Consider the following 67,553-nt stretch of genomic DNA (forward strand, 5'->3'; position numbering starts at 1 on the left):
TCTTTAGTGTGAGAGTTTGCAGGAAGGGTGTGCTCTTACCTGAGACCCAGCTCCCACATGAGGCATGGTCTGTGACCCATTTGTGGTGGGTTTGATTTTTGACGGTGTTCTGTGCAGGACGGTGGTCATGGCCCCCGCAGCCGTCCCATCTTGGGATTCTGGAGAAATAAGTTGATCCTTCCCCCAAGGGCGGTGGTGGGCAGGGGCGGGGCCTCTGGTCTTCAGCAAGGTCCCGCCTGTTCCCCTGCAGGGTCAACGTGGGCTGTGGCCCGGCGGAGGAGAGGGTCCTTCTCACTGGGCTGCACGCGGTCGCAGACATCTACTGTGAAAACTGCAAAACCACGCTCGGGTGGAAATATGTGAGTACCCGTGCACTCCGGGCCCGCGGAGCCTGCGCCGACTCACCGCGGTACCGGAACACGCGTTACAGTCAGGAGCAAAATTTGCAAAGGAGTAAGACCTCCTGCCTGAAGTGTCCCGTGTTCTCGTTGTAGCATGTCTTTCTAGCCAATTGAAGGTGGAGGTCCTCACATGGTTGTACCCGCGCTCCCCTGACTCCCGGAGGTGGGACGTGGGTAACAGCCATGCTGGCTGGCGGGCATGAGGCCCTGCCCTCCGAGGGTCCTCTGGCAGGAGGGGAGTGGCCCACCCATGTAGGAGACACTCCCTGGTGGCTGGGGCGGCCCCCAGCAAGGCCTGGCCTCACTGGCCCACCTGGGGCTTGGCCCATAGGCAGCTTCTGCCCCCCGCTCCCTGATCCCGTTGTTCCCCACCCCTCCTGTTGGCTCCCAAGTCTGTCTCCTGTGCCCCCGACCACCACCAGCTGTGGCACCTGAGAGGTGCGTCTGGGTGTGGCTGGTGCCTGCCTGTTGTCCGCTACATTCATTCTGGCCATCTTGGTCAGGGCTGCCTGTGCTTCCTCTTTCTGGATTCCTGACTTCCTGTCCTCCACATTCCTCGACACACATGAGGAGACGCAGTCCCCGGTGTGGAGATGGGCTCCGAGAGGCCTGCATGTGCCCACACATACACCCTGCCAAGCCCCATTCCATTTCTACCTTCACTGCCCAGCCAAGGGCCTTCTCTCTCACTCCAGCATCTTAAATGACCCCCCGGTGCTGGCTATAGTGGCCTCCACTGGCCTTTTACCTGCAGTCCCTGCAAGCAGGCCCTCGCTCCCCTTCCTCCCTCCCGGATTGTCTTACGCATGGCAGATGCTCAGGGACAAACTTGAATTACCCTTTCCCTGTGAAATGGATCTGTAAGGTTAAGGACAAGTAGAGGTGGGCTGCCCTTCCCTGCCCAGGCTTGTCACCAAGACAGACCCCTCCCCTGGCCCTGGTCTGCGGAACAAGGGACACCTGGGGAGATTTGACCCCATATGCTTATTTTCTTTGCCAAGAGTGTAATGAAGTTGAAAAGTGAAGTCTATTCTGTCCTGAAACCTTCTTTCTACTTTTTTTTTTTTTTTCAAGGAACATGCCTTTGAAAGCAGTCAGAAATATAAGGAAGGAAAATTTATTATTGAGCTTGCCCACATGATCAAAGACAATGGTTGGGAGTAAAGTGAAAACTTCGTTCTCTTCTGAATACTAGTTTGTGGAAGAGACTGTAAGTGTAACGGAGACATAGGAGCACCCTGGATGGCCGTATTTCTTGAACTTGAACCTTGCGGCGGGCGGGCCTTTCCCGGCCGTTCCGGTGGTAAGGTGTCCCTCCAGCCTCTGTCCTGTTCACGTACATGGCTGTTTCTGAAATGTTTCAGTGACCTTTTTCCCAACTTCTCAAGTTCTAGAGACAGAATTAACCAATTGATGACTTATCTGTCTAGTTAATACCTTTTTTAAGCTATGCCTTTATGATAGAGTTTGACTTTGCTCTTTCATGTTTGATAAAAAACAAAAACAAAAAAACAAAAATTTCTGCGGACCACAGGGTTAGGGCGCTTTTCAGAGAGCAAGTTCACGCCGCTCTTTTTGAGTAAGGATACTGTAGGCCACTTTTTCTCCTAATTCCTGAAACTACAGATGAGTTATTCCTCTTGCAGATGAGCTGTTAAGGCATAGTGCTCATTTAGGAATCTTCCAGAAACAGTCAACAAATCTGTACACCAAGGGGCCTTTTTTTTTTTTTTTTTTTTTTTGAAGGCTTGTTCAGAACTAGAAGATACCACTGATTACATTTTAGACAAGCTATAAATAGAGAAATCTGTCTAATGGGACATCTTGTTTATTTAAGCCAACGCTTCTTTATCTAGAAAGCAAGCATTAGCAAAGGCTGTTCCAAGGGGCTGCAGGCGCGCATGTGCGGAGGCCGCAGTCCGGCAGGGCTCTGGAAGTGGAACTTCTGTGTCAGTCGCTGACAGAGTGTCCGCGCAGTGAGGGGTGAACTCACTGGACGGAATCAGATCGGATTTCCTTTTCTTTTCTGATGTACTTGAAGAAAAAGAAATACTTTTGCATATGGAAGAGGCCAGAACTAGCAGGATGAACTTCCAAACTTGAGATTTGGGAGATCATTTTAAAATTTTTTTAGGAAAGGTTAAAGTTTCAAAATAGATTTAAACTTTGTAAATGAATATGGGTCTCCCGTGCCCCACTGGCTCTGCCCCTTGAGCTGACACAGAAGGGACCTGGATGGTCGTCTATGCCTTGTGTCTCAGCAATGTATTTTAAGTTCCGATCCACCAGTGCCTCCGCAGGGAGACGGCACTACGCAGGGTACTGGCCAGTTTTCAGAGAATGAAGGCCAAAAACCATTTCCAAATCGGTTTTGGTTTTCAAGTTTCTGACCTGACTCCAGCTGCCTGGCCCGGCCTGCTGTTCCAGGAGTCTGGCAGGGCTTTGGGTGTAGCATGGCATGAAACTCCTGAGACCCCACTGCCGAGGGGCAGGAAAAGGGCCTAGCGAGGCAGGGAGAAGGGCAGCGAACCCAGACGTTTCTCAGCCCGGCCAGTGGCTCTGAAACCACTTCAGCAAAGGTCAGCCCAGGGGCGAGTGTGAGCTGGCCAGGAAGGGCGAGAGAATGGCTTTCCAGTCCTATGGGAGGTCCCTGCCCTCCCCGGAGCCCAGAGCCCATGACCTGGCACTGGGCTCCCCTGACTGGTTCTGGCGTAGCTGCTCCCCCAGAGCTTCCCTTTTGGAACCGTCTCTCTGGCTAAGAGCGAAGCCTTAGAACGTGGGGAGATGCAGCGCCCCACTCTGGGTGAGGGGACGGGCGCCCCGGTTAATGTCCGCGCATATCCCAGCGTCAAGGGCAGGTCTTTGTACAGCTGTGTGGGCTTCTGCGCGCGCAGGTACTCCAGCAGGCTGCTGCTTCCCCGAGCTGGCGTCCCCCGCAGGTTTAGGTTGTCCCAGCACAGTCCCCATGTGTATAAGTTCACGTTCAGCTGTACAGCCTTCAGGCGCCCCGGGGCCCAGGCCCGCACGCGTGCGCACCTGCTGCCAGGCTCTGAAACCCGAAGATGCTTCACCCTCGAGCTGGCACAGGCAGCGTGGACATCTGCGGCTTCGGTCCTCAGTGGCCACTTTGAAGGGACGGCAAGGCCCTTTAATTTGAGGAGTGAGTGCTCCTCATTGAAAACTTGGCCTAAACTAACATTTCTCTCCTTGCCTTGGTTCCTCTGCAAGCCTCCATGCTGCGTCCGAGGCCGCGAGAGGATGAGGGCTGGGGGTGGGGGTGGTCCTTGGGGCACCGAGGGCCAGGCTCCTGAGTGTTTCCCCACAAGCTCTTCGTTTAAACTGAAGAATCTTCTCAAATTCCTCTGACCAAGTTTTGTATATACTAAACCTATATTTAAAGCTTTTATATGTTCTGGGCAAGTTTACTGCTCCTTGGATTTGAGCACTTTGGTTTTTGTATTGTCTTTTGTGATGGCATTGAAACATTTTTACTAGTGGTCTTAGGCTTTTTTTTTTTTTTTGGTAATTGATACCAACGAAAAACTCTTTACCACTTTTATTTGTTGGTCTTCTGAAAAATCCAAGCTCCTTACCAAATGAACAGACCGTGAGCTGGCTTCAGGGGAAGGACATTCAGGAGACCACACACAACCAGACGTGCTGGCGAAGTGTGGGAATGTTCCACCCTCTTAAATTCCGAGACACTAAATACCATCCTGCGACTTTTATTTAAATTATTTAAAGTATTTGTTTCCTTAAAGAATGGGAGATGATGCCAGGACCAGAAATGCGTTGAACTTCAACCATGTTGCATTCTCTGGCATGGCGCGTCTGCTTTAACAGTGTGGTTTCATTTCGTTGCTATTTTATATATACATATATATAGTATTTTTGTACCTTAATGCTTATTCTTGATGGCATCTGTCAGATATTAGGCGAGATCAGACATGGGAATTTTTCCAAAAGCCCTTTTAATTTACCTGAGGACCTCACCAGGTACTTACAAAATCCAAGCGGTTTTAATATTTAGAAAACTAATTTAAAAGTTCCAAAACGACCTACAGAAATGTAAACCCTCCTTTGTCAAAGGCTTTTGGGTGGGTCTGCGCCTAGGGTGGGCTGGCCATGCTTTGGGCCAGGTGGGTGTGGTCACTGGGTACAGCTGGAAGGACGGACAGATGGACAACAGCCGGAAGGTTTGCCCCTTGGAGCAGGACTGCCAAGCTCACGTGCACAAGCCTCCTTCAGCCTCTGTGTCCAGCCTTCTGTCCTCTGTGTCTGTGTGAGGTTGAAAAATAAAGCTTCCACTGTCAGCTGTGTCCTTTCCGGTAGCACCTCCTGTCTCAGGCGCCCTGCCCCAATGCTGAGGGGCCCTAGGTTCCCGCTGGGAGCTTTGCATCTCCGAGCTCCTCCTGTGGCTGCTCCGGTCCTGTGTGGTGGCGTGCAGCCTGCCGTGTCCTAGAGCAGGGTGCCACCAGGCTCCCCACCAGGCAAGTCTGGAGTGGGTACATGCAGCCCAAGAAAGCTTCACCTGAGCTCCCCCTGCCCCCAAACTCAGAAGGCTGAGGAGCCCGGGGGCCCTCTGGAACCTTCCCTCTCCAGGGCCGCCTCTGCACCCACCCACCTGCACCCTGAGTCACCAAGAGCTATTCAGAGGTCTGCGAGTGTGTTCACACGGCTGTCCCTGACGCAGCCCTCTCCTGGGCAGACCAGGTTCCTGGAGGCATTCTGGGCACAAACACCAGCTCCCTGATGTTTTGGTGTAGCTGGGAGGGATGGTGGGGAGGTCAGGGAGAAGGGTGACAAGGGCCTGGCCCCAGGTGCAGAGGGCTGAGCGGGTGCTCTCTAGAACCCCGGGTCCCTGGCTACAGTCACAGGCAGAGGACTGTGGAGGGACAGGGTGTGTGGGAAGCACAGACCTTGTTCTCCACACACAGGAAAGCCAGTGACTGGTGTGAAACAAGGACAATGGCCAGACAAGCTCTGGGAAGGGGGCCCAGATGGCACCTGGAGGATATGTGCAAGGGGCTTAAACAGAGGCAGGCTTGGGTCTGGGGTTCAGTATCAGAAGTGGAAAGAGGGGAGCCCTGGGGTGCCTGGGTGACTCAGTGGGTTAAGCCTCTGTCTTTGGCTCAGGTTGTGGTATCAGGGTCCTGGGATCGAGCCCCACATCAGGCTCTCTGCTCAGCAGGGAGCCTGCATCCCCCCCTCTCTCTGCCGCTCTGCCTTCTTGTGATCTCTGTCAAATAAAATCTTAAAAAAAAGGGGGGGGGACTCCCAGGTACATTCGGAAGCTGCTGTTGACACTGACGGACCTGAGGTTTGGGTGAGGGAAAGAACAACCAAGGACAGAGCGTAAGTGAGGTCTGCAACGTGACAAGCTGGAGGGGGTCGCGGCCCATGCCAACATGAGGACGGGCCTCAGGAGTGGGTGGCGAGGGGTGTACAGCTGTCCCGCGCTTCTGCAGAGGCATCTGGGAAAGCTGAGGTAGTGTCGTCAAGGTCAGGAGCAGGGAAGCCACATGGGCACAGGCTACAGAAGAAACAGAAAACAAAGGGCAGACCAGCAAATGTTAAGTTTTTTTTGACATTTATAGAAAAATAAAGGAAAGGGATTTTTAAATCCAGAAACACTGGTGAGGCTGGTCTGAAAGCCCTAGTGCTGGGGTGAAGGGTCAAATGTTTGAGCCCGAAGTCAGGCCCTAAGGGCGGGGGCGGGGGCAGCTGCTCCCATGGGCTCTTCTTACCATCCTGAGGCAGGGGGGCCAGAGTAGGCCCACGGGGGAACATGGCTATGACCGCCCAGAGTCCTTGCGGGGGGCGGGGGCGCGGGCAGGCTTCAGCGAGTCCAGGCAAAAGGCAGCAGGAGAGATTTTAGGAACTCGGGTCAAGGCTCTGGTCAAGGGTCCTCAAGCCACAGGCAATAGGAGCTCCCCAGTCTGTCCCAGGGACTGTCCTCCCCGTGGCCTCGGGTGAGGAGGTCGGGCTCTGCAAGCCTGTGTTTCTAACGCGGTGCCAGGTGCTAACGCTGAGCAAACAGTGCCCAAGGGAGACGACAAAAATGGGGCTGGGGAGGAAGGCAGAGGCAGAGTCTCTGCCTTCCTCCCCCACCCAGGCACACCCTGCAGGTGGGCCTAAGGGCCACAGCCCACGCCTGGTGGTCTGAGATCTCATTCGGGCCTGGCCCCGGCCTGGGAAGAGGGTCGCGCCACCGAAGCGAGTGAAGGCGGGGAAGGCCGTGGACCCCGGGGCCAAGCAAGGGGACTCCTACAACAAGCAAGAGCTTTAGCGAGCTCTAGTCAGAAAGGCGGAGAACTCCGCGGCGTGGATACAGGCCCCCAAGCCCTGAGTCCTTCTAGGGCTCCAGAGGGGCAGGCCCGCTGCTACCAGGAGCTGAAGTCCCCGAAGCCGCGGCTGGGCTTGGTCTTGGCCGCAGGGCCAGCTGTGCTGGTTGAGGGCTCTTCCTCTGCTGCCCGTTTCCTGGGAAGAGGAGAAGTGCTTGAGCTGCTGCGTGTAGACGAGTCCCCTGCGCTGGGAGCCCACGCACACCCACAGCGCCTGCTCAGTGTGAGGTCGCACAGTCACATATCCGCCCCCCAACCCCGAGTCCTTGAGCTCCGGCCTGCACCTGCACAGCGGCCCCCATGGCACCTGCTCCCTGCCAGTGTCCGGTTCTCTCGCCATGGATGGGCTCTAACCGTGGGCGCTGGGAAGCTAGGCGAGCACCCCGCAAACGGGACGAGCACCCTCACTGCACTCACGTGGCTGCTGGGTTGATGTACTTGCCCACCCCCTGGCGGTACGTCTGGGGGCCTTGGCTCCCCGCCTTGGGCTGTTGAGTTTTTATAGCGCTTTCTGGGGCCGCCTCCTCGAGCTGCGTCTTCTTCCGTTCCTCAGCAATCTGGGACGGAGCAGGGCAACAGCTGGCTCGGAGCCCCGAAGGCTGGGTGGAGTTCCTGCAGCCCCCCACCGGCCCGGTGGCCTCCTCACCTGAGCATCGGCCTCCTCGTAGGGGTCCACAAACACGGTGGTGGAGTCGATGCGGATCTCCTCCTAGCAGCAGAGGGAGACAAGTGAGCGGGCGGTGGGAGGCCACAGGCCCCTCCAAACCCGCCTGCCCCGTGCCCATCCTGAGCAGCAGTTCCCCCAGTCTCCCTTGGCATGTACCTTAGGGCGGTCGGTTTTGGGGTCACTCTCCACGTTCTCCATGGCTGTCAGCGTGTCAAAGCCCCCAACAACCCTGCAGCCAAGGAACAGGGGTACCTCTGAATGTGCTCCAGGGCAGGATACCCCCAAAAGCATGGCAAGAAGAGGAGCAGAGGATGGCCATGAGAAGGGCCGCATGGATGGGGGCGTGACCTGGGGAGGGGAACAGAGTCGGGTGCAAGTCTGGATAGGGCAGCTGGCCAGAAGGGGCCGGAGTGGCCCTCCCCTCAGCCGGCAGGTCCGCAGAGCCAGCCATCCCCTGGCTAACAGAAAAGGCCCGAGTCCCCACTTCTGCGTGGCTGTGACCTCAGCAGTGATGGTCGCGAGACCAAATGAGCACTGGGCCGGGCATGGGGAAAGGCAGTGAGAGGGTCCCACTGAGAAAGGAGCCCACCCACATCAGCACCCCCAACCTCTTACCGCCCGAAGATGGTGTGCTTCTTGTCCAGGTACGCACAGGATCGAAAGGTGATAAAGCTGGGTGAGGAGGAGGGGAAATTAGGAAGAGCCTGTGAGCTTCCCCACCCAGCCTGCTTGGTCCCCAAGGCTTCTGGGCACCCACTAGGCATCCCCGTCCCCCAAAAGCAGCTCTGGGAAGCTGGTGCTTCACTTGTACGCATGGACCCCACATATATGCCTGGTTGGGGCAGGCCGTCAGCCAAGGCCACTGAGGGGACCGGAACCCCAGTTCCCCAGGAGAAGGCCTGGGAAAGGCCAGGGGAGGCTCTGCCACCAGATCGGGCTGCAGCCAACTTCTGGCGGACAGACGCTGCCAGAGCCTGCAGGCAGAGGCTGCTGGGGGGGGTCCGAGGGGGGTGGAAAGGGAGACTGGACACCAGAGACCATCCCACTGTGACAGCACGTGAAGATGCAGGGACTCTGAACTGGAAGAGAGGAGACCCTGAGGAATGTGGGTTAACACCCATAAATGCTGACCTAGTAAATTTTCAAATCTAATTTGGTGTAAAAATGAGTGAAATTTAAATATCCAACTATACGAACATGTGAGCTGGCTGGGCTGAGGGGATGGCACAGGCAGGGTTTGTCTGCGAGGGAGGAAGAGAGATTAAGTGGTAACTGCAGACTTTAAATAAATCTACTTAAAGCCAAAAGTGACACATAACTTCCAAATCAGGTGAAAGAGAAAAGGAAGAAATGAAAAATATTTAAAAAAAGGGGAAACCACGCATGCCTGGGTGGCTCGCTCAGTCAGTTAAGCATCTGCCTTTAGCTCAGGTCATGATCCCAAGGTCATGGGATCAAGCCCCACATCCGGCTCCCTGCTCAGCAGGAAGCCTGCTTCTCCCTCTCTCTCTGCCCCTGCTTATGCTCCCTCTCTCGCTGTCTCTGTCTCTGTCAAATAAATAAAATCTTTAAAAAAAAAAAGGGGAGGGTAACCAGGAAGTACAAATTAAGATAATAGAAAATACAGATACTGACTGGAAAGTTAAGTACACACCTACGACTGTCAGTTTGAATTAAAATAACCCCAAATCTAGGTGTGTGCCATTAAAAAGACACCCCTAAAACCTCAAGAATCTGGAAGAAGAGGCCCAAGAAGAGATGGAGAGAGAAGCCTTCTGGGGCAGGGTCTCTGGAGGAGCAGTTTGGGCCAGAGAGCCCTCCTGGGACACCATGTCACCCACATCCCCGACAGCCCGCGGCACGCGCAGTCAAGCAAGGGACGGAGGCCGAAGCCCATCCCACCAGGGTCAACACCCCTTCAGAGCCGACCAGGCCTGACCAGATGCGGCCGGCAGGCAAGTCTCCACAGACCTCAACAGCCACAACTGTGCAGACCTGAGCTCTGACCATCAAGTGGGTCTCTTGGCCATGCGTTGCTAAGACAGGTCAGGAAGCTTAAAAGGGAATGAAATAGTCCTGAAGGAAAAAGGAGGAAAGAAAAGCAATGACAGAGCAAACAAAGATATACCAGAAAGGAAGCCAAGTCTACAATTCGTTCTATGACCTGAGAAGACAGTGAAGTGGAAGCACGAGCCGTCAGCATGCACAGCCTCGGACGTCTGCGGCGGCGGCGAGCAAGATGGGGGCTTGGGAGAGGAGAGAAACAGGAGGAAGCCAGCGAAGATGGAAACAGAAGAAAATCGCATAAAATAAAAACAGGAAAGCCTTCCGTAAACCATTAAGGAGAGCGGGAATGCGGACACAGTGACGGACAGGAAGGGAGATGCCGCAGAAGTCTGGAAATCTAGAGACGGATCAGTTCCATTCTGGCACAACAGCAGCGACCCAGATGGCCCTCAAAGTGGAACCCGAACTGAGGAGTCAGCGTGAAGGATCCGCAAAAGCTGTCCCTGGCATTTTACCTCACCAAGCAGACCGGACGTGAGCTAAACCACCCCAGGCGGTTCACGCTGGGCCTCAGGCCTGACCAGCCCAGCTGCCCTCCAGGACAAAACAGTGATAAGCCAAGCTGGTCAACCCAGCGCTTCTGTTCGCAGATTCCAGAAGGAAAAGGAAACGGTCTGATCGTAGTAACAGATGCTAAGAGAAAAGCCTCTGGAAACACAGCCTCTCCCCAAGAGTCGGGACGGCAACAAATTTGATCAGAAGGCAAAACAGCATGGAACCTGAGAACGGGACGCCCACGTGCTCTCCTTACAGGCCCGACCGTGAGGGAACTAGTGTTCCCGCAGGAAGAGCAACAACACCTTGAGCTGATAAACGCTGAATATCTAGGAAACCCAGGACGCTTTTTTTTTTTTTTTAATATTTTATTTATTTGTCAGAGAGAGAGAATGAGCGAGTGCACACAAGCAGGGACAGAAACAGTCAGGAGAAGCAGGTTCCCCGATGAGGAGGGAGCCCTATGTGGGATTTGATCCCAGGACCCTAGGATCACGACCTGAGGCAAAGGCAGGCACTTAACTGACTGAGCCACCCAGGTGCCCCAACCCAGGACACTCTTACTAAACTATTCAAATAAAGTAGTTAGATATAAAATCAACTTTTTTTTAAAAAGATTTTATCTGGGGGCGCCTGGGTGGCTCAGTAGGTTAAAGCCTCTGCCTTCGACTCAGGTCATGATCCCAGGGTCCTGGGATCAAGCCCCACATTGGGCTCTCTGCTCAGCAGGGAGCCTGCTTCCCCCTCTCTCTCTGCCTGTCTCTCTGCCTACTTGTGATCTCTGTCAAATAAATAAATAAAATCTTAAAAAAAAATAAAAATAAAAAGATTTTATCTGTTTGAGAGAGAGTGTGCAGGCACACACGCAAGGGAGAGGCAGGGAGAGGGAGAAGCAGGCTCCCCGCTGAGTAGGCAGCCTGACACAGAACTCCATCCCAGGACCCTGGATCATGACCTGTGCTAACACAGATGCTTAACCTACTGAGCCACCCAGGTGCCCCCAAAAATAGATTTTATATGAGCAACTGAACTGGAAAAGAATTCTGATTTTAAAATACCAAATAAGGAAAAAAAAAATAAAATTTAAAAAAATAAAAAATAAAATACCAAATAAGGGGCACCTGGGTGGCTCAGAATATATACCGTATATTTTAAAATACTATGGATGATTCTTCCAACTGGGAATACCTGGAAAAAGTATCTGGAAAACAGATGCCTAATCTAAAAAGCTCTGAAGAAAAATACAAACCTCCTCAAAAAAAGTGAGCAAAGAGGAAAGAGTTGACCACAAGCAGAAACCAAAGAAGTTTTAAAAATCAGAAATAATGGAACTCAGGTGAACTACAGCTCCCAGAGAGCGAAGGACAGACAGATCAAGAGAAACTCTGGTTGGGGTGCCTGGGTAGCTCAGTGGGTTAAAGCCTCTGCCTTCGGCTCAGGTCATGATCCCGGAGTCCTGGGATCAAGCCCCGCATCGGGCTCTCTGCTCGGCAGAGAGCCTGCTTCCTCCTCTCTCTCTGCCTGCCTCTCTGCGTACTTGTGATATCTGTCTGTCAAATAAATAAATAAAATCTTTAAAAAAAAAAAAAAGAGAGAAACTCTGGTTGGCTGGGCACCCCCATTCCACCCAACGGGACAGTGCTGCAGGGGAATCCCATCAAGTGTGCAGGAAGGGCCCCCCCCGCCCACCACCGATGCCACCATCACCGGTCACCGGGCCCCATGTTGCACAGACGGATCTCCCCTGTCCTGCCTGCTCCATGGCGTGAGGCTCCTCTGGAAAACTGTCCTGCCTCCACTCCTGCCCCTCCCAGGCTGGGTCTGGCCGCTCCCCTCCCCACACTCACTCCTATGGAGCCCTCACCTCCTGCCTTTCCATCAGGACACAGGGCCACCCAGGCCCAGACTTCCAGCACTCCATGTCCTGGGCCACCCCCTCTCTGTGGCCGGAGCCAGCATCTGCCGCCTCCCACAGCCTCCCTGGGCCTCTGAGCAACCACCCAGGCTTATTCCTTCATGGGCGCATGCACACACACGGAGGTGGGGTTGGGGGGATGGGGGTCCTCTCCCCAAGGGTGCTGCCCACTTTCTGGGCAGGATTCGGGTGGAGCACGCCCTGGAGGGCAAAGCTGAGAGGGAGGACCCACCCACAGGTGCCCACTGACTCACAACTGAGACTTGTTGGCGTTGGGCCCTGAGTTGGCCATGCTGAGGATGCCCCGGCCCGTGTGCGAAAGGTTGGGCCGGAACTCGTCTTTGAAGGGCTTTCCCCAGTACGACTCCCCACCTGCAGGAGGAAGCGGCAAGGCTAGCAGCAGCAATGCCTGGGTCCCGGCCAAGTGTGGCCAGTGGACGCAGCCCAGCTCCACAGGTGTGCGCTGAGTCCCTTGGGGCCCTGCCGAGTACTCCAGGGGGCAGCCCTGCTCCGAGGGAACCTCATCACCATCTCCCCACGGACGCCCCCCCACCTCCAGCCCCCAGGCCCCTCAGATTCCTGCATGGGGCTGGACCCCTAGGACAAGGAGGACAGGGTGAGAGCACAGGTCATGCCCACTCACACCACACTGGGTGAGGACACTGCCTGGGCCCTTGGAGCCTATGGACCCAAAGGGGGCTCCAGAGCAGCCAAGAGGCACCGCATGGCCTCTCCAGCCCATCCAGGCCGTGCAACCATCTCAAAAAAAAAAAAAAAAAAAAAAAAAAAAGTCGCCCCTCAGGCTGGCTAGTGGCTGTCCTATCAGATTCCACATCTGGAACTCTCGGTGGCACAACCCCCACCCAACTACCCTCCCCACCCCACCACAAGGCCTACAGAGCAGCCAGAGCTGCCGGGGAAGCCCGCGCACCGGTACCTACCTGTGCCTGTGCCGGTGGGGTCACCGCCCTGGATCTGTGAGAGGAAGCAAGGCCAGTCAGCAAGCTCTGCCCCACCCAGCCCTCCGCTAGCTCCCCACCTGCCTGGCAGGCCTGAGGGCGGCTGAGCGCCTGGTGAGGACACAGCCCTCCCGGGCCAGCTCTCTGCATGAGCCCAGCACAGCCAGGCTGGGGACTCACAGGGGTCAGTCTGCACACTCCCCGCCCGGGGAGAAGGGGCTCACAGGTACGACTCTCAGCAGTCCCCGTAGCCCTCGCCCTGGCCAGGAGCCCTACGGCCCTCACGGGGGCGCAGGTCTGTGGCTAGCGTGGACCCCCGTCACTCACCACAAAGTTCCGGATGGACCTGTGGAAGATGGTGCCGTCATAGTACTGCTTCTTGCAGAGCTTGATGAAGTTTTCACAGGTCTTCGGCGTCTACACAATAGCCCAGATGCCTCCGTGAGGTGAGGAGCAGCCCGTGGGAGGATCGCAAGCACCACCCAGGGCCCATATCAGGCAGGGGGGCCGGTCAGCTGCCCAGGCCAGACCCGGTAAAGCAGCACCGTGAGGCTGAATGACAGGACACATGCACCTGCCATGACCCTGAGTGAGGGCCACCGAGAGACACCTGAGCAAGTGGGGGGGCAGGGGGGGTGTGCACGCATGGAGCCTGACCCCTTTTGTGGGATGGGTACGCATGCCCCAGCCAGAACACGGGCCCAGGAAGCACCATGCGCGGCTCCCAGGGTCCCTTCTGGGGAGGGGAGTGCGGGCACTGGGCCTTCTAGGGGGCAGGTGGAACATTTGATCTCCCACAAGCGCATACAGGCGTGACTACGGACTGAAAAGCTGGGCAGGCATGCGGACCCTGGCGGGGACAGCCACACGCACCATGTCGCAGTGCAGCTCCAGATTGAGGTCGCCCTTGTTGGTGTGCAGGCGCACGTAGCCCTTCTTCTTCACAAACTGGTAGCGCAGCACATCCTCATCAATGGCGGCTGCAAACCGAGGCCCTGGGTCCGTGCTGCCCTCCGGCTGGGGCAACAACCCCTACCCACACCAGGTCTGGGGGGAGCCCGAGGATTGGCCCTGGCCAAGCACGGGCTCACGGCGCCCCAGCCACAGGACAGGGTGGGTCTCGGGGCCGGGGGACATGGTGGGGCTCGGCAGTTAAGGTGGGGGAGCCTGGAAAAGCCTGGAATGGGATGTCATTGGGAAGGAAGGGGACAGTGGGGGCCAGAGAGGCCAAAAACACGAGAGGAAGAGGTGTGGGGCCAGCGCCAAGGTGGGACGTAGGCTGGAGCCCAAGACAGGACAGCCCCTGTGGGGTGGAGGGAGGACCTCCTACCCCCCTGGCTGGGCCTCCACTGCAGCCTCTGCCGCCCCCCCACCTCCACTTTTAGAAAAGTCCTGTCACTGCCTAACCACACCAGAGCCTAACCACACCAGAGCTGCCTAAGCACCCATGAAGGCCAGGCATGATGGCACGTCACAGGGTGCAGGGGCAGGATGCCCGCCCTTGGCCGCTGTGAGGCAGCCTGCTGGGGACGGAAAGGCAAGGGCAGCTACCTGCTTCGTGTGTGGTCTCCGGAACCATGGCAGTGGAGGTAAAGGAGGCGCTGACCTTCCCGGTGGAATAGTGCGCCTGCAGAGAAAACCAGGTGGCCCATGAGCAGCGTCCCGGGAAGCTGGAAGGCCAGGATCCCATCTCTCGGGGCCCCCTCAGTGCCCTTCCTCCAAGAAGCTGTCCCTGGCGGCCTCCCACAGAGCCCAGCAGGGACTTCTGGGGGGCCTGGCTCTTTCTCTAAGGGCTCAGGGAGTGCGGGGACTGACCAGGGGCATGTGCGACAGAGGGCCCTGACCGGTCAGGAGGCTGAGACCCAGGTGGCCAAGGCTCTCATGGTAACTGAGACCCTGGACAGAACTAGGAACCAGTCACTGCTGGGTTCACAGTACGAGGGATGCTAGTTCCTTTTCAAAGGTCTCAATTTCCTAGAGTAAACATACTGCTTTTTCAATCAGGGAAAAGTAAGCCCCAATACGTTAAAAACATTTTTATCAGAGACAGAGAAGAGAAAAAAAAAAGACATTTCTCCCCGTCAGAACGAAATACACCAAAATGCTAAGCACTGTTGTTTTAGAGGGATGGGATTGTGAACAACAAACTTCCTTCTCTCTTGTGAGTTTTCCAGGATAATTCTCTGAGGGAGCCTCAGAGCCCTCCTTCCCCTGCCCCCTGGAGCCCCGCCTGAACGGGGAAACGAGCAGCTTTGGGGCCTGACGGGCCAGGGCACAAATCCCGTCACCATCACTGCCAACTGGGGGCCTTGGAGCCAAAAGTGGGTGTCATAAAAAGCAAACGTGAAACCCAGGCAGAGGCCCAGGCGGCGGGCACCAGCTGTCCCCTCCCCTCAGCACCACGGTCCCCTGAAACACCCCTACAGTCTCTCCCTGGGCTTCCTCTGGGCAACAAGTGATCTGCTCCGCAGGGCAGTGACTGCATCCCAGGGGCTGTCCCTTCCCTGCTGTCCTGAGGCTGCAGCGTCACATGGTAATCAGGCAGAGGTCCACCCAGACTATCTGCTCCAGGCTGCCGAGCTTGGGCCAGCGTGAGACACAAACCCCGTGGGCCCCCAGCATATGCACCAGCCACCCCCAGCCTCCTGAGGCCCAGCCTCAGTGCAGGCCGCCTCTGGGCCCCCAAGGGGCAGCTGGGCTCTGAGGGGTCCCGGCCACCACCCTCCAAAGGTATCGCAGGGCCCCCATGAGCCCCGTCCCCCAGGACCTCTCTGAGGGGCTGAGATGGGCAGGCCGGCTGCACTGGCGGCTATGTAGCCCTCCGCTTACTCACGGCGTTCAGCTTGTCCACTTTCTTCTTCTCGGGGACCTTCATGGTGGCTGCCAGGACCTCGTCCCCTTTGAACTCCTTGTAGAGCTCCTGCAGCGTCTCACGGGTCTCGGCGTTCGTATTTTTCAAATAATAAGATGGGTCCTGTTTGGCCTTTTCTTCATCTACAAAACAGCACAGTGACCCTGCTCAGACGACCCCCCAGTGATGTCCCCAGACAGGCGCGACAGGGACAAGAGGCCAGAGCCAGCTGCAACAGCAGAAGCCTGGAACAGGATGCAGGCAAGTAAGCCGAGCCCCCACACAGTGACTCCTGGGGGCCACGACGCAGGGGAGCGGGGCGGGGAAGAGTGCGAGGCAACAGCTCGTAAGGGTGGCAAGATAGCCCGTCCATAGGCAGTTTCCACTGTGGTCTACTCTGGACTCTGTCCCTAGCCACGCCCTGGCCACAGTCACCCCTTACCCTCCCAGGACCTGCCTCCATGCCAGAGGGACCCAGTAGCCTGCACTCATGACCTGTCCCTGCAGTGGGAACAGAGACAATTTCTAAGGAGCAAGGGGAGGACTTGGGAGAGGACATGGCCTCAGGGGGCCTGAGGCAGAGTCCTGAGTGGGGAGGAGGTGGGGCCCAGGCCTCCACCATATGTGGCAGTGGACACCAAGCATATGGGCCCCAGCTGGGACTCCCCACATCATGCCCCGCGTGAGCGGGTGTGGGTGAGTGCGGTCGTGCCAACGTCAGCACAGAAGGAAGCATCGGCCAGTCTGGGCTCAAGAAAGACTCCTGGACGCTCCTGCCCCCAGCAAGGTGAGGGCTTTACCTAGAAGGCACGGACCTACTTCACCCAAACCCCTGGCACTGAAGCCAGCTGTGCTTACCAGGATCTGTCATCTTCATGTTATTCTTCACATGAAAGAAATCGGAGACGTTGAATTTGTCCAAATTGGTGGGGTCCTGCAGCAAAAAGAACACGCGCAGCAGAGTGAGCCGGGCAACAAAGGACAGCTGGGCGGCCCCAGGGGCACAGCCCGGAAAGAGAGAGGCGGGGCACCATGGAGATGTGGGGTGTCAAGCAGGGAATGGAGGGCGCCCGCGGTCGGGAGTGGGCTCTGCCAGAACAGGGCCAAGAGCAGGGGTGGGCAGGGGGTGGACAGACACTGGCACACTGTGCCCCGTTCTCCCCGGCATACGGCCGATGAGCATGGATGGACATTCATCTAGGGGGTGAGGGCAGACATGAGGCAGCTAACTTAGGCCTCCCACACACACACCCTCACCGCTCCTTCAGCCCAGCTGCCAGACACAGAGCCTGCAGCACCTCGGGCCCACCCCGTGGGAGGGAGCGTGCACGGACCTCTGATGAGGATGGATAAGTCAAGGATGGGAATGGCCCATGAGGCCACCCCCAGAGTTTCTAAGTCCAGGTCTTTCAGGAGCCCACTCAGGGCTGACACCTAGAGGCGCATCCTCTGCTCAACACTGGAGTAGGACACATACCAGCCCGTCCTCTCCCACCTGGATATGGAGAACGCTTTGGGGGCAGAGATGAGCTACCCTGGCACAGCAAGGACAGGCATCGGAAGGAGAGATGTGAGAGCCAGAGAGAAGCGGCCGTGCAAAGGGCCAGGCGGATAGAGAGCAGGGGTGCTGGAGCTGGGGGCACTGCCAGCAGTGGGGGGCAGCTGGGAAACCACAACCAGGCATGCCCAGAGCCTGTGCGGGGAGGTGGGGTTGGCATAGAGCATCTCGGTCCACCCTCAGAAGAGCAGTGGCAAGGGGATGCCCACCTGAAGGGTGATGATGTCCTGCCGAGAGAAGGGCTCGTCCGTCAGCAGGTCTCGGAAGTTCTTGGCCTTGATATTTAACTGTTCCACTGCCTGCAGCCAGGAGGAAGTCCGCTGTTAGGGTGCCTGCCCCAACCCTGGCCCTGGGAGCCAGGAGCTCACCCAGGTGCCAATGCCATTCCAGCGGGGAGGGAAAGGATGGCATGACCGTGTACCCCACCACCACCGAGGGTGGAGCCAGCTGAGCCGCAGAGACTAGAATCTGCCATCTCAGCAAGGCTCACTGAAGGAGCCGGCCTTGCAGCTCTACCAAGCCCCTCTAGCCAAATCTGTGCTCTGTGGGCAGCAGTGACCCCCAGAGCCTCTAGGGCAGCACTGGCCACCCAGACCCTGCCCACAGCCAGGGACAGATGGGAAAACAGCTCAGAGAGGGCTTCCCTGCAACATGGTGCCGTGGCGACTGCTGTGGTACCCTCTGCCAGTCCACCCGGAGCAGCAGCCTGGGGGGGTGGGGAATCGGGGCCTCCCCACCCCCCACGCCTGCCCACCAGCTTGCGTCTGCTCCTCCTGGGGACTCCAGCAGGAGGTGGGGCTGTGGGTGCTCAATGCTCCCCTCAGCCCTGGGCCTGCCCTCAGAGCACAGGTTCTCTCCCAGGGCCTGATCAATGAAGACAAGGACTGCAGGGTGGACCCCTGGGGTACAAAACCAACCCCCAGGTTCCAGGTGTGGAGGCCACGGGAAGGGCACACCTCTTCTTGACTGCACCAGTGGTTCTCAGAATGTAGGCTCCATGGAGACAGGCTGTGCCCACGGTGCCCGGGGCAACCTCAGCACCAGCCCAGGGTTGCCCTGAGCCACACCCCTAAAGAGCCTACATGCGACACGGTTCCCAAGAACCCACCTCGTAGGTATAGACATTGCCGGTGGTCCTGACAGCTACAATGTGGGTGTTGTTGGTGAACACGGTAAACAGCACTGGGCAGTGGTACTTTCCTAGAAAGAAGGAACATACAAAACCAGTCGGAGAAAGGGCCGGGGTCAGAGCAAGAGAGGACACAGAACCCTGTGTCAGCAGGCCCAGAACAGAGACCCACAGACAGTCAGCTGCTCAAGACCTGGCTCCAATCCCAGTGGGAAACTCCTAATCGTCCTACAAAACCCAAGCCCCGCACGGCCTTCCTTGAAGGCGTCTATGCCATCAGCCTGCTGCTAGCAGCCACTACCCTGGTCTCCTCCATCTCACACCTTGCCACATTCCCCAACCCCCTGTACCCTTTCCTGCGTTATTGCAACAAACTCCCACTGCCCTCCCTGCCCCTGCCTTGCCAGCTCTGCACCAGGCAGGCAGGAAGCCCGTACAAGTAAGTCCCAACAAATACACTGCGGGAAAAGGGGGTAGGATATTTACAGATTGAGACTCAGGACACAGCAAGCACACAGATTTGTGTGGGCTTCTAAAAAATCTTGATTTGAAAACTAGAAGAAAAAGATTACGAAAACATTCCAGAATTTTGACCATAGGCTGGATATCTGATACTAAAGAATTCCTGTTAAGTGTTTAGGTGTGATGATGGTACTATGATGACTTTTTAAGTCCTTATCGTTTAGACATATACACTGAAGCACTTAAGCATGAAATGACACAGTATCTTGTATTTGCTTCAAAATTACCTAAGCAGGTGCCACACAGGAGCACAGATAAAACCACACAGCTCTGAGTGGACAGGAACTGAACTGGGTGATGGCTACGGAGCAGGGATCACTGTACTAATTCTACTTTCATTTGTCTGGAGTTTCCAATTAAAAGCAAAGCCAAAGAGGCGCCCGGGTGGCTCAGTTGGTTGAGCGACTGCCTTCAGCTCAGGTCATGATCCTGGAGTCCCAGAATCGAGTCCCGTATCAGGATCCCTGCTCAGCAAGGGGTCTGCTTCTCCCTCTGACCTTCTCCCTCTCATGCTTGCTCTCTCTCATTCTCTTTCTCTCTCAAATAAATATTTTTTTAAAAAATAAAATAAAATAAAATAAAATAAAAACAAAGCCAAAAGGGGGCCTGGGTGGCTCAGTTGGTTAAGCGTTCAACTCTTGACTTCGACTCCGGTCATGGTCCCAGGGTCCTTGAATTGAGCACCATGGCAGGCTCTGTGCTCAGCGTGGAGTCTGCTTAAGGATTCCCTCTCCTCCTCTCCTTCTGCCCTCCCCCTCCTCACACACATGCACATGCCTATGCTCGCACTCGCTCTCAAATACATCTTTAAAAACAACAACAAAGCAAAAGGGGCACCTAGGTGGCTCAGTCGGTTAGACATCCAACTCTTTTTTTGTTTTGTTTTGTTTTGTTTTTAAAGATTTTATTCATTTATTTGACAGAGAGAGAGCATAAGCAGGCAGAGTGGCAGGCAGAGGGAGAGACAAAAGCAGGCTCTCTGCAGGGCAGGGAGCCCAATGCGGAGCTTGATCCCAGGACCCTGAGATCATGACCTGAACCAAAGGCAGATGCTTAGCCAACTGAGCCACCCAGGTGCTCCAAGCATCCAACTCTTGATCTCAGCTCAGGTCTTGATCTTAGTGCTATGAGTTCCAGCCCTGCACTGAGCTCCATACTGGGTATGGAGCCTACTTTTTTTTTTTTTTTTTAAAGGATTTTATTTATTTATTTGGCAGAGAGAGATCACGAGCAGGCAGAGAGGCAAGCGGGAGGTGGGAGCAGGCTCCCTGCTGAGCAGAGAGCCCAATGTGGGGCTCAATCCCAGGACCCTGAGATCATGACCTAAGCTGAAGGCAGAGACTTAACCCACGGAGCCACCCAGGGGCCCCTCGAGCCTACTTTAAAAAAAAAAAAAAAAAAAAAAAGAGGTGCTGGCTGGTCGAAAATGTTAAAACAATAAAACCAGGTGAATGGTCGGATGGTCAGATCTTATCTCTCCTCTCTGGCTGGCAGCTGGGAGTCCTGTGGGTGCCCATGTCCCGCATGACTGCTGTGCACCATCCCCACCCTGGACCCCTCCAACCGTAGCTCCCTGCTTCCACCCCAACACTGTCCCAGCAATAGAGGCCTCCTCAGGGCCTTTGCACTGGCTGTGCCCTCTGCCTGGAATGCTTATCCCCACATCCCCTCACACCTCCTGTCTCATTGGATTTCCACACAAACCCCATCAGTATGTCTCGCTGTGACTCCCTCACCTCCCCGCTCCCTATCTTTGGTTGGTGGCAGAAGCAGCATCGAACACTATGATGAACCGTTGTCCAGTTTCCTCCCTCACCGTAATGTAAGCTCCTTTTACTCCAGGAGGGATGTGGCCTGTTTTGCTCTCTGCACGTGGCAGGCACTCAGTAAATACGTGCTGAATGAGACACACAGTGGGCCTCTGAGTCAGTGGATCTCCGAGCTCCTCAGAGCTCGGCGCTCTGAGCAGGTCTGCAGTGCTTATCTATCATCATGGAGCTCTGAGTCCCCAGGCCATCCACAAAGCGCCGTGCTCCGGTTTTGTCGAGGCCATACCCTCATTTACAGTGAGCCGGCACCTACTCTGGGCCAGGCTTTGGGGCAAGACGGGCGTGTCAGGCCCCAGCATCTTCCCTGGGATGCACGCACCCACTGAGCGCTCACAACCACCTCAGCCGTGGCACCTGCATGGGCTGCGAGAACTGTGCCAGGCCCACAAAGAGCCAAGAGCAAGGTTGGAGCCGGCGGGGAAGCACCTCAGCTCTGGTATCTGACAAGAACAGCGGAGGGTGTGGAGAGCTGGAAAGCAGGATCCCTGGGCTGGCGTGGGGCTTCACAACCAGCGGTGAGGAGAAGCCCAGCCAAAGAAGTCCCCAGCAAACCCAACACACCCCCACCCCCACCTGCCCTGGGCCTCTGAGCAGCTCTTGCCTCAGCAATGAGCAGACCAGGGTCGCAACTAAACAGGGTCCATGCCCACAGGGCCCAACTGTCCACACAAAGGCCATCAGCAACCCTCACAGCCCCCACTGCCCTTGTGAGAAGCAGTGCCCAAAACTCAACATTTTACCCCCTACCCCCTCCCCAGCTTTAAACCATCTGGACCTTTAAGGAAAAATTATGTTACATCTTTTTTTTTTAATTGGGGCAAAATACACATAACCTTTGCCACTTCAACCATTCTATTATTTTCAGTAATCTTTACTGCCAAGGTGGGGCCTGAACTCACATCCCCAAGATCAAGAGCTGTGTGCTCCACTGACTGAGTCAGCCAAGGCGCCCCTACATATTTGAAAAATTAAGGGGTGCCTAGGTGGCTTAGTCTGTTAAGCGGCTGCGTTTGGGTCAGGTCATGATCCCAGGGTCCTGGGATCGAGCCCCATGTCAGGCTCCTTGCTTGGCATGGAGCCCGCTTCTCCCTCTGCCTCTGCCTCTCCCTGCTTGTGCGGTCGCTCTCTCTCTCTCACACAAACACAAATACATAAATAAAATCTTTTAGAAAAAGAAAAAGAAAAATTAAGTGTCCGGCTTGATCAGAGGAGAATGATGGATTCTGCAGAAAACGTGGTGAGAGGCAGGGGCGCTGGGGTCTGAGCAGTCTTTGAAATGGCTGTAAAAGTGATCTCTCACCTTCCTTGTTCTTTGCAAAGTTCAGCCTGATCAGGGACCTCCCGTCCAGTTTCTGGAAGAAAAATTAATAATTAATAAGGAGCAAGTGGCTGATGTGAAGAAATGCCGGGCCTATGAGGATGGGTGAGGCAGAGAGATGGGTAAGGTCTCTGACCACGCAGAGCCCTCACAGCAGCAGGCAAGAGGAGAGCCACAGGGGCCGCCCCGAGGGCCCTGAGACCCAACAGTCACATGGGTAAGAGAGGCTGCCCCACAGAACCCCCAGCCACTGAGCAGCACACTGACCTGCTCACAGGGCAACCCCTGCCTAGAGGCCGAGAGTGGAGGTGTGTTTTATACTTCTCAAATGCTGACACATTTTTATTGCGAGCCCTGATGTACTGACTACTGCTGAAGTTAAAAATGAATGTTACTATGAGAGACTATGGACTCTGAAAAACAATCTGAGGGTTTTGGAGGGGTGGGGCGTGGGAGGCTAGGTGAGCCTGGTGGTGGGTATTATGGAGGGCACGTACTGCATGGAACACTGGGTATGGTACAGAAACAATAAATTCTGGGGGCGCCTGGGTGGCTCTGTGGGTTAGGCCTCGGCTTTCAGCTCAGGTCATGGTCTCAGGGTCCTGGGATCGAGCCCCGCATCAGGCTCTCTGCTCGGCAGGGAGCCTGCTTCCCCTTCCCCTTCTCTCTCTGCCTACCTCTCTACCTACTTGTGATCTCTCTCTCTCTGTCAAATAAATAAATAAGATCTTAAAAATAATAACAATAAACTGAATTCTGGTATGCTGAAAAGAAATTTTAAAAATAAATAAAAATTAAAAAAAAAAAAAAAGAATGTTACGGGGGCGCCTGGGTGACTCAGTCGGTTAAATGTCTGCCTTTGGCTCAGGTCATGATCCCAGGGTCCTGGGATGGAGCCCCGCATTAGGCTCCCTGCCCGGCGGGAAGCCTGCTTCTCCCTCTCCCGCTCTCCCTGCTTGTGTTCCCTCTCTTGCAGTGTCTCTCTCTGTCAAACAAACAAATAAAATCTTAAACAAACAAATAAATGTTACTTCTTCACCTAGCTGGGGAGTACACGAGCGTGCCCCTGCTGTTCTGCATTAGGACTAGTTTGTTGAGGCGGGGAGGAATCAATACCCCCACATGTGGAGTGACTGTGATGGGATCCTCTAGTTTTCAAAGTTCCTGCGCCATCTGTAGTTTACCTCTTCTATCGGCGACTTTACAATAAAATAAGGTCCAGGCAGCCAGAAGAAAAGAGCTGCCCCAAGGTGGGGGGCTTGGATTGGAGCAAGAGAAGGGGACTACAGAGAGACCACAAGAAGGGGGAGGGAGAGCTGCGTGCCCCGGAGCACCAAACTGAGAGCCCACATCCCAGTGGCGCCTGGCCACTCCTGCGCCAGCCCAGCCCAGCCCTGCCTAGCCGAGCCACAGAGGAGATGCTGGGCAGGCCACCCAGAGCCAGGCCCCCATGTCCTCGCCCTCCTGCAGTGGCCAGCCCTCACCAGCTCCTCCACGGCTGGTTTCATTCCTGCGGTGGCCACTCAACTGCCCCCGCCCCACCACCAGTGCAGTGAGCATTCAGCAACAGGGTACTCACTCCCAGGCTGCTCCCATCAGACAGCACTCCTGCTTCAGGCCCAGGCAGTCTGGGTACATGATCCTGCACACAACATGCTCCTCCTGGGTCCCCGGGAAGTGACATGGGCCAAGCCAGCTCCTGGTGAACTGCCCTTGGTTTAGCTGCCACGTTAGGCCTGGCCAGAGGCCGAGCCCAGAGCAGCTACATGTTTTGGGACCCTAAAGAGCACCCGTGAAGCAAAAAGCCCGAAACAAAAAGTGCCCTAGACCCAACCAAATGACAATATCCATGGGGAAGGAGACCGAGGCCGTGACGACAAGCAGGGACAAGAAGACCTGAGGCGGTCCAGGGGTAGGGTGGAGGCGGAAAGCCACCACTGGGAGCTCAGAGCACGGAGCCTTGGCTGTGGATGAGCCCTGCAGACTCGTCTGCTCAGACGTGACACTCATGTCAGGGAAGGCAATGAACCCCGAGCACAAGCCAATCACGGGGCACAGGCAGGCAGCACAGACCCCACAGGAAGCCCGTGGAAGCCCACAGGGGCTTCTCAGCAGAAGGCCTCACAGGAAAACACTGCCTAGTCACGCTTCTGAATGACAAAAAGTGAGGAAGGACACAGCAGACACCTGAAGGAGCACGCTCTTCTTCTGGAGACCAGGGCACAAGCACCACCTCAGCCATCTGAGAAAAAAACCCACAGGCTCTGGGTGGCTGGGCCCAGAAAGCACGACCCCCCCAGTCTAACCCCCTTTCTTCCAAGGGCAGGGAAGGACCACTGGTGAGCCACCCACCTGATACAAGGGGCCAACGGCACCCTACACTCTGTCACAAGGGCCAGAGGAGTCCAGACAGCACAGAAGGGCCTCTAGGAATCAGGTAACAAGACCTCAGCTAAGTTATAAACCAGTGACATTTCACCTGTCCTAGGCTAGCGACCAGGACACCGTTCACACTGCTCGCCCCCTCACTAACCTCCCCCTCAAGCCTCACAGCACCCAGGTCCTCCTGGGCCTCCCTGAAGGTGGCCTCCACCTTGCATGGCCGCCAGGGTCTCCATCACAGAGCTGACCAGGCCTCAGCCAGCTTGCTGTCTTCCCCTTCGGGGAAGGGCCTCATCTTAGCAGATGGGCTCCAAGCCCCTGGCTCCGGCCAGCTCTCCACTCCACGGTGCCAGAACCGGCCACCTCGCCCAGCCCGCTATTCCTCCTCACACAGGCCATATTTCATGAGGTGAAAAACCTCTCGGCCTCAAACACCTCCCCCTGGTATCAACTGTCCTCCAAGGTCCCACAGAAGTCCCTACCCTCCCTGCTGGCCCTCCTCATCCCACCTCCACCCCAACTGCCTGCCCCACTCCATGCACCCAAATCCCTCCTGCCGCTCAGGGTTCTGCTTCAAAGGGATAGACCTTCCTGCTGAAGGCCCACTGGCCTGGAACACCAAGCACAGGCTGAATCACCCAGTTCCACCTGCCTGTCCCAGGCATCCCTGGCACAGGACGTAAGTGACTCAGTCCTCCCAAGATGGGACTGCACTAAAAGGCTCCTACTGGGCTCTCCCCAGCCCCAGAGAAACAGAGACCCTCATGTGACAGCCCCGCAAGGCCCATAGGTCCATCTGTAACAACAACCATGGGTCCAGTCTCTCTGTGCCTCCTCCTCAGCCTCCATCCTGGTCCAAGTTCACGCAGCACCTCTTGCACAGACAAGGGCACAGCCCCCTGGCTGCTTTCCCACCTTCCACCTTACCTCCCTGTAGTCCTATTTCCTACACCACAGCCAAACTGAGCCTTCGAAACGCAGGCCAGGGGTGCCTGGGTGACTCAGTCGGTTAGGCATCTGCCTTCAGCTCAAGTCATGATCTCAGGGTCCTTGGATCAAGCCCTGAATCAGACTTTCTGCTCGGCAGGGAGCCTGCTTTGTCTGTTTGTGTGCTATCAATAAACTCTTTGAAATAAAACAAAGACACAGGCCAGATCACAACATGCTTCTGCATGAAACCCTGTCCAGCTTCCAGTGCCCCCAGAACAAACCCAAACTCCCCCCAGGGCCTTCAAGCCCTCCCTAACATGGCCTCTGACCATCTGCCACCATCCCCGGGTCTCAGCTTCAACGGCGCTGCTCCAACACCCTTCCCCAAGGCCCTCAACCCCCATCCCCGGCTCCCTGCCAGGGAGTGCCCCTACCTCCCACAGCCGACAGCTCCCAGGCCCTGCCTGTTGCAGCTGCGAACTGAAGAAATGGGCCTGTGCCGCAGTGTAAGGGAACAAGAGGGCCCCAAGAAGTAAAGGGACCACCAGAGTATGGGAAAGGCAGCAGCCCCACAGGTTTATGATGGAGGCCCGCAGTGGGGGACAGAAAAGGCGACTACGCTGGAACTTGGCTCTGGGGCTCTTTTCCCAAGTGGCACAGAATTCCTGACACTGGGCCTGTGTGCGTGACAGAGAAGGAGCTGCTTAACCTTGCTCATAATAAAAACACCAATTAAGGGGCGCCTAGCTGGCTCAGTCAGTGGAGCATGCAACTCTGATCTCAGGGTTGTGGGTTCGAGGCCCGCACTGGGTGTAGAGATTATTTAAAAGTAAAATCTTAAAATGTTTTTTTAAATGCTCTCACCCTGAGGCAAAGAAAATTTCTAAAAACTTGATCCTTGTGGTTATTGAGGGTATGGGGAACAGGCATTTGCCACTTCTCTAGAGGACAGTTTGCCAGTAGCTGCCGAAACAGGAAACACACCCTCCCTGTGACCCAGCAGTCCTGGGAGGACCCCCATATATGTGTCCAGAGATGGGCACAAGGTGGTCGCTGTCCGCTGTAACAGCAGGTGACTTCCAACATGCCACAAAAGCCCCACAAGAAGACGTGTGCAGCCACGACAGAACGTGGAACAGTTCTACACACTGACGTTCAGATCTCCAACACCCTAACGGGCGAGGAAGCAAGGTACAGTGAGGTTCATGCAGGGGACTGCATCAGGACCCAAGGAAAGAAAATGGATGTTTGTGGGACGCCTGGGTGGCTCAGTTGGTTAAGCAGCTGCCTTCGGCTCAGGTCATGATCCCAGCGTCCTGGGATCGAGTCCCACATCGGGCTCCTTGCTCGTCAGGGAGCCTGCTTCTCCCTCTGCCTCTGCCTGCCATTCTGTCTGCCTGTGCTCTCTCTCTCCCTCTCTCTCTGACAAATAAATAAATAAATAAATAAAATCTTAAAAAAAAAAAAAAAAAAAAAAAAAAAAGAAAATGGATGTTTGTACACACGCACGTACATGTAAGGAACATTTCCAGAAAGGAACAGTGTGGGGAAGAGAGGGGAGGACAGTCCCACTCATGGTGCCCCATGCACAGTCCTCTACCGCTCTCATGTGTACGCAAAAACCACAGAACAAAGGACAGACGAGAGGACAGCGTTCAATCGGCATTATTTAAAAATTCATGCCGGCCACCTACCTCTCCGTTGCTGGGGTTGGTCCCATACTTCTTAAGCCAAGGGACGATGTTACTGAAGGGAAGAGAAGAGAGAATGTCAGCCAGGCGACCAGGTGCAGCCCGGTGATGAGCCCAACATCCACGAGGGCCGCGTCCAGGTGAGCGGTGCGAATGGGCTTCGCTCTGCGTCACTTCTGCTAGCCCCTTGCCTTGACCAAGGAAGTGAGAAGTGTTTCTGGATACATGGGTTTCAATGTATATCCAGCGTTTTTATTGTGGTTATGGGTAAACAACACAAAGCAGCAAAAAAAGATAAACATAAATGTTGATATGTCCACACAGTGAAATACTGGGCCAGCACCAAAAGTCAGGCTTCCAGAGAATTCTGAATGACACAACTGGGTGAAAAACAGATTCAGAACTGTCTTCACAGTACTACCCCAACCACGTACCACAAATAAACTCACGGAAAAAGAAGAGTATAAATGTTGACTACAGTTATCCCAGATAGTGTTATTATGGTAAATTTTTCCTTTAACTTCGAAGTATTTTCCACATTTTCTAAATAGAGACTGAAGCATGAAGAATTTACAGAAGCTGAGGCGCCTAGGTGGCTCAGTGGGTTAAAGCCTCTGCTTTCGGGTTGGGTCATGGTCTCAGGGTCCTGGGATAGAGCCCCGCATCGGGCTCTCTGCTCAGCAGGGAGCCTGCTTCCTCCTCTCTCTCTCTCTGCCTGCCTCTCTGCCTACTTGTGATCTCTGTCTGTCAAATAAATAAAATCTTTAAAACAAAAAAAGAATTTACAGAAGCTGATTTATGCTGGGACATAAAACTGAGCACCATACTTCAAAACACAGTACGGGGAAAGTGTACCTAAATTATGGCTCTACTTTCATAAAGCAAAAAGTATTCAAGTTTGTTAACATCCCAAAACAGGTATAGGTAGGCCAATTAGAACCCTAGGAGCCCCCACCCCTGGATGGGGAGAGGTCAATGCCACCCCAGGCAGGGACAGTAGTGCCTGCCGGCAAGGCTGCCTGCCCAAGGGTCACAACAACACTATGGCCTCATCCCTGAAGCTCCGGAAGTCTCCTGGGTCCCCAAGAGGCCACCCAACACTCCCGAGGCTGCCAAGACCCCAGCGTGGCCTGGCTTGGCAGTGCCTAAGACTCAAACCCCCCAGCTGGTTCCATACCCCCTTCCCGAGTGGGTGTCAACAATCTCACCCCCTTTGTTAGCTCAAAAGTCAAGGGAAAACTCACAGCAAGTCGAAGACGACACCCTCAGGGGTGCAGACCGGGTAGGCGAAGGGCTGCAGAGAGAGACTGAGAAAAGGGCAGAGTCACTCCAGGTCACGCAGTGGCTCCCATGACTTCTCCCTTTGTTTCTTCCTTCTTCCCTCCAACAATTCCAGGGCTCCTCTGCCCAGCCAGGGCTGGGTGTCGGTTCAGAGGTGAACCCCACATCCCTGCCCCTCATAAGCTCCCTATACACACCAATAAATACAGGGCAAGGGTCCCAAGAGGTGCTGAGAGCACCTTGGGGCAACAGCAGCCTCTCTTTCCCCACACTCTCTGCTGTGTCATTTGACATGTTCGAGCCCAAAACAAGTTCCTGGAGGTGGCCTTGGGGGGGCGGGACTAGACTCCACTCCCTAAAACCTCACATAGCAGGCAGGCCACACTCTTCTACTGAGAGCTGCCCTCATCCCAAGAGACTCTGGCGGGCCTATCCTGGTCTGGGGGTGCTGGGCCCACTCCTGCTTAGAGTGTACACACAATCCCCCCCCACATTTCCAAGGGGTAGGCACGTGACTCAGGCAAGTGCCCTAGGAGTCCTGGGTAAGTTCTAATACACGGATATGGGGGCAGATGGGTCTGCAGAGACCCAGACTGCCACAAGCTATCTACCACCTCGCAGAGGATAAAAAGCAGAACCCACAGATGAAGGGAGATTATACCTGGTGAACTTCCTCGAGCCAATACCCTTTTCTCTTGCACAGGGTTTCCATCGCCAGCCATCAAGAGCCCCGGCTGACCTGGCTTGTTTGTAAATCGGTCATCTCTAAGTTGGGTCAGCACGGGTCAGTCCCCAGCCTGGCAGTGATAGGGTCACCTCCCCAGATGCTGCTCCAGAAAGCCCTCAAGGAACAACCTCACCACCTCCCTTTCTGGGCCAACCTATTACTCTAACCCAGTGGTGATCCTGCTGCTGCTGGGGGCTGAGGACAACAGGGTCCAACGCCAAAGCAAGCTCCAGACGGCAAGACACCATCTACGCATCTTCTCCAAAATGGGCCTCAAAGGACATATTCTCAAAGCACATTTTTACCCAGAACCCAAGGTAGTTAAAAAGTGGATGAAACAGGGGCGCCTGGGTGGCTCAGTGGGTTAAAGCCTCTGCCTTCGGCTCAGGTCATGGTCCCGGGGTCCTGGAATCGAGCCCCGCATCGGGCTCTCTGCTCAGCAGGGAGCCTGCTTCCTCCTCTCTCTCTCTGCCTGCCTCTCTGCCTACCTGTGATCTCTGTCAAATAAATAAATAAAAATCTAAAAAAAATAAAAAATAAAAAAAATAAACTGTGCTCTCTAAAACATCAGCCATCACAAAAATCCATTATCAGGGTTTCTCTCTTTAAAAAAAAAAAAAAAAAAAAAAAAAGTGGATGAAACACAGTTTAGAGACCTCTTGGAGGAACTGGAAACCAAGGATGAAAGTATTTCCATAAAATCCATTCATGCACACCCTGAATGAGACCAGATTCCCAGGAGGCTGATGACAAATATCCATGGGGAGAAATCCAACCAATGATGCCTCGGTCTCACTTGTGGACCCTCCCTGAGCAACTGCCAGGAGCAGGGAAAAGCCCTCACTCAATGCTACATGGGATCCTCCTGGGGCAGACCGAGTGGCTGTACCATTGGCCCTTCCTACATGCTCACTGCCCTGTGGTGTCTGTCTGAGAGCACTAGGAGAGCTCTGTCAGTTCTCAAGGCCCATCATGACCTACGGAATCAGAAACCAACGGGACACACACACACACCCACACCCACAATGCATGTGTCCAGACCAGGGATGATCACAGCTTAAGCCTGGGGAAACTGAGGCCCAAGTGGACCATCCCCCCAACCCCCAATGTCTGGAGTTCATTAATGCTAGTCCCACTTCTCCAGCAGACCCACCTTCTGTTCATACACATACCAACCATGATGGGAAAAAGCATCTGGGAGTGTCTACATTTGGGTCTCTCCCCATCCCCAACAGTAACCTGTGTTCCCAGGGAAGGGGGAAGGGGTTCACAGTATCATGACTACTACTGATGCTGTTATTACTTAGACCCTGGACTAAAAGTAAAGCACGAAAGACATGGGCCCGGAGTCAGACCACTGGGTTCAAGCCTCAGTGGCATCACTTTCTGGATGTGATGCCAGAGTGAGGGACTTCCCACTTTTAAATACTGACTCTCTCAAGTGTAAAACAGGCTTAACAACAGAGTCTACTTACCTTAGAAAGTAAGAAAGAAGCTAAAAGAAACAATGCATAAACATACAGACACAGAATTGAACAGAAAGTTAAGTATTAATTCTTATCACTCTTAGGTCACCTTCTCTCAGTTCAAGGAAGATCTAGGTGGGGGAATACAGACGGAACCCACATATGCATCCCCAAGGACCAGATTCACTGTCAAATAACGAGTACCAGGAAACAAGTAGGAGGAACAGATTAACACTTGAAACTCTTACCTGCAGTGATCAAAAGGTAAACGACGAAAATTGGCTTGTGGGATATCTGTTTAAGATGAAAATAAAAGAAAGCTTATTCTATAAATAACTTCATGTATGTGTTCCTACCACCAACTCAATCCCATGTTAAGAAAAAGTTCATGTAGGGGCACCTGGGTGGCTCAGTGGTTAAAGCCTCTGGCCTTCAGCTCAGGTCATGATCTCAGGGTCCTGGGATCGAGCCCCACATCGGGCTCTCTGCTCAGCGGGGAGCCTGCTTCCTCCTCTCTCTCTCTACCTGCCTCTCTGCCTACTTGTGATCTCTGTCAAATAAATAAATAAAATCTTTCAAAAAAAAAAGAAAAGAAAAAGTTCATGTTAACTACCTAGTGCAAACACTAACACTAGTATGGGTTAAAAACCTTTCAATAGGGGCGCCTGGGTGGCTCAGTCATTAAGTGTCTGCCTTCGGCTCAGGTCATGATCCCAGGGTCCTGGGAATGAGCCCCGCTTCAGGCTTCCTGCTTGGCAGGAAGCCTGCATCTCCCTCTCCCACTCCCCCTGTTTGTGTTCCCTCTTCCAAAAAAATAAATAAAAATCTTAAAAACAAACAAACAAAACCTTTCAATAGGTAGAACACATGGAGTATATCAAGAATAAACTTAGAGCAATAAGCCACTGAGGTTGGGTTTCTCCCACAACGTTGTTGTGGGGCCTGGCTTGGCTTTCCAAGACAGTTGTGCTGGTTTTACCCCCATCAGCAATTAATGAGAATGTGCTCTTTTTAATGCAGCCTTGATAACCTTGAGTATTATCATTCTTTTCATTATTAACTTGACAGAAAAAAGAATGTTTATTTATGTCAAAAAATATCACCACCAGAGTGTCTAGGTGGCACAGTCAGTTAAGCATCTGACTGTTTTGTTTTTTTTTTAACAGATTTTATTTATTTATTTGACAGAGAGAGAGAGATCAAAAGTAGGCAGACAAGTAGGCACAGAGAGAGGGGAAGCAGGCTCCGTGCTGAGCAGAAACTGTGACGCGGGGCTAAAACCCAGGACCCTGAGATCATGACCTGAACTAGAGCCTTAACCCCCTAGGCCACTCAGGTGCCCCTAAGCAACTGACTCTTGATTTTGGCTCAGGTCATGGTCTCAGGGTCATGAGATCAAGGCCTTGTCCACTCTGTGCTCAGCATGGAGACTGCTTGAGTCTCTCTCTCTCTTTCTCTCTGCCCCTTCCCCCACTTGCAGTTGCTCTCAGGCATACTGTCACAAAAATATATATAGATATATATACCCTCACCGAGATTAATTTTCTCATGTGTTCAGTGTTCTTTTTTGTTAATTATCTGTGTTCTCAACCCATCTGTCTGCTACACTTTCTGTGTTCTTGTTCATTGTTAACTTTTACAGTCTCACTGTGTAGTGAAGACCATTATTACTTAATAACAACCCCCCCCCCATACACACACATCCACACCAAGGGAAACAGAAGGATTTCATGCCTTACCTGGTTTCTTGCCACCATAGAAATGAGTGTATTCAGCACAGGTAATGTACCTGAAGAAGAGAAAGAGAATCTTACTACCACCACCCTTTATAAAGAGGACAGTCTCTGGAAGTAACCGATGACTGAATCGTTTCACTCATTCAGCAAATGCTTATAAAACACCTGCTATGTGTCAGACACATAGTGGTTAATACAACAGAACACAGAGATACACAAACTAATAAGCAAATACAAATAGTCCTGCTTTCCTCTGAAGGAAATGAACAGAATTTAACAGAAGGCTTAAAGATGCAAAGGAGCTAGCCATGTGAAGATCTGAGGGAAGAACTTTCCAGGTAGAGAGAGACCAAGCAGGCTTATCACATATAAAAGCCCCGAGATAGGAAAAGCTGTTGTGTTTTCAGAAAAGGGTGAAGTCGCTGAAGAAAAGCACACAGGAGCATCCAGGAGCAGATGAAGAAGGGTGGTGGTCAGATCACGCAGGGCCCCACAAGCCGGGTAAGGGCTAAGGATTGGCTTTAAGCAGTATGGAAAGCTGCTGGAGGGTTTCGAGTAAGGCCCTGGCATAACTAACATTAAGTCCTCAAAGCATTTCACTGGAGTCTGTGTAGAGAGGGACAAGCAAGAGAGGCAGCAGAAAACCAATCAGAAGGCAACTACAATGGTTCAAGGACGAGTGCGCATAAACTCCTCCTACCGGACGGTTGCTGGATGAGTGAGAAGTGGCTCCTGGAAGAGCCACAAGGATTTACTGATGAACAGGGGGAGGAGAGAGCTGCAGAAAAGAGGCCTCAAAGCTAACTCCCAGACTACTAAGAAACCCAATGTCGGTGTGACCACTGACAGAGGGGAGATGAAGGAGGAGCATATTAAATTTGAGATGTCTATCAGACCTCCAGCTGGAAATGTTGAGTAAGCAGCTGACTACTGCACGAGGGGAGATCACAAAGAACATAAAGGGAAGAAAAAACGTGGAGAGCATGGATGTATGAACTCTGGGAGAGGAAAGAGGATCCAGCAAAGGAGACTGAGGATAGAGACGCCACTGAGGCAGACGTAAAACCAACAGCATATGATGTCCCACATACCAAAGAAGGTGTTCAGAAGGAGTGAGGTGGTCAGCTGTGTCATGCTGTTGAGAAGCCCAACAAAATGAGAACTGTGAACTGATCACTAGATTTAGCAACAGAGAAGTTACTAGGATCCTGACACGAGTAGTGCTGGGGAGTCAAGCGTGCCTGGAGTAGTTTCAAGAAGACATCATAACACAGCAAGCAGACGCAAGTCTTTCACGTCTTGTGAGAAAGAAAAAAAAAAAAAAATCACAGTAGCAGCTGAAGGGGAGCACGGGGCACGACTAGTTTTGTTTTAAACTGCAAGACTCCGGGACATGAGTGTAGGCGGATGAACCAGCATTCAGGGAAACTGGAGGTGCGGGAGAGGCAGGGGCTGATTCGGGAGCCGAGCTCGGGAGTGCAGAGGGGCCCGTGCTCGCCCAGCGCCAAGGCAGTGGGAGGACCACGCTCAGAAGACGGCACCTACGGCGTGTTAGAACCGGGAGCCCGGGAGACCTCGGCGCTGGGGGTGGGGGGAACGCGGGATAATTCCCCGCCTGGGGAAGGGGCAGAGGCTTCCGGCACGAAGCGCCATTTACGAGCCGCTCCGGGAACCAGCTCTGAGAGAGGGAAGAAGGGCGGCGCGGTGTGCGGGACAGGCGGGCACTGAGGCCGAGCGAGGCTCCGCTCCGGCTGCGGCTCAACTTACATCTTGTCCTTCTGATGCTGTCGCTTCCCCATGGCGGCGGCGGCGGCGGCGGCGCTGGCAGTGCCAGGACTAGCGAGTGCGGAGAAACGACGGCAAACAATCCAAATTCCGACTTCCCGGCCCAGCTTCCTAATTACTTCCGGGTCTCGTGGACCCGCCCCGGAAGCGGGCGCCGCGCCTAAGGGAATTGGGACACCTGGTGCCGAGTGCGCATGCCCAGCAAGTATGCCTGGTTCTAGGGTGCATGGGCCGAATTCACCATAAGGCTTAGACGATGGTGAGGCAAGGGGCCTCTGTCTCGAGGCCCTACTTTCTCAGGCGCCGGGGGTCCTCTCTCTGGATCTTTCGCTTCCTCATCCAGGCCTGGCTACGTGCCATTCCTGCTCAAGCGCGCCCTGGTTTCACTTGGGCTCTCAGGTCTTTAAGTCAGCCGGGCACCTTAAGTCCCATCAGCCTCGGGCTCATCTGTTTCCTTCCACCGCAGACAACTCCAAAGGCACGTCCATGTTCGCTGTGTGCCCGTTCTGCTCCCCCTATTCAGTCCCCACCGACTCCAGGCCCCTCTTCTGGGCGAATTAGGGACAAGTAGCCATTAAGTCCAAAAATCTAAAGCCCTCACGTATCTCTACCCCTTATGGACCCTTTCCCTTGACCAGATCACTATGTTCATGTGCTCCAGCCTAAGCCCTGGGCTTCCATCTACACCCACGCACTGGGTGATCTTACACAGGCTCGTGGCTTTAAATATTACTTGTATCCCTTGATTCTCATCATTAGACGGCCAATACTCCAGATTCCTGACCTCTACTTAGATACCCCTGATCTCAAATTTAACACGTCTGGTCAAAACAGAATTCTCCATCCCCCTTCTTCCCCGTACTCAACTGTACCACCAGCCAGCCACCCAAAGCCAGCTTCCTTGGCCTTTCTCATCTCATGGCTGCCTCCTTCTCATCTTCTAGGTTTCAATATAAACGTCATCTCCTCAGAGAAGCCCTCCCTGACAGCCCACTGCATACATGTCCAACTCAGCTCCCACAGGACTTACCACAACTTAGAACCCTGTTATTAATTAGACCTCTGCACTGGTTACACACACACAGACACATACACGAGGATAGGATGTAAGCTCCTTAAGAGCAGGGACCCCCAACGACTTGGCTTATTATCTCCAGTCCCAAGCAAGGTGTGGGGCATACACAAGGGTTCAGTGATTATCTGCTAATGTCCAGCAGTCACAAAGCATTTAGTGAGGACTCATATCTCCCATGCAGGTTTGATTCTCAGGTTACTGCGTGAGGGGAGTCACTGTCTCTGAAATTCCTTGGGGAGGTGCCAAGTTGGAAACTAATACACCAGCTTATTTTCCTCAAGAGAGGGAACAGATCACTGTTTTTAAACCCACACCTGGATAAAGTTTGAGTTTAGGGGCCAAGTATAGGGAAAAATGGTAGACTTCCTATTCAGTGGGGTCAAGCGAGACCCAAAGGGGCCAGAGTCCCTGTAGGGAAGGACAGCCTTGTCTCATCACTCATTTCTCTTTCAAAGCGCCATGGCTGGGGCACCTGGGTGGCTCAGTCAAGAGTCTGCTTTGAGTTCAGGTCATGACCCCAGGGTCCTAGGATTGAGCCCCACATAGGGCTCCCTGCTCAACGGGGAGCCTGCTTCTCCCTCTCATCCCCACTCATGCTCTCTCGCTCTCTCAAATAAAAAAAAAATCTTAAAAAAAAAAAAAAAAAAGTACCGTGGCTCAATTCCCATATGAGAGTGCAAGCAAGGGGACTACACACTACCACCACCCTGACCAATTAGCAGATGCAGGCTCAGGCCGCTGGGGCCTCAGGCTTGCACCACCCTGACCACCTCTTCCAACTGGAGGAAGCCCATGGGACTGTACGGCTTCTAGGGAGCCCAGCACAAGCAAGCACCTCCACAGGAACTTTATTCACTCCTCTAGCCATGGTCTGTAGGGAAGAGGTTATGCACCCCTCTTGGGAGGCACAGACTCTGTGCTGCTGGGGTCGTTCTCAGAGTCATCTTTGGGTCTTGGCACAGGCTGGAACTTGAGCAAGACAGGTGGGGTGAAGATGGAGGCCTTCACAGGAGAGAGTGGTGTCTCTTCGGTCTTGGGGGAGCCACTACAAGCTGAGGTCCTGTGCAGGAGATAGCCAAGACATGTCCATGAGGTGGGATACCGGCACAAAGAGCCACCAGAAGAACACATAACAAAACCAGAGGCTGTGGCATGGCTCTCAGAGCATTTCTACTTCCAGAACTCTCTCCCATGGATGGTTGTTCCAGGCTGTTCACCGCAGCAATGTTTGTGATTGTGAAAACCTTGAAACCACCTAAACATTCCTCTGGAAATGGCTAAAGGAACCACGGCCGCCATGTGGCAGGCTGTTCTGCAGCTGTTGGGGACTGAGGTAGGTCTGGAGACCCCAGCAAATAATGATGCCCCAGTGATACGGTAGTGGAAAAATGCCAGTTTCTGGGAAGTACACGCAATATAATCCTGTGTTGATTACAAAATTAACCAGTGTATTTGTGTGTGTGTGTGTGTGTGTGTGTGTGTGTGTGTGTATGTGTGTGTGTGTGTGTGTGTGTGTGTTAGAAGGGTACACATGAAACTCTTGGCAGTGGGACTCCGAGCGGGGGCCTCTTATATTTTACATACTTATTTCTTTATTACAAACTTTTCCCCATAGAACGTGTCCTGCTTTTGTAAACTTTTTAAAGCCAATTAAAAATACCCCAGTTTTGATGACAGCATCAGGAGAACACAGCTCACTCAGAAAGCAATATGTAACAAGAGCCTAAAATTGTCCCCATCAGGGCAATGTTTCAACAAGCAAGAACAGTTGAGGAAATCTTCCATCCATACAATGGAGCACTGTGCATCTATTTTTGGTTAATGTAAGTCTAATTCTAAAGACATGAGAAGAAACACATTCCACAGCTGTCTATGAAACTGCCCAACAGGACAGTCCCAATGAGGTAACAGACTACCAGACGTGTATAGATATGCATCTCCACAGGGAAAAGACAATTATATGCGATGCTCTTTCTGGCAGTAGGAATAGGGGTGGTTTGGTATGGCTTTTCTTCTCCTTTGTGTGTGGTTTTCAGATTGTCCACAGTAAATACGTATTGTTTTAGAGTCTGAAAAAAAAAGGCTTTTGAAAACTGTTCATACCATTTCCCTTATAATTCTGCTTCAGGAAATTCATCTGAAATTCAGGAATGGCTTAGCACATAAAGACTTTAATCCTCGTGGAAAAGGAACCAGAAGCACCTCTTGTGTTCATGGAAGCCCCAAGTGGAGTTAAGTAAGGGACTGCACTACAGACAAAGGGTATCATACAGCCAATGAAGCTCGACTTCAAAAGACCATGAAGAAGTGGACGTGTCCCCATGGCCTTAATGATGAGTGACAAAGGCAAGATAAAAAAAAAAAAAATGACATTGTCTAACTGAATCACACTTTTATAAAATGATGCCTAGAGAAAGCTAGAAGGTATCTTGACAGCAATGCCCTAATAGGGTCCAACCCCAGTGCATGGCCCCATAATTCTGTGAGGATCTGGTAAGGCCAACGCCTCACTTTTACATGTTGCTTCATGACAGCACTGCGCATGTTTGCTGACAACCCCTTCTCTGTCACCCAGCTGTCAGTCCCCTTCCTATCCCTTCATCCCACCTACTTCTGATCTGACTGCATAGCCTACTCCTTCCACTTAGACATAATTCATGAATCTACATGATCAGGTTTATAATTTTATGTCTGCATAATATTCCATAATTCAGTGAATGCACATTTAAGCTGTTTCCAGTTTTTCTTTTACATGACACTGCCCCAGACATATTGGTACACAATCGCTTTTTTCTTTCCCTTCATCATCTCCTTGGGGCCAGCTTCCAGGACTGAAAATACCAGAGCAGGGACGCCTGGATGGCTCAGCTGGTTAAGTGTCTGCCTTCAACTCAGGTCATGATCCTGGTGTCCTGGGATGGAGCCCCATGTCGGGCTCCCTGCTCAGCAGGGAGCCTGCTTCTCTCTCTCTTTCTCTCTCTCTCTCTCTGCCACTCCCCCTGCTTGTGCTTTCTCTCTCTCAAATAAATAAAATCTTAAAACAACAACAACGAAACAACAACAACAGAGCAAAGAATTTAAAAATGCCTATGGGTCCTGATGTTCTGATAAACTGCCTTTTGAAAGGACTAACCTTACACTTCTGTGCTTCAAAAGACACCACCGAGAAAGTGGGAAGACAGTGCACATAGTGGGAGGAAACATTTGCAGATCCTATGTCTGATAAGGGCCTTGTGTCTTTGGCAGCTGTTCAAGATACAGACTTACCATATGACCCAGCAATTCCACTCTTATGGGTATACCCAAGAAAACAGACAACCATGTCCTCACAGACACTTGGCCACAGATGTTCCTAACAGTATTACACACAAGAGCCAAAAAAATGGAAACAACCCCAATGTCCATCAGCTCATGGACAGATAGAGAAAACGCGGTATTAGAGCCATACAATGGAATACCATTCCACCATAAGAAGAAAGCCAACCCATAGAAGGTACAGCACCAAAAGGGAACCCGGATGGAAACTATGACTTTTGGGTGATGATGTCAGTGCAGGCTCTTCGGTTGTTAACAAACACATCACTCTGGAGCGGATGTTGTTCATGAGGGCAGCTGTGCACATACTGGGGGCAGGGGGCGTGTGGGAACTGTCGGTTCTTTCCTATCAGTTTTGCCGTGAACCTGAAACTGCTCTAAAAAAGATTTGTCTTGAGCGCCTGGGTGGCTCAGTGGGTTAAGCCTCTGCCTTCGGCTCAGGTCATGATCTCAGGGTTCTGGGATCTAGGCCCACATCGGGCTCTCTGCTCAGCAAGGAGCCTGCTTCCCCCTTTCTCTGCCTGCCTCTCTGCCTACCTCTCTGCCTACTTGTGATGTCTCTCTCTCTGTCAAATAAATAAATAAAATCTTAAAAAAACAAAAATTTGTCTTAAAGAAGACATTTAAGAAACAGGAAATTTGTATATTAACTAACTCAAATTTAAATTTAAAAAATTTTAAATATTTTATTTATTTGACAGAGAGAGATCACAAGTAGGCAGAGAGGCAGGTGGGGGGGGAAGCAGGCTCCCGCTGAGCAGAGAGCCCGATGTGGGGCTCAGTCCCAGGACCCCGAGATCATGACTTGAGCTGAAGTCAGAAGCTTAACCCACTGAGCCACTCAGGTGCCCCTAAATAAAAATTTTTAAATTTTTAAAAAATTTTATTTAGTTATTTGACAGAGAGAGAGAGAGAGAGAGCACAAGGTGGTGGAATAGCAGGCAGAGGGAGAGGGAGAAGCAGGCTCACCCCCGAGCAAGGAGCCCAACATGGGGCTCAATCCCAGGGTGCCAGGATCACGTCCCGAGCCAAAGGCAGTTGCCCAAACAACTGAGCCACCCAGGCACCCCTAAATACTAATTTTTAAAAATAAAAAATAAAATAATTATCCCCAAGGGCGCCTAGGTGGGTCAGCCAGTTAAACATCCAACTCTTGGTTTCAGCTCAGATCGTGACCTCAGCGTTTTGAGATCAAGCCCTGCGTCAGGCTCCAGGCTCAGTATAGAGTCTGCCTGAGATTCCCTCTCTCCCTCTCCCTCTCCCTCTCTCTTCCCTCCCACTACCACTCACATGCACGCACTCGTTCTCGCTCCAAAATAAATAAAATCTTTAAAAATAAATAAATAAAAATAAATTATTCTGCCAATTCAAGCAAACATACAAACAGGAAATTCGTAGTTAACACATGCTAGGACATGGATGAACCTTGCAAACGTTATGCTAAATGAAAGAAGCCAGTCTCGAAAGACCATGTTATTGTATGGTTTCATTTCTATGAAATGTCCAGAACAGACAAATCCACAGAGAGTAGGTTAATGGCTGCCTAGGGCCAGGGGTGGAGGAACTGGGGGGTGACAGCTAAGTGGTGCTAGGGTTTCTTGTTTGTTTTCTATTGTAGTAAAATATACATAAAATTTATCATTTTAACCATTTCTATGTGTACAATTCATTGCCATTAGATACATTCACAATGTCCTGTGACCATCACCACTATCTATTTCCAGAACTTTTTCATCCTCCCAAACAGAAACCATACCAATTAAGCAACAACCCACTTCCTTCTCCCAGTTCTTGGTAACCTCTCATCTACTTTGTCTCCAGGACTCTGGAACCATACAGTAATTTGTCCTCTTGTGCTGGCTTCTTTCACTTGTTTCAACACTCGGTTATATGGCTAGATCACATTTTGTTCATCTTAGATACACTTGGGTCGACTCCTCCTTTTGGCCACTGTGATGCCGGTGCTACGGAGATTCATGGGCAAGCATCTGAGTCTCTCTACTTGACTTCTTTCAGCCATATACCTGGGAGTGGAATTACTGGGTCATATGGCAATCCTATGCTCAACATTTTGGGGAACCACCATGCCTTTTTGCCATGGTGGCTGCCCCATTTTACATTCCTACCAGTCACATGCTAGAGTTCCAATTTCTCCCCATGCTCATCAACATGCCATTGATGTTAAGAGCCATCCTGGGGGGTGGGATGTGGTATTTCACTGTGTTCATTTGCATTTCCCTGATGTCTAGTAATGGGGAGCATCTTTTCCTTGGTTTATTGGCCATTTGTATGTCTTCCTTGAAGAAATGTCTATTCGAGTCCTTTGCCCATTTTCTGGAATGGGTTTTTTATTGTTGATTTACAAATCTTTTCTCCCATTCTGTGGGTTGTCTTTTCACTCCCTTCTTTTGGACACGATGGAAATGTTCTAAAATTGGACTGTGGGCATGTTTGCACAAATGTGAATACATAAAAGGCCACTAAAGTGAACATTTTAAATGGGTGAATTCATATGATCCTAGGCAAATTATCTCAAAGAACTTTTAACAGGAAAAAGCCAATATATAGTATTTTCACAACAAATAAAGCCCTTACAGCACTGGATTATCTTCACTTGGGGCTTTTTTTTTTTTTTTTTAAGATTTTATTTACTTATTTTTCAGACAGAGAGAGCAAGAGAGCAAGCACAAGCAGGTAGAACAGCAGGCAGAGGCAGAAGCAGGCTCCCTGCTGAGCAAGGAGTCCAATGTGGGACTCGATCCCAGGGCCCTGAGCTCATGACCTGAGCCGAAGGCAGACACGCAACTGACTGAGCCACCCACGAGTCACTACCTGGGGCTTTTTTTTTTTTTTTTTTAAGATTTTATTTATTTGAGAGACAGAGATCACAACTGAGCCACCCAGGCACCCCTACCTGGGGCTTTTTGATAGGCAGAGAACACACATCCTAGCAACCTTAACATGTACATCTTTCATTACTAAGGAAACCAAAAACATATTTAAAGGTTTGTTTACACTTTGGGTGTCTTCGTGAATAAACTTTCCATCAACTAAATTTAGAATCATCTCTGGGGCGCCTGGGTGGCTCAATGGGTTAAAGCCTCTGCCTTTGGCTCAGGTCATGGTCTCAGGGTCCTTGGATCGAGCCCTGCACCGGGCTCTCTGCTCAGCAGGGAGCCTAATTCCCCACTCTCTGCCTGCTTGTGGTCTCTCTCAAATAAATAAATAAAATCTTTTAAAAAAAATAGAATCATCTCTACAGAACTGTGCAGGTTTCTCACATGGTAAGTCATTTGCATTCTCACTCACTGCTAGTGGGAATCCATAATGGTACAACCACTTCAGTCGTTTCTTTAAAATGAAACATATGATCACCATGTGATCCGGCCATCGTGCTCCTTGGTAAGAGAGTTGAAAACTTTTGTCCATACCAAAAGTTGGAAGCAACCAAGATGTCCTCCAGCAGCTGGATGGATAAACTAGTGTACCCAGTTATTCAGTGCCGAAAAGGAACGAGCCAGCCATGAGAAGACATGGAGGAACCGTACGTGAAAGAAACCATTCTGGAATGGCTATATACTGTACGATTCCAAGTATGTAATATCCTGGCAAAGGTAAAATCATGGAGACAGTAAAAAGATCAGTGGTAGTCAGGGGTTAGGGGGGAGGGAGGGATGAACGGCTGGAGCTTGGAGGACTTTGAAGGCAATCAAGCTATTCTGCAGGACACTATGATAGGGGACACCTGTCAGTACACATTTGTCCAAACCCATAGAACGTACAACGCCAAGAGTGAGCCCAAACATATGGACACTGGGTGATGACGTGTCAATGTAGGTTCATCAGTTGTAAGGTAGGGGATGTTGATAGTGGGGGGGGGGTCCTGTGCCTGAGTAGGGGGAGGGGGATCTGAGAACTCTCAGCACTTTTCCAGTTGGCTATGAATACAGAACTCCTCTAAAAAATAGCTATTAAAAAAAAATCACCTAATGCATTGAAGCAGCCAATCTACGTACATACTTTGAAATAACACTCCACAGAATGCCATGGGAAATACTCACCACCACCATAAATGTTGAAAACAGGTGATTAAACCAAACAAGCAAACAAACTACATATTCAGTTTGCAAAACACATGTGTATAAACCTTAGGGCTACCCACAGTTGATGGAATCGTTCCCTTTCTGGTGCGTCTTTGAGCTGCTTGTTACCCATTCTCAGCATTTACACACTCTAGGAAGGGGGAGTGACTTTTCCAGCACCCGAACACATTAGGGTCCTTTCAGGAAATGCGAAGGACTACCACACAGAATGTTTTTTTGGCCCTCCTGTACACTGCCATGATGCCATCAAGCCAGGATGACATCCCACCCCAGAGAGGCTCAGAGGCACGCTTACCAGGGGAAGCCAGGGCAGTGGAGCTTGTGCGCACTGTTTCCAGCCAGGCACGAGAAATGGAAGCCTCCGGGATTGAGGACCAAGGGGGTCAGATCAACCATGTGTCTGCAAGGCAGAGCAGGGAGGGGAGCATCAGCTCTGGACTCCTCGTGGGCAGGCCCTCCCACAGGGACTCCCGGGCGCAGAGCAGACCTCTATGAGCCTTGACTCCGTCCCTATAAAATGGGGATAACAACTCCTCAGGATTGTGGTGAGGATGAACAAGGTAGGGAAAAATGGGAACCAAGCACGGCCCACAGTGTGCTCCCTAAAATGCTCTTTTCCTTTGCCCTGAGCCTAGAATCCATTCCTTCCACCTCTTTGGGTTCGATGACAGGCCAGCCCAGTTCAGTTTCACTTCTGACCTTGCAACCTCCAACTTCTCCATCTGCAGGAAATAAGGGAAATCTTAGGATAAGTTTGGGGGCTTCGTGAGGAAGAAAAACACCTTATACAAGAACTAGGGAAACTATGTGACTGTCACTCATTCAGCAAATGCATCGGGGTCATCCTTAGTGCCCACCTCAAGCTTGGTGTTAAGAGAGACGGGATGGGGCTGCTGGGAACTGAGAGAGGATGAGGAGGCTGCCTAGCTTGAGAGTGAGGGATAAGCAGGGGCCAAGAGAGGGCGGTAGTTAGGAAGGCACTGCCGAGGCACTTAAAGAGAGTGGGAAGGAGAACACCAGCCATGAGGTGGGACAGGCGTGAGGCTGGAGATGTTGGGGGTGTGGCAGCCATGGTTCTCCACCTATCCTTTAGGCCCCCCAAGATTCTGCCCTTGTTCAGCTGACTTGTTCAGCTGACGCCAAGCAGGTGAAACTCCATGCCTCCAACCCTTCAACTGGAGCAGACCCCTTTTATCTGCTTTATCTATCAACATTCTACCCAAGATTTTGCCTCCAGACAGCACTGTGCCGCTTAAAAACAAAGTTCTGACAGTCACTGCCGTGGGCCCAGGAGAGCCTCGGGGTTGGCTCTGAGCACAGGGGCGGAGGCTGCCCCTCCCAGGGCCACACGGAATGTGGGATGAGCTCACTGACCGACTTGCTGGGCAGCGGAAGGAAGGGACCAAAGACCCTAGGCATAGTGTAGACAGGAGGCGATGGGGCCACCACGGAGGCCATGGTGGTGGCAGGTGACGGCAGTGGGGGAGGTGGCAGCAGGGCTGGTGGCAGACATGGGGAGGTTGATCGGTCTCTCAAGAGGATGGGTTCTGGTTTCTTCAGTTTTGGCTTTCTTCTCTTCTTCTTGGCATCTGTGATAAAAGGGACCAATGAGGGCCTCCGCCGTGGCCAGAGCAGGGCAGAGCAGAGGTTGAACAATGGTGTAGGCTATTCAAAAGCTTCCTCCCACAAAAGGCACCATGTAAGAACATCCAGAGACATTGCTGACAGGAACCAACATGTACCATCCCACTGACCCCATAGCTACCCCCACAAGGAAAGGGTATTTTTGTCTCTCTCTCACACAAGCAGAACTGGAAGCTCCCACTGTACAAAGCCCAGGCAGGACCCACACCCTGATGGGCTGACTTCAAGGCCAGAATCTGAGGGGATAGAACAGAGTACCGCCCTCTAGGAGGGCTGGGCGTGTCCCAAGCAGGTCAGTCTGCTGCCTCCCCCAAACCTTGTGGAAAGCTCCTGATTTAGCCAGGCCTTTCATGGGGTATCCAGGCCCTGGAAGGTGAGTTCACCAGCTACACCCAGCCCCAGGGCCATCCTGGGGGTGTGCAAAGGCCCTCTCCTCTGTAAGGAAATCCTTCTGTAGGAGAAGTGGGCTCAGGGAGAGAGTCTTTGAGTAACAGGACTCTGGGGCCTGCCCCTCTCCTATTTCCACGTTAGGTTTTCTTCCTATATTCCGTGAGTCTGAGTATTTCTACTAGACACCAGCAAAATGGGTATGAACAAGTGCCTCATACAGCTCAGTGAAAGGGCTCATCTAGGGACGTCTGGGTGGCTCAGTGGGTTAAAGCCTCTGCCTTCAGCTCAGGTCATGGTCCCAGGGTCCTGGGATCGAGTCCCGCATTGGGCTCTCTGCTCAGCAGGAAGCCTGCTTCCTCCTCTCTCTCTCTCTCTCTGCCCGTCTCTCCAACTACTTGAGCTCTATGTCAAATAAATAAATAAATTCTTTTAAAAAAAAGAAAGAAAGAAAGAAAGAAAGAAAGAAAGGGCTCATCTAGAATGATGATCACTACCACCCATGAACACTGACCTGGAGGCGAAGAGCCCGAGGCCTAGAGCAACCCATACCTGAGTTCCAGTCTAGACTCTACTACTGTGTGACACTGTTGTCACATTGTTGGCTACCCTCCCTGGGCCTCTATGTCCTCATCTGTAAAATGAATTTAATAGCATGGACACTTCCTCGGGAGGCTGTGTGAGGGCTACACATGCTATGGGCCCATCAGATGAAATGTGGAGCACTCACACTGAGCATCATGGAAAGTGAGAGATCCAGGTGAGCGGGGCCTCCTGATACAATGAAGAAAGCCACTCCACCACTAGCTAGTGTATCACTGAAGGCAAATGCACCATAAGAACTGAACCTGCATCTGATCAAGGCTTTAGAGCAAATGCCCAAGAAATACAGGGAGAGGGGGACAAGACAAACAGCACCAGGGGACCCTAACAACAGATATAAATCCAGTGAGCGCAATGTCCCAAAGGACAACACAGTTCTTCAAGTTGATGGCATGGGGGGAGTAAGGGGAGAGCATCCCACCTCAAAGGGACTCCAACAGACATGGCCATCCATCACTTGGCATCCCTATGTGGTCACTAGTGTGGCCCCCTTTCATTTCACCCTCACAAGTGTGCCAACGTGGACAAGAAGTACATGGCCATCCTAGTGAAAAGGAACCTCAAAGGACCTAACACCCAAATATTAAGTATCAGCTAATATTAAGAAATTGTTGTCAGGCACCTGGGTGGCTCAGTCAGTTAAGCAACTGCCTTCAGCTGGGGTAGTGATCTCAGGGTCCAGGGATGGAGCCCCATATCAGGCTCCCTCCTCCATGGGGAGCCTGCTTTTCCTTCTCCCTCTGCCCCCCGCCCTGCTCCTGCAAGCGTGTGCTCTCTCTATCAAATACATAAATAAATAAATCTTTAAAAAAAAATTGTCAACATCTAGGTAACATCATAATTATAAAATGCCTTTTAACAGATCAGAAAGCACTCTAAAGGATCCAAGAATACAATGATGTCTGAGATTTCCCCCAAAACGCTCCAGAAAAAGGGCGGAACAGAGCCCGAAGCAAGCATGGCAAGATGGGGATACTTGCTGAAGCTGAAGGGTGGCTGGTCCCTGAGTGTTCCCTGTGGTCTCCAGTTTTGTATATGTTCGTTTTTCTAATACTTTAAAAATGAACACCAAATTTAAAAAAAAAAAAAAAAAAGAACCAAGCAGAGAACCAGGGATAAGGGAACCTGAGTCAGGTTTCCTGGGTTACTGAAGTCTGGCAGGGGCTGAACCTCACCCTGGGAGTAGAGGTGCACGCGGTGGATCCTCCTCTTCAGCTGCTCTAGGCGCTGGTGCATCTCCAGGGCACCCATGCTGTTGCAACAATTCAGCTCCCCCTGAACTGCACAGAAGAACTTGGCCTACGACAAAGGGAGAGGCAGAGCAGGAGGAGGCCAGACAGGTAAGCCGCCTGCCGGCTGCACTCCCCAAGCTGGACAGCCGGGGCTTCAGGAAGAACCCCACCCTGCAGCTTCAGCTAGGCGCGAGGGCTCCCACCCCACCCCACCCCAACCCACTCCCAATCACCTACCCTCAGAAGAGGAGCAGGAGCGGTGCGAGCACCCGCCCCCGTGGTCCCCACCCCGCCTCCCCCCATGCAGCCCCGCCGGCTCGCACCCAGAGGAAGGAGAGGAGCCCGCGCCCCTCGTACTCGGCCAGCTTGCCCTTGCGCACCACCCTCTCGGCCAGCGCGGGGCTGCGGTCGATGCTGCGGAAAAGGCGGCGCAGCGCGCGCTCCGTGTAGGTGGCCGCCTGCCTCTCGAAGTCCTCCTCGGAGATGAGCTGGCAGAAGGTCACACTCTGGGGTAACTCGCTGTCGAACTCGTCCAGGACCTCCATCCCAGAGGGGCTGCAGGCGGCCCGGGCGGCCTGGGGGCGGAGCGGCCGTCGGGGAGGGGCCACCGAGCCTCCAGGCGCGACGACCCCCCAGCCCCCACCCAGCCCGCCTCCGGCCGTTGGGGGGGAAAGGGCAGGTCCCAAGGGGCAGAGATCGGGTCGCCGTGGGCGGCGGGGGCCCGTCGGGGCGGGGACCGCAGGGGACGCACCTGCTCTCTGCCCTACAGCCGCCGCGCGGACGCAGCCTCCCTCCGCGTGCCGCCGCCACCGCCCCGACTGCCTAGCCAATCCCACCCCCGGAGCTGGCGAGCGGAGGGGCCAATCCGCGCGAGGTGGCCGCACGTGACAATGCCCCCCCGCCCCCGCTCTGGGCATGCGCTCTGAAACCTTCGACGGGGCAAACGCTGTCGCGCTCCGCGGGGGGCCCATCCCGCTGGCGTGTTGCAGACCTTGATCGGGGAGCTGGGGAGCTGGGAAGCTGGGGAGCTGGGGAGCTGGCGGTGGCCGCGCAAGGAACATGGTCAGCAGCCGTATTCTTCAAACTTTAAGACTCTCCCCCCTCCCCATTCCGCCTGCTCGCCCTCCCTCCTTGAGGTCTGTAGACAACACCCCAAGGGCTTTTTCACTCAGTCCCTAACTCCTCTACTCAGACTTCACTCTTCTCCTGATTCACTCTCCAGCATTAAACCCAGCCCTCCCAGCTTCTGTCTTTTCTCTTCCCCTGTATAACCACTCGTTTACTCTGTACTCGCAGTTGCCTCTTCAGCATCTCCAGCTGCTCCTGACGCATTTGAGAAGGTCCCGTCCTCGCGGTACCATCTGGGACGATCCTACCCCATTTCTTGGTCCCAACTCGAAGCTGACTTAACTCTAACCGGCGTCTCAGGCTTAGACCTCCCTTGAATTCCAGAACCACATCCAGGTTTTGGCTGGAGACGTTTCCTGGGCGTCTCATGCTGAACATACACCCAGTTTGGCATACAGCTTCTTCCCTCCCAACCCCAAACCGGCTTCTCTCTTCCTTGGTCGGCGATGTCACCACCATCCACAGCAGCCACACTGATAAGGGGGTCCATCCTGGATCGCTTCCTCTCTGTCACCTTCCAAACCCCTTCACCCCCATCAACCTGAGATCCATGGAGTGTATCTGAGAAATCTAAAGAAATTTTTCACCTCCCACTACCAAACCACCACCCTCTAGGTTCTGCTGTCCCCGACATAGGAGATGGAGCAACCAAGGAGGAAACAACCAAGGAGGAAAAAAATTTTAGCCTAGGGGTGCAAACAGATGATACACATGGGTTCAAATCTTCATTCTACTTCCTGATGCCGTGTGACTTAAGGACTTTGAAATATACAGTATGTGCCTTTTTATATACAGCACAAGTAACCTCTGAGGGGTCAAGCAGACTTCTAATTAGTCCCCCCACCATGTTATGCTCATAATACTTCACACTTCATGTCCTTTTTTTTTTTTTTTTTAAGTTGTATTGGTCTCCTCCTCTGTGCCAGGCACTGCTGAGAGAGATATAAAAAGGGACATTGTCCCTGCCCTCAGGGCTCCCAGTCTGATGAGGACTTCAGCCACAATGAGAAATTTCAATCTAGCAGGCTCTGCTGGAGGGATAGTGGATGCTGTGGAGCCCAAGAAAAGCTTTCCCTGGGAGGGAACATTTGAGCAAAGCCCTGAGTTCACAAGCATCCCCCAGCAGGGGCCAGAAACATCTATATGAGGGTCTCCAGCCAGTGGGTGCAAAATCTGCACAGAAATAAGGATGGCCACCACCAGCCATGGATGCCCGGTCTTCTACCCTCTCCCCAGGGTAGGGGTGAAGCTGACATCTTGATGTGCTCAGCCAGGGGTGAGGGGTACTCCCAAATGCCCATCTGGAAGCCTAGGCCTCCTCTCAAAGGAGGCAGGCTTGAATGACTGTCCCTTGGCACACAAAAGCCTTTTGCATTGTGGTAGGTCCTGATGGAGGAGGTGACCTTGCAGGCACACCTGGGGCCTGGCTCCTTGGCAGTCCCCCTAATTGTAGCTGTTAGGATGGGCATGCCAGGCACCTCTTGGTCCCTCCTGCAGTCTCAGGGCAGCATACCTCCCTGTAAGAGAACAAGCTGGCATGGTTGATGGGTATCACCTAGGGGCTTCATGGCCCAAGTCCACCCACCCACCCCACATAGTGTTGCTGCTAAGAACCCAATGTTCTCTCCAGAGTCTGACCCTCCCAAAGCCCTCAAGGAGGGTGGGGTGTAGTCCACCTGTGCATGGTCAAAGTTGAGCTGGGTCTGAGCCAGGCAACACAGTGGGTCTCCATTTCTCCACAAGGACCTGACCAAAGCTGAAGTCCCCAGTCTTACCCAGGGAGTTGGTGTGGAAAGATCTTCAAAGCAGAGCTTTTCTGAATCCGGGGCCTCTGCCCCTGCTACTGTCCAGCCATAACCCAGAAGGAGAATTTGTGGGAGGATCCCCCAGCTCTGCACTCACCTAGTCCTCTGATGGAGGGGTCAGTCCCGTTCCACATCTACTCCTCACTGCTAGCAAGCAGACTGAGGCAGCAAAACTCCCTCCCTTCAGGCGCTATGGGTGGTGGGCTGGGCCTGACCGATGCCCTTTCATCATTGCACTGCTTCCCAGCAGCCCACAGTAGTGCAACAGGGAAAGAGTGTCAGGCAGGCCTGCCAGCGCCTCTCCCGGTGGTGGTCTGTGAGGATCTGAGACCTGGAATGCAGGCCCACTGGGGTGGAGCTTCTGCCTGGGGGGAAGGGTGCCCTCTGACCCTAGAGGCCCAGGCCTGGCCAGGATCTCAAGTTTCCATGGAGAAGGGAGCGAGGCCAGGGCCCGGGGGAGGGGAGGTCCTGTAGGCCCAAGGGGCCCAACCTGGGGAGGGGGTTGATAGTGTGTAGAAGGGGGGTTTCCCAAGGCTGGTCCCAGATGCTTTGACAATATCATTGCACTGCTTCTCAGAGCACAGTAGTGCAACCTCGTCAGAGCACCTGAGGCCAGCAGGAGGGACCCCCACAGTCCCCAATAAGCCCAGGGCGGGAAGCTCAACCGTGGGTGGGTGGGTGGGTGGGGCTAGAGGCCGTGTCCTGGACCTCAAGGCGGGGAGGGTTTCGGCAGGGCGGCGGTCCTAGAGGTCGTCAGAAGGTCCTGGACCTTCCCCAGCACGTTCCACATTGCGGTGCGGGAGAGACCCGAGACCGAGGGGTAGCTCCAACCCAGGAGCGGGAGCGGACGGGGGAGGGGGCAAACACACAAAGGAGAGGGACCCGTGCTCCGCCGCAGTCCCAAGCCCACTCCCGCACGGAGCCAGAGTGGGTACAACCCGACGACCCTACGGCCTCATTCGGTCTGCGGCTCCGAGAGGAGGGTGGCCCCATTCCGAACGGCGCGCCCCTGCCGGCTCAGGCCCCCATCCCTGGCCCCTAGCCCCCCAACTTGGGTTCCAGTCCTAAAAATTCTCTGCCTGGCGGCCTAGAGAGAAGCAAAGGAACAAGGGCGGCTTCCCGCCCTTCTGGAGTCCCCTGCACAGAGAGGGCGCCCGGGGTCCGGGCTGCGCCCCTTTGCACAGTCCCGCCCGGTAGGGCCGCTCTGCCGGTGCCCTCCACCTCGGACCCTGCTACTCACGCGGCGGGACGCCCCTTCCAAACCAGGCCGGGGGCAGGACGCGGAAGGTTAGCGAGAGAAAGGTCCTGGCGGTTGGTCGCCCCCGTCGTCCCCATCAGGACGACCCCGCACCTCGTGGCGCCCTCTCGCTAGCCGGCTCCATCTTTAACCCGTTGACAGTCGGTGGGGCCCGGCCCCCGGCTTCTTAGCATAACGCCGAACTCATTGGCCGGAGCCGGCGCGGGGCTTCGCCTCCTGCACGCCTATTGGCTAAAACCGGAGCGATTTCAAAATAGCCTACGGGTTCCGATTGGCCGGAAGCGGGCCAAGTCCCCGGCTCCGTGGTTTTAACAATGAGTACTACAAACACTTTCTCCCCATTCATAACTTATCAAAAGGAATTTTGCCCGCCTTTTCTCAGCTCCAGTCTCCGCGAGTTTAATAGCGGCGCCGGCGAGAGCGCTTGGAAGCCCGGAGGGGGGCGCCGTCCGCGCAGCTGAGCCCACTGGGAAGAGGCCTGCGATCCTGGGAGAGTGCCCGAAACCTCTGTCTAGTTCTCTGTGGAGCAGGGCCTCGGGCTGCTTCATTTTGCGTATTGATATCTCTCCCTGTGCTTCCCGAACTAGATGCTCGGCTGCAGTGGGCTTCCCGGCTAGGGTAGCCTCTGATCCTCACCCAACCCCACCTCATCCCTGGCTTGACCTGGAGCCACCCGGTTAGGCCTGAGCTGCAGAGACCTGGCCCTGGAGCCAGTGAAGCCTTGTGGATCTGTGGGAGGTGCGGGGAAGAGGGTGTTAGCTTGAGTCCCCCGCAATTGTTATCCACTTTGTGGAAACGCATTAAGAGCCTACCCAGAGCTGATGACCCAGAAGGATATACACCGTTCAGCCCTCACACAGCTGCAGTGTGTGTGTGTGTGTGTGTGTGTGTGTGTGTGTGTGTGTGTTGTGTGGGGGCGTTACTTAGACTATAGTGCATCGCTGCCTCCCCCTCCCCCCCATTTTATTCTCTCAGTCCAATGGTGGAGAGCAAATGTTTCTGAGGCAGGTACAGCTGGGTTGAAACTTTATACCATCCTGCTGTCTCATCTGCAAAATTAAGACAATTGAACCTGCTTCATAGAATTGCCGCCAGGAGCAAATGAGATGCTGTATAAATCGTTGGCCAAGTGCCTGACACTTAGTGTCCAGGAAATGGGTGCTCTGCTGCTGCAATTTAATTTTTGGTCTTGTCCTGCATTCTGCCTGGAGCCATCTTAAGTGTTCCCACGGCTTCAGCCTTAGTTCCCCAAGAATTCCCACGTGCTGTACAGTTTGATTCTGCTACTCATCTAGGCATACTGCAATCATGTCACGGGGCAGGTGAGTGATGGGAGAGGAGCTTAAACTTGTGGACAATGCTTGAGGGATTTGGCAGTAGAGAAGTCAGAAGGTCTGTGTTTGACCAGAGCAGAAGCTCATGGGTTGAGAGGGTGGGCCAGTAATGGTCCAGAGCCTACAGTGACTTCCCAACAAGTCTCACAATTGGCTATAGCTTTTCTCACACCCCCATAAGACCAGTGGATTTCTCACCTGTAAGTTGCTCTGCCCACACTCCTCCAAGCCCCTTCCCACCAGCAGCTATCCCCCACTTCTCCTTGGGCTCTTGTGTTCTCATTCAGGAAAGTGATACTTGGTAACCCCAGCAGGTCCCTTAAACCCCTCCCCTCCTACATATACAGCCCCACATAGGCCAAGTAAGCAAGTTCAGGAACCCTGTAGTCCTCCTCATAACCTCTAGAGGTCACCTACGCACCAGCAAAACTGTTCCCTTCCGTTATTAGGGCCCTCCTGTTTAGTGTTCCTACCTTTAATTTACAAAGCTTTGCCTGCGAGAATTGTGCCTCTCCTTCCAGGAAGCCTTCTCAGATCTCTGCGGGTAGCAGTTCTTTGTGATTACCTTCCCTTGCAAAACCTTTCAAAGTTTTGTTATCTCCTTAGGACCCTGGAAAGTTGTAGTGGGGGCTTGAGATGCCACATTGCCCAGGCAGTCTAGGGTGTGAGGCCTTAAAGCGAAGGTTCATGAAGCTCAGGGGCTAGGGAACTGGGGTCACCTGCCATCAGACCATGTAAAGGTGGAGAGGGTTGTTGTGTTGGCAGTGTTAGAGTACCTGAAAGAGCATCAAGGTCTGGATGAGTTGAACTGTCATTCCATGCTGGAGACAAGAGGTTTTGCACTAAGAAACGGTGAACCAGGTCAAGGAAGCTGGCACCTCCTGGTCACCCCCAGGATTACAGCAAAACACGATAACAGACTAACATTCTTTAATCACAAAGGCACTTGAGAACCCCTACAAACCCAAAGTCTTCACAGAGAGTGGTCCTGCAGATGCCCCACCCTGCTACCCTCCATCCAACCACCCACAGCACTCAGAGTTCATCGTGACCTGCGGAGGGATCCACGCTGGGCTTGATGAAGATGCCTTCCATGGCCTTCCACATATTGTGTGTGTTGGCGCTGGACATGCCATGCACTTCGTGCTGCCCACGGATGGGGCTTCCGTACTGCTCTCCAGTGACGGACAGGAACACAGAAGTGCCCACATGCTGGAAGCGCACAGCAGCCTCTCGCTCCCAGTGCTGCCCTGAGCAGCGCACTGTCCACAGATCCAGGTCGTCACCCTCGCCGTCCTCCCCAAAGGCGCTCACCTCCTGTGGGTGCAGGGGGTAGAAGGACAGTGCTTACCACAGAGGGCATACTGAATCCCCTGCGGTCACTTTGGCAGCAGCACTCACACCCAGGGCACTGGGCCTTGGGTCCTTCCCTGGATCCTTCTGAGCCTCAACTTCCACAGCTGCAAAATGGGCCATGACCGCCACCACCCCCAGCACCCAGGGGCTCTCCCCAACACGGTCTCTTCAAACACACGCACACCCTACCCCATCTGTCTGGGCGGTAACCACTGGCCCCAAGTAGCTAAGGCCTCCTCCTCTCTCCTCCATGTTCTTCCTAACCTCTCTGAGCCTCACTCAGTATGACATCCAGCCCCTAGGCTGACAGGTCTCTATTTCATACTCCTTCTTCTGGCAAGTCCCCCAGGCAGCCTCTGTTCCTCCCCAATACCTCCCTAACCCCAGTAGCCCCTTTTACCCCAACACTACCCCTCCACTTCTCCATCCCCCAGTTCCACTGAATTCCACTGGAGCCCAAGCTCTTCCCCAGGCTTGGCAAACCCCTGTTTTCCCCCTTTGTGGCCTGAAGAACTCCTACTCATCCTTCCAGACCCAGCCTGAGTTCCTCCTCCCCTGCCGGGTTTCTGATTCCCTACCCCAAAGACCCTGTGAGTCCGCTTCCTGGGTCCAACTCAACCCCAGGAGATAAGCGAGCTATCCAGCAGATCTCTCTTCCTGTCGGTTGCCCCACAGAGCTGGCGCTCAGGAAACATTTCTGAACTCAAATTCGCATTTCACACAGGAAGCTGAGGCTCAGAGACACTGAGAGGAAGAGTCTAGATGTCTAGATTCTGTTCCTGACAAACCCCCCCCCCCACCCTGCGTCAAACACACACACATACACACTCAAGGATCGAGGCGAGGGCTCACCTGGTTGTTGGACAGCGGCGACGGAAAGTGGTGCGTGTGCAGGTTCTTGCCGGTTAGCACGTGCGTGAGCCGAACCGCCTGCCCGCAGCGCACAGGGGCCCCGCGCGGGCACCCGCCCTCCGAGCCACCGCGGATCCGCCAGTAGCTATTGGCGTCGTCAGACGCCTCCACGCCAGTCACCGACTGTTGGCCGCTGCCTGATGGGCGACATACCACCCCACCCGGGGTCGCGGTCAATCTTTGAATTCCCTACCCTTGACCCGGACCCCATAAACATTCCAGGACAACCTCAATCCTGGGACCCCAACGGCTCACTCCCAGCCCCCATCTCCAGCCCTTGGCCCCTCGCTGAACTCCCAAGTCCCTTGGCCTGTAGCTCCTGGACAACCCTCCTCGCCCCCGATGTCCCGACGACCCCCTTAAAACGGCCGATCCTTGCCCCCCTGACCCCCCAGCCAGGCTCCTTGATGACCCCGAGACTCGTAGCCCTGCAGACTCCCCCATGACCACCCCACCTTCAAACTCCCAGCCCCGGGCTCCGCCCCCTGACTATGCCCCAGTCCCCCGCCCAGCGCACCGGATCCGTATTTGATGTCGTGCGAGTGCAACCGCACCCTGTGCTGCGTGTTGAACAGCTTCAGCACCGACCCGCAGGTCACGAGCCCTGCGCCGGTCTTGGCGGCACCGCTGTTCGGCACCAAGAGCGTCAGCAGCAGCCCCAGGAGCGCCCGTCCGGCAGCTCTGCCGAGGCCCGCGCTCCACATCGCCCCGGCCGAGCTCCGGCAGCTCGGGCCCATGGGACGCTTCCGTCTCCGGCACCGGCCAATCCGGCTCTGACAGAGCCAGTATGGGTACCCAATCGTCAGCCAGCACGGCACCACGCCTGCATTGCCATTGGGTCAGCATGGAGGGGACCCGCCCCCAGCTTTCCAGGCGGGGGGGCTGGAGACACGAAGAGGGTTTTGATTGGTCCACGCTTCCGAGGACTCACCAATGAATGCTAAGGGAAGGCTGGTGCGGCGCCCAGTGGTTAAAGAGACGCTGTAGAGCAGCGCTGTAGGAGGTTTGGGCGCCCCATTCATGGACCCCTGGCTGGGGATGCCAGGACCCGGCGGGCACGTGTTCACAAAACCGCTTGATCTTGGGTCGTCAGGCTTTCAATCACGATCTTTCCTCTCGGACTCTGGGTCCTCAGCTTCAGAGTTGCTGGACCACTAGATTTTGTGGTCGCATTGTGGTCGATGGATCTCAGGTACTGGATAACTTGGTTTTTCAGTCCCTGGATCCCGGGATTAGTTGATTCCCCAAGTCATTCGGTCATTGCCTCCTTTTTGAGAATGGATTACCTCAGTCCCTGGACCCTGGTTTTTTAATTCCCCTGGCAACTCACTGACTCTTCCCAGGGCAGAATCACATGCACTCTGCTAACGGGCAGCAGAGGGCAGCAGGGATCTGCGGTGCTGAGGATGACGATAGGTTCTCACCAAAAGCTCCCAAGTTTCTTAGGAAACCAGAACCCTGGGAGACCAAATGACTGTGGGTGCTAAGTGTGCCAGGTTTCCGATATGAGTGGGTCGCTGTCTCAGTGCCTTCCCAGAAGTCTGTCAGCTCAACCTTTAAGGGAGGAAAACTTATACGACTGTTGATTTATTCATTTGTGGAATGTTCTTATGTTGCGTTAACTCCAGGCCCTGTTCCGGGGGCCACTGGGGAACTGGCGGGCTGTCCCATTACTCAATAGGCAGACTACCCATGCACTTGAGGCACTAACAAAGCAGGGAGAATAGTTTATATTTAATTAAGTCATTCAGAATTTTGCACTCAGAAAATCCAGAGCAGAGCCATTTTAATTACAGAAACATGTTATTTAGGGGTTTTCATGTTTAATAGTGTTTTGATTTTGAATTACATATGGGAGAAGACAGGTGACCTTTTCAGCGCTTAGGTTGTCTAAATTGCTAAAAGTCTGCCCTGGCGTTGGCAGACCCTGCACTCACTTGAGGGGCCTCCAATCCATGGTGGAGGGACTAGAGTACAATCTGAAAAGCAACAGATACGTCCTCTTGGACATCCCAACAAGCATCTCAGACTTAGTATGTCCAAAGCAGAATTCTTGGTCTCCCCCCTCAAACTTCTCTCCCCTCCCTCAGGCTTCTGAGTCTCAGAAACAGCACCTCCATTCGCCTTGATTTAGCCCCCAAATTGGGACTCATCTTTAAGTCCTCTCTTTACCACAGTCTCACATCTTATCCAACACATCTGGATGGCTCTAACTTCAAAACAGATTGTAAAGCATATCTCCAACATTCCTTATCACCACCTGAGTCCAAGCCACTCTCCAGATGGGTATCTACTGATATCGATATCTCCTCTCCAGCTATCGACCATGGCCTCCTAACAGATTTCTGTACTTCCACTGCTCAGTCCCCTCCAAGTCACTCTCCACACAGGAAAGTGATTTATACCTTAAATAGCGTATAGCCGGGGGGGGGGGGGCCACCTGGCTGGCTCAGGAGGTAAAGCATGTGACTGCTGATCTCAGGGGTCATGAGTTCATGTCCCATGTTGGGCGAGGAGCCTACCTAAAAGAATTTTTTTTTTTTTTTTTTAATCAGAGGGGTCTAGCAGACTCAGTCAGGGAGCACACAACTCTTGATCTCAGGGTTGTGAGTTCAAGGCCCATGTGGGTGTAGGGATTACTTAAAAATCTTAAAAAAAAATAAACATATATAAAATCATGCCAGGCACCTGCTTAAAGAGGCCAACAGCTTCTTGTTGCATTTAAGACCAGAGGATGGGGAGGACACAGCAGGCAATCTCCCCGGCAGGCAAAAACAGGATTTCAAGTACAGTACAGACCTCAGAACCAGAGTGGGAGAAGCCAATGTGGCTCTCCCTCAACTTTCTGAGGGCTTCACGCCTTCTCAAAGCTGTTTCCTTTCTCTGCTTCCCCCTTGTAGACCACCTTCCCCAGCTCACCCTATGGACGGATGCTCAGGGCAAATTATGGTTTCTCCACAGACCTCCACTTTCCACCCACAGTTTGTCTTCAGGTTCAGATGCTCATTTGCTCAACTTGGTTCCAGGGATTGCTCAAGGTGCAATCAGCTGCAGGGGTGCAGGTGGGGGGTAGCTGTCCTCCAAATATGGCTACTAACAATTCCTTCCATCCCCATAAGTGTAAGCTGCTTCTTTCATCAAGACATGACTCTCGAGGTGGATGGCTCAGTGGGTTAAGCTAAGCATCTACCTTCAGCTCAGGTCATGATCCTGGAGTCCTGGGATCGAGCCCCAATGTCAGGTTCCCTGCTCAGCAGGGAACGCTGCTTTTCCCTCTCCCTCTGCCTGCCGCTCACCCTGCTTATGCTCTCTCCCATTCTCTTTCTCAAGTAAATAAAATCTTTGAAAAAGAGAGAGAGTCATGTCTCATGTCAAAACATTGAGTCTGGGCTTTCGCTTTGACCAAGAGAATGGCACAGAAATGCTGTTTTGGGACTTCTGAGCCTCAAAAGGAGTAGTGGTTCTTGCTTTCTCTCCCTAGGAATCCAGCTGCTGCCCCATGCTATAAGAAGGGCAGGCTAGATGACTGAATGTATGATCAGGAATCTTGGGGAGAGACCTTGGATGGGGAGAGGCCATGCGGAATGTTCTGGTCTTAGCCATGCCCCCAGCTGGAAGCAGCCACACATAGACTGCCTACACCATGGCGAGCCAAGCCAGCCAAGCTCCAGCATCAGCAAAAAGAAGCCACTTAAACCTTGGAGTGGTTACATGGCCATGGATACCTGAAACAGATGTCTTTAGCACAGTGTACCAGTAGTTCCCAAAGGGGCTGCTCCCACTCCAGGGACATTCTCTAGGCATGTGCTTCTGAGGCCAAGGTGGGGGTATGTTCTCTTCACCTCCCAGCTGCTGTGTCTCCAGAGCCCCAGGGCTCCTCTCCAGGTTCTTTTCTGCAGACAGGATTTCCTGCCTCTCTGCGGAGGGTTGGAAGATGGTCACGCTTGTCTTTAGCACTCAGTGCAAACTACACCAGAATTTCTCAGTCTATCTTGGGGCGCCTGGCAGGCTCAGTTGGAAGAGCATGTGACTCTTGATCTCGGGGTTGTGAGTTCAAGCCCCACTTTAGATGTAGAGATGACTAAAAATAAACTTAAAAAAAAAATCTCTCAGTTCATCCCAGTTATTAGCTCCTGGGAGGGGGGGACCTGATTGGCCTAGCTTGGAATAAGAATGTGGCAAGAGGGATGCCTGGGTGGCTCAGTTGGTTAAGCAGCTGCCTTCGGCTCGGGTCATGATCCCAGCGTCCTGGGATCGAGTCCCACATCGGGCTCCTTGCTCATCAGGGAGCCTGCTTCTCCATCTGCCTCTGCCTGCCATTCTGTCTGCCTGTGCTTGCTCTCTCTCCCTCTCTCTCTCTGACAAATAATTAAATAAAATCTTTAAAAAAAAAAAAAGAATGTGGCAAGAGGGCTAATCAACTGTGGCCAAGTGGCATGGCAAGAAGGTATAAAAATGTGGGCCCACACTACGGTGGTGGTGGCAGTGGGTGGCCCCAGGGAATGGGCCTTATGAGTTGAGCATATGCCCTAAAAGATCCTTGCCACAAGAGCTTTCTGGAAAAAAAAAATGGGTCCCTGACCCATCCACTTTAGGGCCCTGGTCCCTCTTGACTGGAGCAGAGGAAGTCTTTTTCCCCAGAATGGCAGGGCATGGATGTGATGTGGAAGGTCCTCCCTGCCCAGCTCTAGAGCAGCTCTGTGATTGCTTCATCTTCCCACGTGGGCCACTGAGCACGTCCAGGCTGGGTTGAGCAGACTCAAGCTCTATACACCCAGGTGGGGTCCAGGGGGATGTGTGGGACCCCTACCGGTCTCCCTGCAATGGCCACCTACACAGCAAGGCAGAGTGGAGCATTGTCACCAGCTCTCTTGGCCACAAGGGCAACAGGGTGGTGGCAAGAGGTCAAGGGGCTCCCTGGGTGAAGATGCCTGGATTGGAGAACAAAAAGGCTGCCCTGGGAAGGCAGAGAGAAGGAGGGGGTTGAGCTGGTGGCACAGGACAGCCAGAGGCCCCAGGAGAAACCTTGGAGATGAGACCTGCAAATCACAGCACCAGCCTTGTCTGCAGACCCTTCCAGGGAAGCTGTCTGGCCCAGCGCCTCTGCTGAAAGGGTGATCCCATGGCCAGCCTGGGGCAGCCAACACACAGCTTGCCAGACCAGCACTCCCATGGGACCTAGCTTGGACCCTCCAGATTTGGGAGTTGGAGCTGAGAAGTACAATTAGAAAGACAGGGGGCCATCAGGAAAGGGCGGCTGCATGGTTCCGCAAGAGGAATGTCAGAGGGAGCAGGATGCTGCCCCGGCAGAGGAGGAACCTTGTGGAAGCAGGAACTGCGATGCCCAGGGGCTGTTAGGGAAAGGGACCACGAGTCCTAAAAGGCTGGAAGAGCCAGGAAGGTGCACACTGGAGTGGGAAAGAGCCCTGAGCGGGGCCTTGTGTTCAAGCAGAGCGTGTGTGGGTTGCGGGGGTGGTGAAGGTCAGGGCTCGGTAGCTGCCATGAATGCCTGGCCGAGGTGTCACCCCAGGGCAGGTGCTTAGGCCTGCGGATGAGGGGCTGCGGTCTCTGGTTGAGAAGACAGTGTTCCACCAAGACAAGCTTTATTTCTCCCATTGGCTCCCCTGACAGGCCAGCAGAGCTTCTCATGGGTGTCCGGCCCACCCTGACCTCTGCTCAGGATGGGGACCAGCTGGGGGTGAGGGGGGCAGCATTGGAGCAAGAGGAGGAATAGGGAATCAAGTGCTGGGTGCAGCTTACAGGAGGCCTCACGGAGGGTCACTGTGGCCCACGTTTGTGGAGTGGGTGACCCCCACCTCCACTTGAAGCCCCGGGTAGCTCTGGGATGTGTCGTTGTCCCCTAAGAAGTCCTCATCCTCGTCCTCACCCTCTTCCTCCTCCTCGCTCTGACTGTCCATGTCTAGGACTTCCTGATGCTTATTAGAGCCCATGCTGGTGCCAGAGAACATGGAGGGCTTGGGCTCTTGCTGGCTTGCGGGCTCCTGGCCCCCGACTGGAGTGTCCTCCTGAGCTGGGAGCAGCTGAGAGCCTGGAAACTCACTGTTGAGGCTGGACTCCATGGCCTCCTCCTGATCCACTTGGGGGCCTGGCTCCAGCAGCGTGGAGGGCGACTCTGTGCTACTGTGGGATGGCCTGTGATGGGGGGCCTTGTGGTGGGGGGCTTTGTGGTGGGGGGCTCTGCGGTGGGAGCTGCGCTGGGAGGAGGAATCGTGCTGGGATGTGTGTCTGGACAGCTGCTGGGCCCACTCAGCCTGCTCCAGCCTCCGCTGGAGGCAGCTCCAGTCAGTCTTGGGGGACAGGCAGATGTGGGAGCCCTTCACCTTCCTGAAGCCCAGGAAGAGGTCCATGAGCATCTCGGTGACCGGGAAGGAGATGAAGCCCAGCTTCTTGGAGAGGTTCTTCTCAAACTTGTACTTGTAGGTGAGCAAGGACACAACCTGGTCCACCAAATAGCTGACGAGCTCCTCGTACAAGGGGTTGGAGAGGTGGGACGTGCTGGAGTTGGAGGAGATGGAGGGCAGTGGCTTCTTCTTCGTGAACTTGTAAGTGGGGCTCTGTGCAACAGCCGGGGAGGGAAAGGGAGATACGTCATGCCACTCCTGATGTCCTAGGATGCCCCTCACCCCCAGAGCACTCTCCACATCACCCACATGGATGCCACGCTTGTCACTGCCCTGGCACTATGGTTTTGTCACATCTGCCACGCTCTCTTGGTGACAGGTGAGTGCAGGCCCTGCGTGTCAGCCACACCCTTGCACTTACCACACTGGCCTCACACCAACCACACCAGCAAGGCCTGCGGCCAAGCTGGTGATGTCAGTCATGGTGTCAGCCCAGCTGGAGCCGGGATCACTGGTGCTCTTGTAGGTTCTCCCCCAGGCCAAGGTTCAGAGGAGGGAAGCCTGCCTGAGCCTTGATCAGTGAGATGAGGGTCAGGGGCTGTGTGGTGGGGGAATCTACAAGGGTGAAGCCACCTATGTCTTCTCCAGACCCTGCCTGAGCAACTCCCTCTCAGCAGACACACCGGAGAGTCCTGCTCTAGGGAGAGGAAGCAGAGGGAGCTGGACCTAGGATCCAGTGCCCCACTCTGGCTTAGACTGCTGTCCACAACAGACAGGATGCTGCCCGCATAGAAGGGCTTCTGAGATTCACAGGCGAACATTACAAAACTACCCAGGATAAAAAATAGGCTTTATTCATCTTTGACCACACCTGGCAGGAGCAAGGCTGGGATTTCTGCTCCCCATCAGCTTGTCGCCTGCTCAGGTGGCTTCCACCACTCAGGGCAAGATACCTGGGACCATGGCTACTAAGGGTGATAACTAAATGAGCCTTTCTCACGAGAACCTTTCCCTAAGCCCCCTAGCTCCACCCTTGAGGTTCTCTCTGGATACAGGGGAACAGGAGATGGGGAGAAGCTTCTTACTGAGGAGGCAAGTGGTGAGAACACAGGGAGGCGGTGGGAGAAGCCAGGGTAGGGGAAGGTGAGAGGAGCTATGCCCCGAATAGTGGGCTGTGTCTGGCTGGAGGACCCTTCCACCACAATCCCAGAGACAGGCAGGGTGAGGTGCAGGCTCCGCCACGGATGGGCCTTTTGGCTGGAGCTCAGGGGCCCAGAAGAAGGGATGGGTGGTCTATGTTTTTCAGGGTTCTGGTCAGGAGACTCCTGTCTGGGGTGGGGTGAGGGAACCTTGGATTCTTCTGTGGGTTTCACCTCGATCCTGTATCTTGTGGCCACCTGGGCACTAGACACAGGGGAACCACCTTCCTTGGGCTTGCCCTGTCCTCTGCCCTTGGTTCTCTTTCTTCCATCTGTCTTGGAGCTGGAGACTCTGGGAAGCACATCGTAGGGGTCCTCCCCGTCGGTGGGTGTGGCTGGCTTGGAGCCTGTGGCGGAGTCAGAATTGGGATCTGTGGAGGGCTCCCATTCTGATGGGAAGAGAGGGCGGCCATTGTGGCGGCAGGCGCCACTGAGCTTGTCCACAGCCTGGCGGACCACGCTCTGCAGGGCAGGGAAGAGGTGGTGCTCAGCCAGAAAGTTCAGGGTCTGATGGGGCTCACGGAACGAACAGTAGCCGGGCAGGTCAAAGGACACTGGCTGGTTCAACAAGGACTTGATCTCCTTATTGAACTCTCGCTTGAGAAACGTCAGATCCCGTTCTCCAGACCCGGGCTCTGATGTTTGGGGTGTGCCTATGTTTGAGTCCAGCAGGCCTGAGAACCATGACTGAGGTGGCTCCTGGGTCCACTGGCTGCTGGACTGGCTGGCCAGGGAGTTCCACAGCAGGGAGTCCCTCCGGAAGCAGGATGGACCCAGGCCTTTCTGCAGAGAGAGGAGGGACTTTCAGAGGCATCCAAGAGCCGCCAAGCCAGGCCTAACCCTGGCCCTGTGCTCTGGACCAGGGTCCATCCCGCCCACCCTGGGCCACGGCGCTAGATCTCACCCCTCGGTTCTCCAGCTTCAGAAACCGTTTGAGGTTCTTCTCCAGCAAAAGTCTGTCCCTCATGGGTGGCAGTGAGCCCATGCCACGGGCGCCCAGGTCACTGTCCCAGCTGTGGGAGCCCCGGCAGCCAGCTGTGAAGCAGCTATGGGAATCGGACATGGAGCTGGAGGAGGAGGGGTAGTTGTTGGGCTGTCCAGTGCAGAGGCTGGGCCGGGCCCGGTGCCGGTGCACGGTACTGAGGCTGGGCCGGGCACGCGCCCGCCGCCCACCCCTCGGCACCTCTATGGGGTCCTGCACCTCCACCAGGGGCACCCCAGCCTCTGTCTTCATGGCAGTCATGCGCTCAGTTGCCTCTTCCACCACCGTCTGTAGGCTGTCTAGCACCTGACCCTCGACGAGGAAATCCAGGAAGGTACCAAAGGGCCGAGGGTCCCTTGGGTTTCGTCGGTGGCCACGGAGCCCTAAGCTGTCTGTGGGGGTGTACCTCGATGGTGGGTGTGGCGTGTGGCCCAACTTGGCGGCTTGCCCCATTCCTGGAAACAGTGGCTTCTTAGGCAGCTGCACCAGAGCAGACAGGCATGTCACATAGGGCAGGGATGTATCGCAGGGATAGGGGTCTCTGCGGGTCCTCTTGGGGTACCAGGAGCTGAGTGGGAGGGGACAGTGGAAGGCAGGGTGTTTTGGAGTCAGGAAGTTTCTGGATTTGGACCCTGGCTCTGCCACTGCCAGCTCTGACACCACAGGCACCATGGCCCTTCTTGAGGTCCAATTTCCTCTTCCGCAAAGTAGGTATCAATTTCGGGTCACCTTGATGTTTCCCTAACACATACACTGCATAAATATACAAGATGTGGTCGGGGAGTCTGAAAGCCCACTTCCGCCCTCACACAGGGCAGGAATAGGCAATCACAAACCCCTTGGAGTCCTATGTGGGCTTCTCATCTGTACTTTGAGCAGACCAATCCTGTCTCCACTATATAGACCACCTGTAGTCCTGACCCCTTGGTGCCTCCATTGCTGCTTCTGAAACTTTGAGCCTTGGGCTGTGCTAGACACCATGCTCCCACTGGGGTACCAGTCTACCAAGCTCCTCCAGAGCTGCTAGAGGTCAGAGGACACAGTGAATGAAGTTGTGGGTGACTAGGGCCCAGCAAGTCAGAGGAGTGGTCAAGGTGATAAGGATGTCACTAAGAGGCTGGGAGGTGAGGTCAATAGGCACTGAGGGGTGTGTGTGTATGTGCTGTGATCTGGGGTGCTGGAGCTGGAGGGGAACATTTGGGGGGATCTCAGCAGTCAGGGCCCTGCCAGACACACTCACCCGGGCCACGTAGGTGGTGTGGCCGGCCTCGTCGTCTGCCAAGTACCCGGAATGGTGGCGGCAGCTGGTCATGGTGAGGGCGTACAGGATGGCTATCCTCCTCCTCTCTCTCTCCGCTTCCCCAGCGCAGCCACGGATTCCTCTCTGCGCTGGGCAGGAGATGGCGTGAGGGTCTCCCTAGGCCTCCACGAGTCCAACTCTCCCTTCGTCTGTCAGCCACTGCGTCAGCGGTCCCAGCGTCCGCGGATCCCTCGCTTCCCTCACCCCGCGTCCTTCCAAGCATCGGGCCCTTCCTCTGCTCAGCGTTCCCTGGGCGTCTGCGTACCATCTGTGTCCAGAGTCGTGGGGGGTGGGGTCCTCAAAGACGTCCGCTTGCTGTCTCCGACCATCTCTGGGCCCAAGTGTGTCTGACCCTCCCTCCTCCTAGACCCAAAACTCCTTGGCATCTGCCCCTGGCCCAGAGCCAACCTGCTCACCAGAGTCCACGCCTCACTCACGACCAATGTAGAATGTAGTTTGCTCCCTCGCCAGGGCGGCGACACCGAGCTCTGGAGTCGCCCCCAACCTGCCCTTCTTGCTTATTTACATGCTACGTCCTGATTGGCTCGCAGTGCCTCCTAGCTCCCCCGCACAATGGATGGGGGCGGGAACCAGGCTGGTCCCTTCCCCGCTTCTGTCTTTGCTCCGCCCACATTCGCTTTAGGAGCAGGGTGGAGGGGAAGGAGGGTGGAGTCAGTGGGTGCCTTTAACTGCTCACCCAAGCCAGGAGGAATCCCAAGACTGGGCTCGGATCCGCGCTCCGCACACGAAGGGATCCCTGAAGGATCAAAGCCACGGTAACACAAGCACTTTCCTCGACTCCACTCTGGTCGTTGCGTTGTCCTGTGCCTCCTGCTCTCTGACTGCTCCTTCTAGGGTTCTCCCCTCCCCAGTGTGGACAACCACAGCTGGGGGGTGGGGGTGGGTGGGGGTGGGTGGGGGTGGGGGTCTTCAGCCCTCCCACTGCGCGGTGTCCTTGAGCGCAGTATTGAGTCCCAGTTGTAAGACACAGACCTAGCTTCAATTCCTAGCTCTGCTGTTTCCTGACAGTGTGACTCAACCTCTCTGATCATCTGCTCTGTCTGTAAATAGTTGAGCATCCTTCCATATGGGAGTATGGAGATTAAATAAAATCTGCGTACAACACATCCCGCATGCCAGTAAGAGCCCTGGGTATCTTTCTTTCTTTTCCCTCCTTTCCCCCTCTGCCCAGTAAACTCCTAAAGTCCTTTCCAGGTGTCACTCCTCTGATAAGCCTTCTCAGAAGGCCTGCCACCCTAAACAGAATTACCAAAAACCCTATTCCAGACTCTGCCTCTTGTATTGCTACTTGTCAACCAGATGGTGCTCCTTGGCAGTAGGAACTGAGGCACTCGCCCCAGTCTCTCATATGTCTAATACCAGTAGGTACTGAATAAATGTCAATTTTCTCTTTCCAATCTGTTTGCCGTTGGGGCCTCTGGCTTTCCAGGATCAGCTTCTCAGGGGAGAAAAATAGTTGAAGTCCAGCAATTCAATAATTACGAATGAATGCAACAATCCTTACACCAAGAGTTTGATGAAGAGCACTGTGAAGCCTCTGATCTTTACAACATCCCAGGAGGAGAATATGGTTTGTTATGCCCACGCTCAACTCTGCCCTGTCTGCCCCTGACTCAGGGGAGAGCTAGGGACTAGACAACCAGAGTAGGTCCAGAGCTTTGGAGGGAAGTCCCAGCTCCACTACTCCTAGCAGGCTCACTTTGGGCAAGACACTTCTCCCTTCTGAGCATCAGTTTCCTCATCTGTAAAACAGGAATGATTTTACCAACCTCTTGGGCTGGACACAAATTCCGCCCTTTGCATTGGGAACACCAGAGCAGCCACATCACAATAAAAACGCTCTGTCAACCATGGTGACTATTTGTATAGTCATCAGTAAGGAAAGTTTTTCTGGACTCCAGAAGGGGGAAAAAATGAGATTATGAATGTAAAAGTTGTAGCCTGGAACAGAGCTCAAGTTGTGGAATCAGGGACTAATGCGTCCTCAAACGAAGCCATTGGTATACATGTTTTCTTACTTAGAACTTTTATTTTAAGAAAAAGAAAGAATGAACGAAAGAAAAAAAGCCTCTTCCTAGAAAAAAAATCACCAAATAGGCAATTAGAAAAAGTTCATAGTCACTATCAAAAAATAAAAAGTTACAAGAATGAGATAACATTGATGTGATCATTATCGTCTCAAAACAACTAAAAAACTTTGAGGTGAGGGAGAAAATGAAACGGGTTTGTTTGTTTAGAAAAATACTGGAAGGGCACTATCCAGAAAGTTAGCAGTGGTGAACCTGGAGAAAGGTTAAGAGATAGTTTTTTTCCAATAGGTTTTTTCCCTCTATTTTTCATATTTCTTTTAAAGATTTTTTTTTTTTAATTTGGGAGAGCACAAGCCGGGAGGAAGGGCATAGGGAGAGGGAAAAGCCGACTCCAGGGTGAGCAAGGAGCCCCACTAGGGGCTTGATCCTAAGGCCCTGAGACTATGACCTGAGTCGAAGGCAGACTCTTAACCGACAGACTCTTAACCTAGGCGCCCCTGTATTTTTCATACTAGATAACATTTTTGCACTTACTGAGAGTTCTTCGTTACAATAAATGCAGCAAACAAAATGGTTTGGTTAGGGTCAACTCACTGTGAGGTGGGAGGGGATTGCTGCAGTTCCACATTGGGACCGGTAGGTGGCGAGAACAAAGACGAAGGGCAGCCGCGCCTGGACGTGCGCGTCGGGGCGGAGCCTCGGACAGCGTTTAGGGGCGGGGCCTGCATCCAGTCCTCTAGAGTCCTGAACAGTCCGCGGAAGTACCAATGGCCCGACCGCGCGTGTGGCTGATAGTCACCGCAGATGACTTTGGTTACTGCCCGCGGCGCGACGAGGGCATCGTAGAGGCCTTTCTGGCAGGGGCTGTGACCAGCGTGTCCCTGCTGGTCAACGGGGCAGCCGCAGAGAGCGCGGCGGAGCTAGCTGGCAGGTGAGTGGCGGCACCGTACAGGGTCTGGGCGGGCTTGGGAAGCCGCCTCTCCGCGGCCGCCAGTGCTCCCGCTCGCGCTCCGCCTGCAGGCATCAAATCCCCACGGGCCTCCACGCAAACCTGTCCGAGGGCCGCCCCGTGGGCCCGGCCCGCCACGGCGCCTCGTCGCTGCTCAGCCCCGAAGGCTTCTTCCTCGGCAAGATGGGATTTCGCGAGGCAGTGGCGGCCGGAGACATAGCCTTGCCCCAGGTGCGGAGATGCGGCTGCAGGAAGAGGCTCGCGTTGACCCCCAAGGCTCGTCCGGAGGGTACCGTGAAGCCATTAGGGGCAGGGGCGCGCTATGGATGCTTTCCTGGTTCATACTGGACCAGGCACGCAGAGGCACCTGGAGGGAGGCCTTCTAGGTAGCTGCTCCCCGACATTCAAGGTGCCTTGTCGTTCTCTCTCCAGGTGCGGGAAGAGCTGGAGGCCCAGCTGATACGCTTCCGGGAACTACTGGGCGGGGAACCCACTCACGTGGACG

The 67,553-nt window shown here is 53.8% G+C and overlaps 6 protein-coding genes across 9 annotated transcripts in view; 2 read left to right on the plus strand and 4 right to left on the minus strand.

Annotated features, from left to right (window-relative positions):
• LOC111142510 (yippee like 1) overlaps window positions 1-1,859 on the plus strand; it is a 22,512-nt gene extending 20,653 nt beyond the window's left edge. For 2 of the 3 annotated variants that reach the window (XM_022495741.1, XM_022495742.1), the window contains exon 4: window positions 251-1,471. In XM_022495741.1, the coding sequence (XP_022351449.1) occupies window positions 251-494 (244 nt within the window). In that variant the 3' untranslated portion in view covers window positions 495-1,471. The other variant, XM_022495744.1, reaches the window with a different exon arrangement.
• A 3,768-nt stretch (window positions 1,860-5,627) lies between these two features.
• LOC111142539 (peptidylprolyl isomerase like 2) lies at window positions 5,628-34,111 on the minus strand. Of its 2 annotated transcripts, XR_002640268.1 has the most exons (21): window positions 34,036-34,111; window positions 32,272-32,321; window positions 30,781-30,826; window positions 28,303-28,365; window positions 27,062-27,113; window positions 22,038-22,089; window positions 18,366-18,457; window positions 17,467-17,556; window positions 16,558-16,633; window positions 15,682-15,842; window positions 14,400-14,475; window positions 13,722-13,828; window positions 13,176-13,265; window positions 12,831-12,864; window positions 12,144-12,261; window positions 8,028-8,084; window positions 7,569-7,641; window positions 7,392-7,454; window positions 7,163-7,302; window positions 6,149-6,881; window positions 5,628-5,934 (listed from the first exon to the last, which is right to left on the minus strand). XR_002640268.1 is itself a non-coding variant. In XM_022495797.1 (20 exons), the coding sequence occupies exons 1-20, from the start codon at window positions 34,065-34,067 to the stop codon at window positions 6,785-6,787; spliced, it is 1,569 nt and encodes a 522-aa protein (XP_022351505.1). In that variant the 5' UTR covers window positions 34,068-34,111; the 3' UTR covers window positions 5,975-6,784. The 2 variants fall into 2 exon arrangements, 1 of the variants encoding a protein (XP_022351505.1); XM_022495797.1 differs by lacking the exon at window positions 5,628-5,934 and having other exon boundaries at window positions 5,975-6,881.
• A 1,846-nt stretch (window positions 34,112-35,957) lies between these two features.
• On the minus strand, window positions 35,958-46,525 carry LOC111142630. Its single transcript, XM_022495938.1, has 5 exons — window positions 46,356-46,525; window positions 43,921-44,135; window positions 43,198-43,268; window positions 42,842-42,946; window positions 35,958-36,188 (listed from the first exon to the last, which is right to left on the minus strand). The coding sequence occupies exons 1-5, from the start codon at window positions 46,429-46,431 to the stop codon at window positions 36,014-36,016; spliced, it is 642 nt and encodes a 213-aa protein (XP_022351646.1). The 5' UTR covers window positions 46,432-46,525; the 3' UTR covers window positions 35,958-36,013.
• A 6,327-nt stretch (window positions 46,526-52,852) lies between these two features.
• On the minus strand, window positions 52,853-54,963 carry LOC111142599 (stromal cell derived factor 2 like 1). Its single transcript, XM_022495899.1, has 3 exons — window positions 54,723-54,963; window positions 54,146-54,342; window positions 52,853-53,254 (listed from the first exon to the last, which is right to left on the minus strand). The coding sequence occupies exons 1-3, from the start codon at window positions 54,940-54,942 to the stop codon at window positions 52,973-52,975; spliced, it is 699 nt and encodes a 232-aa protein (XP_022351607.1). The 5' UTR covers window positions 54,943-54,963; the 3' UTR covers window positions 52,853-52,972.
• Window positions 54,964-59,973: 5,010 nt separating this feature from the next.
• Window positions 59,974-64,093, minus strand: LOC111142376 (coiled-coil domain containing 116). Its single transcript, XM_022495398.1, has 4 exons — window positions 63,989-64,093; window positions 62,671-63,228; window positions 61,653-62,549; window positions 59,974-60,780 (listed from the first exon to the last, which is right to left on the minus strand). The coding sequence occupies exons 1-4, from the start codon at window positions 64,058-64,060 to the stop codon at window positions 59,974-59,976; spliced, it is 2,334 nt and encodes a 777-aa protein (XP_022351106.1). The 5' UTR covers window positions 64,061-64,093.
• A 2,773-nt stretch (window positions 64,094-66,866) lies between these two features.
• The window catches only part of LOC111142628 (YdjC chitooligosaccharide deacetylase homolog), a 1,779-nt gene continuing 1,092 nt past the window's right edge, over window positions 66,867-67,553 (plus strand). The window contains 3 exon segments of the mRNA XM_022495935.1: window positions 66,867-67,030; window positions 67,120-67,279; window positions 67,481-67,553. The exon segment at window positions 67,481-67,553 is cut by the window's right edge and continues 27 nt beyond it. Coding sequence (XP_022351643.1) covers window positions 66,867-67,030; window positions 67,120-67,279; window positions 67,481-67,553 — 397 coding nt within the window.

The sequence above is a fragment of the Enhydra lutris genome, unplaced genomic scaffold, assembly GCF_002288905.1.
Source record: "Enhydra lutris kenyoni isolate GAN:26980312 unplaced genomic scaffold, ASM228890v2 scaffoldscaffold8, whole genome shotgun sequence".
Lineage (NCBI taxonomy): Eukaryota > Metazoa > Chordata > Mammalia > Carnivora > Mustelidae > Enhydra > Enhydra lutris.

What these genes read in the sequence shown, in the direction of transcription:
- LOC111142376 (XM_022495398.1), bottom strand. Translation starts at nt 64,060, where the DNA reads ATGACCAGCTGCCGCCACCATTCCGGGTACTTGGCAGACGACGAGGCC. An exon ending in TGAAGCTGGAGAACCGAGGG is followed by an intron (nt 62,550 to 62,670) that starts GTGAGATCTAGC and finishes CTCTCTCTGCAG; the next exon opens with AAAGGCCTGGGTCCATCCTG. An exon ending in TCTCACCACTTGCCTCCTCA is followed by an intron (nt 60,781 to 61,652) that starts GTAAGAAGCTTC and finishes GCTGTTGCACAG; the next exon opens with AGCCCCACTTACAAGTTCAC.
- LOC111142630 (XM_022495938.1), bottom strand. Translation starts at nt 46,431, where the DNA reads ATGGGTGCCCTGGAGATGCACCAGCGCCTAGAGCAGCTGAAGAGGAGG. An exon ending in CGTGCACCTCTACTCCCAGG is followed by an intron (nt 44,136 to 46,355) that starts GTGAGGTTCAGC and finishes CTTTTATCACAG; the next exon opens with ATGCCAAGAAGAAGAGAAGA. An exon ending in TTCCGCTGCCCAGCAAGTCG is followed by an intron (nt 43,269 to 43,920) that starts GTCAGTGAGCTC and finishes TATTTCCTGCAG; the next exon opens with ATGGAGAAGTTGGAGGTTGC.
- LOC111142599 (XM_022495899.1), bottom strand. Translation starts at nt 54,942, where the DNA reads ATGGGCCCGAGCTGCCGGAGCTCGGCCGGGGCGATGTGGAGCGCGGGC. An exon ending in CGACATCAAATACGGATCCG is followed by an intron (nt 54,343 to 54,722) that starts GTGCGCTGGGCG and finishes GTCGCCCATCAG; the next exon opens with GCAGCGGCCAACAGTCGGTG. An exon ending in CGCCGCTGTCCAACAACCAG is followed by an intron (nt 53,255 to 54,145) that starts GTGAGCCCTCGC and finishes CTGCACCCACAG; the next exon opens with GAGGTGAGCGCCTTTGGGGA.
- LOC111142539 (XM_022495797.1), bottom strand. Translation starts at nt 34,067, where the DNA reads ATGGGGAAGCGACAGCATCAGAAGGACAAGAT. An exon ending in GCAATGTCTATACCTACGAG is followed by an intron (nt 17,557 to 18,365) that starts GTGGGTTCTTGG and finishes TCCTGGCTGCAG; the next exon opens with GCAGTGGAACAGTTAAATAT. An exon ending in ACGAGGAGGCCGATGCTCAG is followed by an intron (nt 7,303 to 7,391) that starts GTGAGGAGGCCA and finishes GCTCCGTCCCAG; the next exon opens with ATTGCTGAGGAACGGAAGAA.